Genomic DNA, 70888 nt, shown 5'->3' on the forward strand with positions numbered 1-70888 from the left:
CTTTCACGGAGTTGGGGATGGGCCATGACCTGACGCGTTGCTCCTCCATCTCCACTCTTTCCGTGGATATGAGGGAGCACAAAAGCAGAATAGACCAAATGTTGTCTATATAAACCACTACGCCCTGTCCCAGCATGTCCCGAATCACTTAGTTAATAAAGGCCTGGAAGACTGAAGGAGCATTAGACAGGCCAAAAGGAATCACAAGATACTCGTAATGGCCCGTGTTCGTGAAAAAGGCAGTTTCCCATTCATCACCTGCACTAACGAGCACCAGATTGTAGGCGCTCCTCAAGTCTAATTTCATGAAGTACTGCGCCCCGTGCATTTGTTCGATGATGGTTGGGATGAGGGGTAAAGGATAGCTGAACTTAACAGTGGCTTTATTCAGAGTTTGATAATCAATGCAGAGGCGCAGTCCCCCATCTTTCTTTTTAACAAAAAATAAGCTTCAGGAGGCTGGTGACGTAGCGGGGCGGATAAAACCCTGCTGGAGGTCCTCCTGTATGTAGGTCTCCATGGCCTGGGTCTCCGCATAGGAGAGGGGATAGATGTGTTCTCTCGGGAGGGCTGCGTCAGACAGCAGATCAATGGCAAAGTCCCAGGGGCGATGAGGAGGCAGGCGTGTAGCTTGGGTCTTAGAGAAAACCCGGTTGAGATCCTGTTATTCCTCCAGTAACTCCACTTGTGGTCCGGACTTTCCACCTTAGTGGTGTTGACAGACACAGCAAGACACCTCCCCTGACACTGCTGCAACTAATACAGCAGTCTTCCCTCGAACTAGGAAATAACAGGGTTAGGCCAACTCAACCAGAGGAGACCTAAAACAACGGGGTGCGTGAAGGTGTCTATAATCAAACAGGTGATCTGTTCTAAATGAGTGTCATGGGTCAGCAGAGAAACGGGAACAGTGATGTGATGTATGAGCCCTGTTCCTATTGGACGATTAACCAGGGCTCGAACCGGAATGGGTGACTGTAGGAGAATCAAAGGCAGCTCCGGAATCAATCAGAGCTAACTGGAATCAAGGGCTAGGGTATTCAGGGAATTTAATGAGAAAACACACTTGTTGAGTTGACAGAAAAGGAGGGGAGATCTTGCATCCTACCTGGGTTGGAGAAGGAGAATTCCCTGGCTTGTCACCTCGCCTATTAGTGGATCGAGGGCAGGTCTGGGAGAAATGACCCCTTTCTCCACAATAGGAGCAGAGCCTCAGATTTCTCCTTCTCCTAAGCTCTGCCTCGAGCCCACCTCCATCGGCTCTGGCCACAGAGCAGGTGTAGCCATCGGCTCCGGATTCCACACAGGTCTTCGTCGGGACCGCAGGAGGTTGTCCAAACGAATCGCCATGCTGATGAGCTAGTCGAGTGACAGGTTGTCATCACGGCAGGCTAATTCCATCTATACCTCCTCCCGCAGTCCGCTGCGGAACACAGTGACCAGAGCCGACTCGTTCCGTCCGGTGGAGGCCGCAATGGTCCAGAACTTCAGAGCGAACTCCGAGGCAGTCCTAGCTCCCTGGCGTAGTCGGAGTAGGCGCTCACCCCAACTTTCCACCCTGCACAGGATGATCAAACACTGGGCAAAAGAGGAGGGTGAAGCGCTTGTAGGACTCAACATCGGGTCCGCCCCTTTCCCAGACCGCAGCACCCCAGTCCAGGGCCCATCCGGTCAGTGCAGAGATGATGTGGCAACCCTGCCTCTCCCGGAGACAGCCTCTGCGTAGCGAGCGAGGTACAGGTCGCATTGCAGAAGGAACCCCTTGCATCCCACTGGCGCACCGTCAAAGCGCTTCAGGAGGGACAGGGGTATTCCGTGGACCGGCTCAGATGGGACGGAGGCAGGTAGTGGTGTGGGGGCTGGTGCCAGAACTGGTGCTGCAGACTGGAGGGACTGCACATTCCCCTCCAAACGCAGGATGGTTGCCAGCACACTGTCCATGGTGTTGCCTAGTCTGGAGAGACAGTCCTCTTGATGCTGGACTGTCTCTACGATGTTCGACAGCTCAGTCTTTCCTGCTGTCTCCACTTAGTGGGTTGGTTATTCTGTCACGTTGTATTAATGATTGGAGACAAGCGCAGGAATACGTAATATGGTTTTTTATTTTCTCCACCCAAACAAAAGAGCGATGTGTAAACCTCTAAATAATATACAGGACGAGACCCACAAAACAAGTGCACAATAACATGTAGCATGGAAGCCGATACAATAGCACAGGTACTCACTCGACCAATGGAAATGGGGAACAGAGGGCACATATGGGGAACAGAGGGAACATATACGTATACACATACTAATCAGGGGGAATGGGAACCAGGTGTGTGTAATGAGACAAGACAGTCTGGGGTTTGTGGTCATGAATCCAGTTCAGTGACGCCTAGAAGGCCGGTGGCATAGACCTCTGGAGCTGGTGAACAGAATGAGCAGCAGTACCAAGGGGATCCGTGACACTGTTTCACTTTCCTGTGGGAAGTGGGTAATCCCAGGACAGAGGCAAACAATTCACAGAATGTTGAATTAGAGCCTATTAATAATTAGCAATCATTCAAACATTATGTTGGCCCGGTCTCACTCATGTCTCATCCATGCTAATACTCTCATTTTCCTTTGGACAAAGTCTTGTATTTGCTCTCCTTCCCTTTCAACGCCCAGCCCTTGTGCAACTTGTGGCTGCCATTTATGAATGAATGTAATGAAATGATAAGCATTGTAAGTACACTTCGCTTCACATCATATTCATCAATCATTCAAAGCCCTGGATCTTTATTTATTCCCTGTCTCAATGAACAGCAGGAGGAGGCAAATGTAACTGCAGATAACGGTGCCGGCTGGAGAGGATATAATGATTCAGCTGTAAAGTGTAGACTGATACAGTCTTTGTGTGGAGAAAGACTGTCCTCTTTCCCATAGCTTTTACTGCCATGTCGGGTGCCTACATGATGACGTGCTCCACTGGTGAAGAGAACAATAAAGAAAGGGTCCGACTTGAGTTATCTGTGTTATTGTGACCTCCATGAACACAGCTCACACAGTGTAATCCAAGTCAAAGGAGGGTAAATGTTATTGATGAGAAAGACTCCTGGAGGCAAATCTCTGGCCATGAGAGGTCATGTAGGCGAAATGTAATGTTTGATGTTTTTTCACAGTGTTCATCTGGGATATGGACACATTTCTTGTTTAGGTTTCCTTTGTAATGTATGACACATTTCCTATGGTCAAGAACTGCACTGTAAAAATAAATAATGTTGTTTTTACGATAACTTACTGGCAACCAATTACTTGTAAAAAATAAAATAAACTTTGGTTTAACAGTACATTACTGTACCTTTTTTTACAGTAACTTGCATGTAACTGGCTGCCAGTAAGTTACTGTAAAAACAACAGGATTTCTCACTATGTGAGTCATTCAGTACTGTAAACGTCTGGAGAGGACGACACAGTGAGGAATGTTTACAATATATCGTCAGTGCCAAGGCTCATTGGCTTATATTATGCAATAAAGATATAGAAATGCCTGAGGTTCATGAATGCTCTGTACATAAACGCTCGATAGTGAAATGTTATGAAAATTTGCCATGTGTAAGTGACAGTGACGTGAACCACCTCAAACAGTCTTAAACTAGGTATAGTATCTTCACCAAGGACAATAAGAGAATGTAAGCTAATGCTCTGAGTGTTTTACCGATTGGTATCATCTGTTCTTGTAGAATTTAACTGGCATTTCTGTTTTTTGTCCTTAAGGGTATCTTATCTACACTAAACAAACATTCAGACTAACATGTTCAAAGTAGTGTGAGAGTTAAATCCCTGTTTTGTCCTTCAGAAATACACTAAGCTCTATTTTTCCCTGTGACTCTGTAGCTTTAAATCCAGCTATATCTTACTCCTATTCCCCAGGCAAACAGCTTTTAGGGAGTATTTTACCTTAAAAGGCCATGCCGAGTTGAGCTGTGGTTTCCTGTGGGAGGGTTTTCCTCGCTCCGCCTGTGCAACTGGGCGACTTGACCTGCCCCTCCCTCCCCCCCTACATCCCTCTCTCTCTCTCTGGTTCTCCCTCCCTTTCCAGCGGCAAGTCCTGGCTCCTCCACTGTGCCACTCCCTCACACACAAATACATGTTCACTTCTGGTCTCTTTCCTGTTCCAGGCAGAGTAGAGCACAATCCCCACAAAGCCAGATATACACAGCTTATGTGTGGCTCAACTGGACGGTTCTCTGTGAGATTGTGCTGTCCCCACCACTCAAAGCTGACCTGACCTCTTACTTAACAGAGGTTTAATGTACTTTAAGGCGTTCCTCCTATCTCTCATGCTGGTTTCGATTTTTCACTAAATAACCCAAAAGTCAGAACCCAATGATTGCTTAATGGAGGATACTGTAGGTATGTCCAAACAATTTTACTGCCCACTACAACTAGACAATCATGAGAGGCTGGGTGGGGGTGGGGTGGAAGAGATGGTGAGAAATGAAAAGATAAAGGGGAGAGCGACAGAGAGCGAGAGAGAGAGAGAGAGAGAGAGAGAGAGAGAGAGAGAGAGAGAGAGAGAGAGAGAGAGAGAGTACTCCAAGTAGTAGGTGCTCATTGAAACATGAAATCATCCTCAGTGCGTAACATCCTCTGTGAGAGGCTTCCTGATTCCTCCTCAGACCAGACAATAATACATGACTCAGTCAGCTCATGTCCATATAAGGTATACTTCCACATGCTGAAGATGACTCCTGCTTTACTGAGTACTGTGGAGAATTGCCACAGGTGTCGGTGTGTCATTACTCATCATTAGGTTGGATATTTACCATCCCTGTTGAGGAAATTAACAAGTGTGTTGTGACACAGAAACATAGCCTTCTGAAAACAGTAGCCATACAATAAATAGTGTATTATCACATTTGAGTACTATAAATGATTGGAATAGACCTGCATTCATGATACAACATAAATAAGGGAGAGATTAATAGTTCAACTCTCCTTCTCATCTTGTCTCAAAATCAAATCAAATCAAATCTTATCGGTCATATACACTTGATTGGCAGATGTTAATGCGGGTGTAGTGAAATGCTTGTGCCTCTAGTTCCGATTGCAGTAATATCTAACAAGTAATCTAACAAATTCACAACATCTACCTTATACATACAAATACACACAAATGTAAAGGGATGACTAACAATATGTACATATTGTAACAAATTTCCTCCTCTTCGTCTGAGGAGGAGTAAGGATCGGACCAAAGCGCAGCGTAGTAAGTGTTCATGATGATTTTAATTAAAGAAAGCACTGAACACTGAATCAAAACAATAAACGATGATGTGAATTTACAAAACCGAAACAGTACCGTGTGGCCCAAAAACTCACACGGAAACAAACACCCACAAACCAAAAGTGAAACCCAGGCTAAGTATGATCAGAGACAACTAACGACACCTGCCTCTGATTGAGAACCATACTAGGCCGAACACAAAAACCAACATAGAAAAACAAACATAGACTGCCCACCCAAACTCACGCCCTGACCATACTAAACAAAGAATAAAATAACAGAACTATGGTCAGAACGTGACAGTCCCCCCCCCCCCCCCAAAGGTGCGGACTCCGGCCGCAAAACCTGAACCTATAGGGGAGGGTCTGGGTGGGCGTCTGTCCGCGTAGGCGGCTCTGGCGCTGGACGTGGACCCCACTTCACCATAGTTTTTGTCCGCCTCTTAGCCCGCCTCCGTGGCTTCTTTAGAGTGGCAACCCTCGTCGCCGACCTTGGACTGGGAACCCAAACCACGGGTCCCGAATGGACAGGAGATTCCGGCAGCGCCGGACAGACGGGAGACTCCGGCAGCGCCGGACAGGCGGGAGACTCCGGCAGCGCCGGACAGGCAGGAGACTCCGGCAGCTCCGGAGTGAAGGGCAATTCTGGCATCGCCTGGCTGACTGACGGCTCTGGCAGCTCCTGGCTGACTGACGGCTCTGGCGGCTCCTGGCTGACTTACGGCTCTGGAGGCTCCTGGCTGACTGACGGCTCTGGCCGCTCCTGGCTGACTGACGGCTCTGGCCACTCCTGGCTGACTTACGGCTCTGGCGGCTCCTGGCTGACTGGCGGCTCTGGTGGCTCAGGACAGACTGGCGGCTCTGGCGGCTCAGGACAGACTGGCGGCTCTGGCGGCTCAGGACAGACGGGAGACTCTGGCCTCTCAGGACAGACGGGAGACTCTGGCGTCTCAGGACAGACGGGAGACTCTGACACCGCTGGGCAGGAGGAAGGCTCTGGCAGAGCTGGACAGGCGGGAGCACCTGTAGGGAGAAGACGGAGAGACAGCCTGGTGCGGGGAGCTGCCACCGGAGGGCTGGTGCGTGGAGGTAGCACAGGATAGACCGGACCATGCAGGCGCACTGGAGCTCTTGAGCACCGAGCCTGACCAACCTTACCTGGTTGAATGCTCCCCGCAGCCAGGCCAGTGCGGCGAGGTGGAATAGCTCGCACTGGGCTGTGCTGGCGAACCGGGGACACCATGCGTAAGGCTGGTGCCATGGAGACCAGATGCGTAGAGCCGGCTTAATTTCACCTGGCTCGATGCCCACTCTAGCCCGGCCGATACGAGGAGCTGGAATATACCGCACCGGTCTATGCACACGCACCGGGGACACGGTGCCTCGCTCTCCGGTAAGCACGGGAAGTTGGCGCAGGTCTCCTACCTGACTTCGCCACACTCCCCGTGTGCCCCCTCCCAATAAACTTTTGGGGTTGCCTCTCGGGCTTTCTTCCACGCCGCCGTGCTGACTCCATTCGCCGGTATCCCTCCTCACACTGCTCCAGAGAATCCCAGGCAGGCTCCGGCACTCTCCCTGGGTCGACCGACCAACTGTCTATCTCCTCCCAAGTAGTGACATAGTCCAGATCTTGCTCCCATGTCCAGGAGTCCTGCGATCGCTGCTGCTGCCCGTTACCACGCTGCTTGGTCCTTTTGTGGTGGGTGTTTCTGTAACGAATTTCCTCCTCTTCGTCTGAGGAGGAGTAAGGATCAGACCAAAGCACAGCGTGGTAAGTGTTCATGATGATTTTAATTAAAGAAAGCACTGAACACTGAATCAAAACAATAAACGATGACGTGAATTTACAAAACCGAAACAGTACCGTGTGGCCCAAACACTCACACGGAAACAAACACCCACAAACCAAAAGTGAAACTCAGGCTACCTAAGTATGATTCTCAATCAGAGACAACTAACGACACCTGCCTCTAATTGAGAACCATACTAGACCGAACACAAAAACCAACATAGAAAAGCAAACATAGACTGCCCACCCCAACTCACGCCCTGAACATACTTAAACAAAGAATAAAATAACAGAACTATGGTCAGAACGTGACACATATAAATATATGGATGAGCGATGGCGTGGGGCATAGGCAAGATGCAGTAGATGGTATAGAATACAGTCTATACATATGAGATGAGTAATGTACGATATGTAAACATTATTAAAGTAGTGTTATTTAAAGTGACTAGTGATACCTTTATTAAGTCCATTTATTTAATTAAGTGGCCAGAGATTTGAGTCTGTATGTTGGCAGCAGCCTCTCTATGTTAGTGATAGCTGTTTAACAGTTTGATGGCTTTGAGATAGAAGTTGTTTTTCAGTCTCAGTCCCAGCTTTGATGCACCTGCACTGACCTCGCCTTCTGGATGATAGCGGGGTGAACAGGCAGTGGCTCGGGTGGTTGTTGTCCTTGATGACCTTTTTGGCTTTCCTGTGACATCGGGTGCTGTAGGTGTCCTGGAGGACAGGTAGTTTGCCCCCGGTGATGTGTTGTGCAGACCGCACCACCCTCTGGAGAGCCTTGCGGTTGAGGGCTGTGCAATTGCCGCCCCAGGCAGTGATACAGCCCGACAGGATGCTCTCGATTGTCCATCTGTAAAACTTTGGGAGTGTTTTAGATGACAAGCCAAATATCTTCAGCCTCCTGTTACGCCTTCTTCACAACGCTGTCTGTGTAGGTGGACCATTTCAGTTTGTCCGTGATGTGTATGCCGAGGAACTTAAAACTTTCCACCTTCTCCACTACTGTCCCGTCGATGTGGATAGGGGGGTACTCCCTCTGCTGTTTCCTGTAGTTCACGATCATCTCCTTTGTTTTGTTGACGTTGAGTGAGAGGTTATTTTCCTGACACCACGCTCCGAGGGCCTTCACCTCCTCCCTGTAGGCCGTCATGTCGTTGTTGGTAATCAGGCCTACCACTGTAGTGTCATCTGCAAACTTGATGATTGAGTTGGAGACGTGCATCACCACGCTGTCATGGGTGAACAGGGAGTACAGGAGAGGGCTGAGAACGCACCCTTGTGGGGCCCCAGTGTTGAGGATCAGCGGGGTGGAGATGTTGTTTCCTACCTGGGGAAGGTAGGAATCTCTCTGTAGTCTCTTGCTCTCTCCTGTTATATCAATGCTTCACGAGTGAGTGATCAGATGACTGTTTGTGTGCATCCTGCTCATTATCACCCCATATAAACTTGTACCACAGGTTTCTGCCCCAGCGTGCCTCAGGACAATTCTCAATTAACTATCTGGATTATTGTGTACTGATCAGAACAAATCAAAGAACATGTGGTCATGGAATAAATCTGCTGGACTTGTCTTTGTTATTTTGCTTCATAGAAACAATTGGCCGTAGGCCTTACAGCCCATCTGGTTTCCAATGGGAAGTGTGCATTGTGAGGCAGTGTAATGTGATGGTGATGTACTGATATGGGATCCCACAGGCGTCACATGGTGACATGCACAGGGACAGGCTTTGTCACCGAATAACTGAGAGGTGAGCAAAGGTTGAGTCACACAGGTGTGTGTGTCTGTATACGAGTGGGCGCCATTGTTAATGTGTATGCGTGTACGCGTCTATGTACTGTCTCAGTTATTCTGCAAGCGTACCATGGTACAAAACGTGGTCCTCATGCCCTAGTGCTCAAGGGGAAGTTCATAGGTGAGCTCACGTCTGATTGGCTAAATGTGATCCAAACATCTGTGCATGGCCGTGGGGGGGGTTGCATGACGTCATTTCAACAGGCATGAAGGCAGCAATGATAATCAGGGGAACATGTGCCCTTCTCACACAGGTGAGTGTTTGTGTGAGCATGTTTGTGTGTGTGTTACAGAGGAGGAGGAGAACGTCATCATCACGGCTGGTAACAGAGACCAGGTGGTGCAGTGTCTAGGATGAGTCATAGTCAGAGAGTCTGAGATGGATTACAAGGTGATGAATGGAGCTGGAGGTGTACTTCAGGCCTGATTTAATTTCTTTGACTGGGAAAGAGTGAAAGTCATGACTACATGCTTTTGTATTCACCATAGTGATAAGGAATCAAATTGAAAACGAATGACTGTTTGAACAATTGAGAGAAGTGTAACTACATTGTAATTCATGGTCGAAGCCATTAATAGTGGTGATTAACATGTTCATATAGATTTACCACTCATAAAATATAATAGGTATGGTAGGAATAGGATTCCTTTCCTCTTAAGAGAGAAGAAGATCAGCAGATACAAATTATTTAAAAAATGACGTTTAAGAGTTGTTGAGTCTGTGCAGATTCCTAATCCATGCCAGAATTAATATCCATCAATTCCATTATAACTCTCCACTTTCCTTACCCCTCTCATATGTTCCGCCTTACATACTTCAGACCAGTATAATTCATGGTTATAAATCAAAACTGTACACTTATACTAGCCATTCAAACTCCGTTAGCAACATATTTAATATTGGTCAAACTTATTTTGAACATTTCTGTGGCTTCTTTTCTGAAACAGAATGTGGGCCTGGAAATGTGGGAGAGAATATTAAAAGCACTAAATTATGCTCCATAGTTTCTGTCTCAGAGGCTGAGAATGGGAACATGCTGAAATATTCAAAAGTATTTCTGATCTCTGGATCCAGAGTGTTCTGAGGCCCCATCAACCTATGTGGTGCCAGCTCCATAGAGTCCACCCAGTTGCCTGTCTGAACTCAGGCCTATTCCTAAAGAGGAGACATTTAGCAGATGCTCTGATCCAGAGGAACTTGGGTTAAGTGCATTGCTCAAGGGCACATCGGCATATGTTTTATCTAGTTGGCTCGGAGATTTGAACCAGCAACCCGTTTGTTACTGGCCCAATGATCTTAACCACTAGGCTACCTGCTGTCCCAAAGACAGACATTGAAGGGACAGAGGAAGCCAATTGTAACACATATTTAAATAACTATCCTATGTGATCCTTCTGGTTCTCAACCCACATTCAGAAATGGGCTCCGTATTTGGGAAATTCCAGTGGGATCCATCCATGCAGAAATGCAATGTGAACAGGATAGCAGTGCAATGTCTTATTCTCAAAGGGAGAAAACGCCACAACAAAGAATCATGAAAACACTAGAAAAACAAGTAAATGTTCCTTTTTGGATTTGGATTCCTCGTGTCTCATTCCTTAGTGGATGAGATTTGTTATAATAAGACCGTCTAACTATCTTAGGGGGATACCTTTAATCACACTGGCTTACAGTTCTTACATGCAATACAAATGTGTTGTTCTCCTTAAAGCCATATTATCATCATCTTAACCTATCATCAAATGATCTTTGCCATGTATCAAATGCTTATGGACTTAGCAGGCTTTATTGGAACTACTTATGGCCCTGCGATAAAGCTGTTAGCCTGGGTTAACGGGTGGGCTGGATGGTGCATGGTGTGACATTTTTCCTCTAGTGAGCTTTTTCTGGCCAACTCCCTTGGCACCGCTTAAGAGGGAAATATGTATGATGGGCAGGGTTGCAAAATGACGGGAACTTTCAATACGTTCCCTGGTTTTCCCGAAATCCCAGTTGGAGGATGAGAGGACCCTAAACGATGGGACTATGGCAGCTTTGCACCTCAGTGTCACCCAAGTCATAGCAGCTGATGTGTCTGTGAACAATGCTGCTCCATGAATCAGGTGAGTCGGGGCGGATGGGATGCCTTCGCCACTGACAACCCGAACATCTAACAGTGAAAGCACAGTGTTAACAAATCAGATCAGGATCCTCGCTGGATACTACGTGTAGGGCCAATCAATACAGGTCGCCAAGAGGCCTCTTCCGACCCCTCTTAAAAACATTTACTATTGTGTAACATCCAACCAGTTGGAATATTCAGTTTTTTTTCTTCCTGATCTTTAGGAATGAATAACTTACAGCTATGCTGTCTATACACAAGTAGTGTGTGTGGAAGAGACTGATCCCAGATATATTTTGTCTATGTGTTTTGCTTTGGATAAACATGCCAAGGAGAATATACACAGTGTTAACACTGCTATTAGCTTCAAAATAACATTGTAATTAGTTGTGTAGGCTGTTGTCGTAGTGGTTTACCACAGCTAGACAGTTGTAGTGCAGCTGCTATGCTACTAAGCTGTGAACAGACAAACAGGCTACAGGTCCAGGTTTAGGGGGGTTACACCCCTACCCCCTGCACATCTCTCCACATACACCCCTATGAGAGAGAAGCTCTCCACAGTTCTACCATTGTTCACAATGCCCTGGCTCTCTGTGAATTTTCACCCCTCACTCATCAAACTCAAATATCAGGTTTACAGAAATCTGGGCAAAACTGTATCTATCAGAGGTTGGTGTTTGGTAGCAAAATTCAGAATTTTGCCTGCTATTTATTACTATAGTAGATGTATGTCAAACCTTAATTAGAATCGTGTTTATCTTCCTGTTTTGATGGCAGCCATTATTCTCCATCAGGGTTGGGGAGTAACTGATTACATGTACTTTTTGGATTACTTTTAAATTCAGAAAGAATGAAAAAATACAATATGACACCTTTCTGTTTTCTCAATGACATTTAATTCAGAATTGAAAAAAGGTGCAAGATTAAGTTTGTTCCACCTGAGCGAGTCTGACCACAAGTCAGAGACCACATGATGACACACCAAATGTGTTTGATGGATCCTTTTTGTCTTCTAACGGAAAGTAATCTAACAGTAACTGAAAGTAATACAATTACATTACTGAGTTTTGGTCATCCAAATGTTATGTTACTGATTACATTTTTGGACAGGAAACTAGTAAATGTAATGGATTACATTTAAAAGGTAACCTATCCAACCCTGTACTCCATTCTCTCCCATCAACAGGACATCTGATCCCCTCATCCAAACCTCAAAACCCTGCCATTCCCACTAATATCAGCTTGGTGAGGGGAAACTACGTCAATGCAACCTCATTAGATCTGTCCTTTGATGTATCTGGAGCTGCTAAGCATCCTGTATTAGTGGCTTGGATGGCCCGTTCAACAATAGCCTACAGACATCTTCACTAAGCAATCACAACTTGATAACTCTCTCTTTTTCTTTCGTTCTCTTTCTCTCAATCTCTCTCTCTCACTCTGGCTCACTCATAACAGAGCCTAAACCTATTCTTGAGCAGGACAAGAAGTGTGTTAAGCCTTGTACTGTATGTCAACACTTCCATCCACAAGGTTAAATGTGGAAACAGGCCTTGTGTTTCTCTCTCCTGTCTGATCGGTCTTTTTTTTCAGTGAAAACATAGCAACCCAAATAAGGAGATTGGCTGAGGGCTGCTGTGTGAGTGAGTGTGTACAGCGGGCCAAGACATTCTTTAGAAAGGCCTTGTATGAGTGTTTTGATTGGGTGGAGTGGGGGGGGTGTCTGGTGAGGTGAGGGGGACAGTGTGGTGAGTGCAGGGTGGGAGGGATGGAGGAGAGGAGAGGGGGTCATCGGAGATTACACTCAGGTTTAGTTGGGCGTTTAAAGTATTGACGGCAGCCCTAGGCTTGAGTCTGCATCCCTCTGTGCTGCGCGTGCTCCCTCGCTCTCTCTCACTCCCTCGCTCTCCCTCGCTCTCCCTCGTTTCTACCTCGTTTCTACCTCTCTTTGTCTCTCTATCCCTCTGACTCTTGTGGACGCAGGTTCCAGTGGAGGTTGCTCCAGTACTGAACAGGACAGACTCTGTCTCACACTACAGGGGTGACATCTCAACTTTCTCAGCTGCATTTCTCATCTCAGTGAGCACACTCTAACCAAGCACCATGGAGGCCATCAAGAAGAAGATGCAGATGCTGAAGCTGGACAAGGAGAACGCCATCGACCGCGCAGAGCAGGCCGAGACCGATAAGAAGGCAGCGGAGGACAAGTGCAAACAGGTGAGTTCAGAATGATGGAGAGAAGGACACATGCTGATGGATCTATGGACCATACACTAGACACAGTCAAATTGCACACTCTTAGAAAAAAAAGGGTTCCGAAAGGTTCTGTGCCTGTCCTCATATGAGACCCCATTTTTAGTTCCAGGTAGAACTCTTTTGGGTTTCATGTAAAAAAGGGTTTTAGACGGAAGCCGAAAGGGTTCTACCTGGAACCAAAGGGGTTCTGCAAAGGGTTCTCCTACGGGGACAGCCGAAAAACCCTTTTATGTTGTACGGAGTTGGATGATGATGATGCTCAAACTCAAGCCATGTACAGGCTCTGATGTTATGTCTCATACTGCCCAGACTCTGTAAGCCAACCTCAGCATTTATTCTATACCAGACATATTTCTGAGGAAATGAGGCGTAAACACATCACACAGTTTATTTAATTAATCCCAGGCATTATGTTTGATTAAAGTATGGACCTAAATCAAAGATTGACATTGTTAGCAATTTATTGTTAGTGAATTTTAAAAGAAGATGTAAGACCAAGTCAATCAAAGTTGATGAAAATGGATGAAATAATCCAATTTTCTGAAGCAAAATGAAAGCATATTGAAGATGATGCTTCATGGAGTGAGAGTGTACAGTATGCCTACAATGGTTGGAGCTGACAGAGCAAAGCCTGGTTTGAAAGTGTGAATGTCGGCATAAATCAACAAACGACTCATGGACGCTATGAAACCTGAGGACGCTGACCTCTGAGGCAAGTTTCCTTCCCAACAGCCCACAGCAGCCTTGGGAGGGAAAGAGGACAGGATGACATCTCCTTCAATGGACCACACACATTACCACTTGGACTTGACAAGAGGAATAAAACAGAGCTACAGTTGAAGTCGGAAGTTTACAGACACTTAGGTTGGAGTCATTAAAACTTGTTTTTTAACCACTCCACAAATTTCTTGTTAACAAACTATAGTTTTGGCAAGTCGGTTAGGACATCTACTTTGTGCGTGACACAAGTAATTTTCCAACAATTGTTTACAGACAGATTATTTAACTTAAATTTCACTGTATCATAATTCCAGTGGGTCAGAGGTTTACATACACTAAGTTGACTGTGCCTTTAAACAGCTTGGAAAAGTCCAGAAAATTATGTCATGGCTTTACAAGCCTCTGATAGGCTAATTGACATCATTTGAGTCAATTGGAGGTGTACCTGTGGATGTATTTCAAGGCCTACCTTCAAACGTGCCTCTTTGCTTGACATCATTGGAAAATCAGAAGAAATCAGCCAAGACCTCATAAAAAATTTGTAGACCTCCACAGGTCTGGTTCATCCTTGGGAGCAATTTCCAAAAGCCTGAAGGTACCACGTTCATCTGTACAAACAATAGTACGCAAGTATAAACACCATGGGATCATGCAGCCGTCATACCGCTCAGGAAGGAGACACGTTCTGTCTCCTAGAGGTGAACGTACTTTGGTGCAAAAAGTGCAAATCAATCCCAGAAGAACAGCAAAGGACCCTGTGAAGATGCTGGAGGAAACAGGTACAAAAGTATCTATATCCACAGTAAAACAAGTCCTATATTGACATAACCTGAAAGGCAGCTCAGCAAGGAAGAAGCCACTGCTCCAAAACCGCCATAAAAAAGCCAGACTACGGTTTGCAACTGCACATGGGAACAAAGATTGTACTTTTTGGAGAAATGTCCTCTGGTCTGATGAAACAAAAATATAACTGTTTGGCCATAGTGACCATCGTTACGTTTGGAGGAAAAAGGGGGAGGCTTGCAGGCCAAAGAACACCATCCCAAATGTGAAGCACGGGGGTGTCAGCATCATGTTGTGGGGGTGCTTTGCTGCAGGAGGGACTGGTGCACTTCACAAAATAGATGGTATCATGAGGCTGGAAAATTACGTGGATATATTGAAGCAACATCTCAAGACATCAGTCAGGAAGTTAAAGCTTCGTCACAAACGGGTCTTCCAAATGGACAATGACCCCAAGCACAATTCCAAAGTTGTGGCAAAATGGCTTAAGGACAACAAAGTCAAGGTATTGGAGTGGCCATCACAAAGCCCTGAACTCAATCCCATAGAAAATGTATGAGCAGAAATGAAAAAGCGTGTGTGAGCAAGGAAGCCTACAAACCTGAGTCAGTTACACCAGCTCTGTCAGCAGGAATGGGCCAAAATTCACCCAACTTATTGTTTGGAAGCTTGTGGAAGGCTACCCGAAACGTTTGACCGAGGGTTAAACAATTTTAAGGCAATGCTACCAAATACTAATTGAGTGTATGTAAACTTCTGACCCACTGGGAATGTGATGAAATAAATAAAAGCTGAAGTAAATCATTCTCTCTACTATTATTCTGATGTTTCACATTCTTAAAATAAAGTGGTGATCCTAACTGACCTAAGACAGAGAATTTTGACTAGGATTAAATGTATTTGGCTAAGATGTATGTAAACTTCCGAATTCAACTGTACATCAGCTGCTGCCTATATAACCCATCAGTTTAGCTTTAGTTTGCATCCAGCAGAATTCAGCACATCATATAAAGATTTGTATTTCTATTATTATTTGTATTATATTCAGCGTTGTTGGGAAATGCCGTAAGTAAGCATTTCACTGTTAGTCTACACCTGTTGTTTACGACGCATGTGACAATAACATTTGATTTGATTCATGGTGATCTGAGTACGACATCCCCCCCACGCTTGGACTAAAGTGATGCCAACTGAAAAAAGGACAAATAGGGGCTGAATGCAGCATTACTGGGATATGTCTTGATTGACGGTCTGTTTTCAGCAAGGCTCGCCCCAAAATCAAGATATTTGGCCCAACAATCCCAACCTCTACAGCCACGGAGACCCAGGTGCCAGAGCCTATTCACACTGAGAATAGAGCTTTGTGATGGGGCTCTGGCTGGGGTCCACTGGTAGACCAAGGGCATCTGTATGGTCGTCCATCCAAATGCCTGACAGGTGTCTCCACCTGGATAGCAGCTGTATTTTTAGACAGAGGAGAGATAGGCTGTCTGGAATCCAGTGGGATTATCAGGAGGCTGTGCATGCCAACGCTCTTGTTATTACTGACTAAAAATAAACTCAGCTTTCAACACCCCGAAGGAAGTCATCATGCACTTTATAGACTTATCATCTCATCACTGTTACTTTGAGCAGATGATCAATCCATCAGCAGAATTGTTATAATTTTAAAGGCATTAATTTTCCTCTGTAACATTTTCCCATCCCATGATAGAGGGGTGTAATAATGACACCCATGCGGGTGTCTGCTAAATAGGTCCCTGAATAACAAGATGGATTGGTCCTGTAAAGTTCACTGAACACAAACATCTAACGAAGTCATTTATTAAATTTAACCTTTATTTAACTTGGCAAGTCAGTTAAGAACAAATTGTTATTTACAATGACGGCCTACGCTGGGCCAATAGTGCACCACCCTATAGGACTCCCAATCACAGCCGGTTGTGATACAGCCTGGATTCAAACCAGGGTGTCTCTAGTGACACCTCTAGCAGTGAGATGCAGTGCCTTAGATCGCCGCGCCACTCGGGAGCCCTGGTAAATGAAAACACACACCCTTTTATTTGCGGCTCTGGGGAATTTGATGTAGCTAGATGTGTAGCTGAGACACAATGCTGTGCAAAGCATACACACTCACGCTCATACCAAAATATTTTCTTATAGAAAGTGAAAAATCTTTCCGATTCAACCACTTAAATGGATTTTATTCATTCATAAAAGAGCATACACAAGAACGATAAGACATAAAGGAAGCTTGATACTAAAAACCTTGAGTTGACCTCAAACCATAAAAGCCTGGAGATATTTGAAGAATTCTTCAAGATACTTTCTTGTTTAACTTTGATTGGGCTGTAATTTAAGAAGAGTAAAATATGTTATTATAATACTGAAAGAAGAAAAGACACTGTGTGTGTGAGAGAGCTAACGGGTGTGTGTGTGTGTATGAGAGAGATAGAGAGAGAGAGAGAGAGAGAGAGAGAGAGAGGGGGGGAGCGAGAGAGGGAGGGAGAGGGAGAGGGAGGGAGAGAGAAAGAGGGGTGGGGGTGAGTTAACTGTGTGTACTTTTAACTAACAATCACCTGTCCTGCTCTAGCTGGAAGACGAGCTGCTGAGCCTGCAGAAGAATTTGAAGGGGACTGAAGATGAGTTGGACAAATACTCTGAGGCCCTTAAAGATGCCCAGGAGAAACTGGAACAGTCTGAGAAGACCGCCGCAGACGTGAGTAGGCACCAAAGCCTCTGGGTAGAGCCCCTATAACATGCCCACTGGGTAGTGATTGGAGGGAGGGGACTAGGAGGAGGTTGGAGGTATGGGTTAAGTATGTTTGAGGCACACCTGAGCCAATACCCTCATTAACCAAGCCACAGGCCCCCCAGTTCCTGTCATATGTTTAGGTTTGTTTAGAAAATGTAGAAACTAAGAATAACGGCTAAGAATAGCGGGCTAATATTGCTTATTTGGGGAACGGTAATGTAATAGTCCATCTATAACACAGGTTCTCTGTTATGAACAGTCCCTATTACCAAGGCTTTATTATTTAGTTAGATAATTGTTACAGTATTGAGCATTAGTGGAATGGCTCCCACCTGTTGGTACTGAGCCTTCACCCAGTCCCTTCACTATCACTAAGGGCTTGAATACACCAATAGCGTTTGCCTACCGAGAGTACTTGTGAATCGAGTGGAGACCAATGTCAACAGCATGGTGAGCGATCGGTAGGCGGAAGGGAGATTCACATTCCTGTGCAACTTGTGTGACCCTTAAGAGGCCTTAACACCAAAACCAAATATGGCCACTGTTGTACCAGCACAGATCATTATTTTGAATGGGAATATCCATTCTACATATTCTAGTTCTATAGCTGGCCAGTTGCCCCAGTGCCAGTGCCAGCTGTGAGTGTGCTTTGATCAGGCCTATCTGCTGGGGAGGAGATCAGATAGTGTGTTCACATTCCTGTGCACCCAGTCCTGAAAGATGAGCTCACTAACACCCCATACACACTCCACCTAAACACAGTAGCACTGGTTAACAGACAGTAATGCTGATAAACCCTGCATAGTGATTATTGCATGGCTGGTCAGCTGCTGTAAAGGGGGTATCCCTACACATTCTCTGACTGTACTGCACTGTCCAGCTGTACTTACAGGCTTAGGCTTCATTTCAAAGTTTCATATAGAATTAAGGGTGTATTTGTCATACTTAGCCACAATATTATTTTAATCAATAGCCATTCAATTATACAAAATGTACAGATTTTCATCAGAAGATTTTGACACAAGCAGCTGTCAGATAGGACGACACTGTCTGTTTTGCCTGTGGCTAAATTATGTTATCCTGCTTTCGTCCTCAGATATTATCACTCACACCAAACACAGCAGGCCTGGTGCCTGGGTCCTGCAAGCAGACAGACAGAACAAATTACCATAAATATTTATACAATAAACAATATAAGCTAACCAACATAATGATTATCATCAGGATTTTGGGGAGGGGGAAGCTGATCCTAGATCAGTGCCTAGGGGGAACTCCAACCTGAAGCGTGTGGTATGTCCTATCTAGAGCCTAAAAGCGGTTCCTCGACTGTCTCCATAGGAGAACCCTTTAAAGAACCCGTTTGGGTTCCAGGTAGAACCATTTTGGGTTCCATGTAGAACCCTTTCCACAGAGATTTCTATATGGAACCGAAAAAGGTTCTAACTGGATCCCAAAATGGTTCTACGTGGAACCAAAAAGGGTTCTCCTATGGGACAGCTGAAGAACCCTGTTGGAACACTTTTTCTAAGAATGTAGGTCTGTGTCTTTGGGGCATGCTACATTATGAGGGAGTGGGCTGTAGTGAATAGGGGGCTGGTGGTAGTTCATTGCAGGCCTGTTACTGATAAGGGCTGTGGAGCAGCAGGGGAGAGCAGGCTCCAATAGCTGAGTAGCAGTCCCAGAATGTCAGGAATGCAGCTAAAGCAAACAGAAAGGCCCACACAGTCCTGTGTCTAATGAAATCAATGCTCCAAGCTTTTCTGGTGGGCAAATCACACTGGCATTTACAGAGCTGGAGCTGTATCGACCACATTTCCACAACAGACACTCACTCAAGACACCATAAATCAAAACCTGCTTATTCTATCTGCTGGTTGGAGTATATACAGACAACTGAATCATAAGTATTGCTTTGTGTATTGGCACCCACACACATATGAGACATTTAACAATAAAGTTACAGTAGCCAATACAAATAGGCATCTCCAGAACTACACTAACACACCACAACATACAGTAGCGTGTTGTCAGGAAAACAACCTCTCACGCAACATCAACAAAACAAAGGAAATGATCGTGGACTTCAGGAAACAGCAGAGGTGGCATCCCCCCATCCACATCGAGGGGACAGTAGTGGAGAAGGTGGAAAGTTTTAAGTTCCTCGGCATACACATTATGGACAAACTGAAATGGTCCACCCACACAGATAGTGTGGTGAAGAAGGCGCAACAGTGCAACCTCAGGAGGCTGAAGAAATGTGGCTTGTCACCTAATACCCTCACAAACCTTTACAGATGCACAATTGAAAGCATCCTGTTGGGCTGTATCACCGCCTGGTACAGCAACTGCTTCCTCCTCAACCGCAAGGTGCAGTCTGCACAACGCATCACCGGGGGCGAGCTACCTGCCCTCCAGGACACCTACAGCACCCGATGTCACAGGAAGGTCAAAAGATCATCAAGGACAACAACCACCCGAGCCACTGCCTGTTCACCCCGCTACCATCCAGAAGGCGAGGTCAGTGCAGGTGCATCAAAGCTGGGATCGAGAGACTGAAAAACAACTTTTATCTCAAGGCCATCAGACTGTTAAACAGCCATCACTAGCACAGAGAGGCTGCTGCCTACATACAGACTCAATTAATTGGCCACTTTAATAAATGGATCACTGGTCGCTTTAAATAATTCCACTTGAATAATGTTTACATATCTTACATTACTCATCTCATACATATATACTGTATTTTATACCATCTATTGCATCTTGCCTATGCCACTCGGTCATCGCTCATCCATATATTTATATGTACATATTCTTATTCCATCCTTTTAGATGTGTGTGTATTAGGTAGTTGTTGTGGAATGTTAGATTACTTGTTGGATATTACTGCACTCTCGGAACTAGAAGCACAAGCATTTTGCTACACTCACATTAACATCTGCTAACCATGTATGTGACCAATTCAATTGGATTTGAGTATAGGCAAAAAAAATCTAACACTTTGGACTTTGATCTGGACAACTGTTGATAAAACCTGGATTTTTTTTGGTACACTGTAACATATACTATATAGCATCATAGGAATTAAGTGTTCAGTTTAATCTCTTTAAGGTCAAGGATCTTTTCCCTGTCAGAGAGGGGAGCTATTTTTTAGGCAGTTAAAAGTGTTACATTTAGCCTCATGTTTGCTGTACTGGATTTCCCCTGTAACGTGACTCCTTGTTCTTTTGTTACTGAACTGAAGCCCTGAATTTGAAGAACATTCGTTGAACAACTGTTGACTTACATACGGCTTTATAGGCTATGCACTGTGTTGATGTCTCATCATTTAAGCTGTTCATTGAATTTTCATTGAAAGTTCCCTTCGTCTACACCCCCCTCAAGCATCACGCAACCAGGACCGGCACGCCCTGCCTACCCTGGAACCGTGACCTCATCGGAATCACACTTCTCTGGGTTGGAGGAGTGCACATTAACTTTCCTCATCACTCCTGCCATTTTATCTGCCTTTCAAAACTGGAACGCTGCGCTTCGCTAATGCGTTCATCCATATTACATTCCAAATTAGATATTTTAATACTTTTGTGAAGCCATTCTTAGGCTGAAGCCGAACTAAAGAAACATTTCGGGAAACACCTGGATAGCCTACTGCTTTGGTTTATACAACTTTAATTTTTCCACTTGAGATTTCTATTCGGCTCTTTCGGGTCCATTCCAAAGACTTTGAATACTATTTGTAGCCTATATCCTGTTTCGAATAGACTAAAGCAGCTGTTACCACAATATTTTATTTTTCTATACCAAAAGTTTTCTTTTTAACCAAATAGTACGACAATGGCAGGTTTGAATTCTTTGGAAGCTGTGAAGAGAAAGATCCAGTGTTTGCAACAACAAGCCGACGACGCAGAAGACCGGACCCAGGTTTTACAGCGAGAACTGGATGGGGAACGAGAACTTCGGGAGAAAGTGAGACAATAGAATACTTCTCTTTTCCCTCTCTCTGTCTATTCCCTTTGGAAACGTCTTTTACCTGTCCTTCCCCCCCTGACCAAGTCTGCCATGTTCACTACGACAGAACAGTGTTACGTTCAGTGATAGTGTGGTAAAGCCACGTGAATTAATTGATCTGCCGGTAGTGATGAAGACATACAATGCATGGCGTTGGTCTCCCCCCCCCAAAAAAACAGGATAATCATTCTCAGAGGTGTTATAAAAGTAGGAATCATCCATCTTTGTCTTAGACAGTCCTCTTTTGAAATATTTCATAGCATGAATATATGATCTTCTTCTCGTTTTGGACATTGTCACGTGTACTTTTCGTTATAAAGGGAGTAAGCTGTAAGTAGGCTACTTCATTAGTATTACATCTTAATAAAGGCCTAATTTTGGTCTGTATAAGAGCAATGCTACTAAGTGTTAGTAGCCTATAGGTAAACCAGGGTACTTCTGGAGGGCCAGTTCAAACTTAGCTGGATGGTTTCAAAAGCATTTCACACACGGTTCCTTTTTAAATGTGCCTATGGGATCTGAATCATCAAACATAATATGATGATATTTCCAATATAAGTATTAAATGGCTTGTTGCATTATGCAATATTAGATTTTGACTGAGAGTGAATGAGGGAGGGAGGGAGAGAGAGCGAGATTGGCGAAAGAATGAGAGCGAGAAAGGGAGAGAGAGTTGTGGAGTGACTGCTCAGTAGAATGGGAGGCAGTCTTGACATGTTGTGTATGGTAAAATACTTGATTATGTATGTAGAGAGCGTATGTAGGCTACCATTTGCATACTTGTAGGAGGCCCGGATGAGAGAATTAGAGAGAGAAAGCTCAGGTCTTTCCTGGAAAGGCAGCAGAGGTGAGGTAATGAGAGGATCTGGCTAAAGGAAGTGTTTCCCCTTCATTTCAGAGGAACCTATTGCAGGGAGCAAAGAAAGAGAGATGTGAAATGGATGGAATTGTCCTCCATGAGAAGCCCAGGATGTCAATGTCCCAGACCACTGGCATCTTGGGAGTTGTTGTCAGCTATAGGCCTTGTGGGGAGGCAGCTTTCACTGATATATGGTGATAAACAAAGAAGAGAGAACCTCAAAGCTCACTGATGACAGAATACTGACTTATTATCATTGTACCATCTAAACGCTGTGACATATCTTTTCAATAACCCAAAAATATTGTATTTTCAGCTGTTTGAAGCTGGTGTACAAAACCGAAAGTAATACACGCACAAACGAAACATAAGAATGGGAATCCAAGAAGGAGCGCACCGCTTCCTAGACTTGCTTTCAATGAGAATGACAGATCTATAGCTCATAGTTCTATGTGAATTTGGTCAGGTCGCTCAAAAAGTTACATATTGCATCCCTTGAATTAACCCCAAGCCCCCAAACTGGTTGCGATTGAGATCTGCCATTCATTCACAGTTTACTCAGACACAGACTGTCTTAACATCAGTTCAGTCGTCTCAGCTTCAAAGCATAAGAACACGTACCTCTTAAACTCAAGCTATTTGTCTGTGTTCAAGGATGAAAAGACTTGAAGTGGTTGACTGAGCACTTGTGTAGCAACCTTGTGGGAGTATGGGCCCATGTGTGAGTAATTGGCGCAGAGCAGGATGATTTCTTGGCACAACAAACCCTTTCATTGCAACATGGTGCACAAAAGAGGGAACATTGGTGTGCCTTTGAGGTAATGAATCGTCTTTTGAATAGTTAAAGCGGGGAGACTCTTGGCATCAAACAAATTCCTTGACATTAATTTGGTGTGAAGTGGTATTCTTGTTTTTCAAGGCGTTACTTGACTTCACACAACACCCTCAGCTTTTGTTGAATCACCATTGAAAGATTCAATTAAGGAACGTGTGAGGAGCAAAGTGTGCACCGTTTACATTCTTCTGGATATTCAGGTCAACAGTTCTCACAGTTTAGTTTAGAGATGATTTGCGGTAAGATCTATTTTCCATTCATGTCGATGAGAAGGATGGTTGCCACCCACTGGGCACAGACACCAATTCACATCTATTCCACGTTGGTTAAATGTAATTTCTTTGAAATAATGTGGAAACGACGTTGATTCAACCAGTGTGTGGCCAGTGAGTAGATATAGCCCAGGCTCTGCTAACTCCATTCCCAGCCGAGCCAAGCCTCTTCCTGGAGGGAATACCGCTGGCTCGATATAGACCTTTTTGTGCCAAACCACAGATCTAGGATCAGATTACCCTACCCCCAGTCCTAGTCTTAACCATTAGAGGGATGAAACAGTATCTGACCCAATATCAGTGGTTAGAGACGCAGCTTCTCTACTCCTTGCCCCTGAGGAACATGCCCAGGATACTGCCTGTCTGCCAGCTCCACTCCGACACTTCCTGTGCTTCAGCCCAGATCAGCAGGAAGATAAGCAGATGCTGGACATTTCTCCCAGGCTTGGGCTCTATGATACAGACACATCCTGATGATGCGAAGGGTCAAGACAACCCAGTTGCTATTTGAAGATGGCCGCTGTTGCTGAAAGTATTTCTCACCGATACTTTTTTTTCTTTGAAATACCCCCAACTAATCCCTTCTTATACGAGTCTTGTTGTCTGTCCATCTCACCAAGCTTTAAATTACATTTGTTTGCTTAGATCCGTATGCTTTTGACAGTCACGTAAACATACAGCAGCCTGCAGTGAATGCCAAATAGGCCTAGATCTGTTGACTGGCCTGTCTGGTAATTGGCTAGTGGTTTCCTTCCCCTAATAGCACCAGGATGAATTGCATGCTATGGAAAGAATTACTTCCTTGTTCCACTGGATTCTTTTTTCTCTTTGGACTTTCTCTATGGGAATATCACGACTTTCCTAATTTAACTTCAACAGTCGTGCATTTTGGCATTAATTGAAGTTCCACGGGGCACTCCCATGAGCCTTCGAAGTACAGTATTTGAGGGAGTGGATCAGGGATGCAGTGGCGGGTAAACGCACGTAAACTTTTACGCCGTTTACGCACTTTTTCTGTTGTTGTTGTGAAATAGCGTTTACTCACCTTTTTTTATTTTGTTAATTATCGTTTGCCTACTTCTTATTGTGTTCCCAGCGTTGATCAATACTCAGAACACGGATATTCTATATGGGGTCCCCTGAAATGTACATGGAGTCCACTGAGAGAGTCTGTAACCTTATCAAACTTGTGTCTCTTCAAATGGGTATAGATAACATTTTAGAGGCAAACTAAGGGCCTTTTACACTGGTGCACATAAGCAGTTTACAATACAGAATTACAGTGCTGCTCACATGAGATACTAATAACATGAACTTTTTTTTTTTTTTTTTAACGCCACATTTCAATATAAACATCTCCGCATCCTATTTTTCTTTACTTTTCTAGCGTCCAAATTGACTATTTTGGGAGGGATTATCTTTATGTGCATTATGTGGAATTTTTACCACTGAAAATGACATTAGGCTTCCCCTATAGACATGCATGAACATTCAATCAAACAATACAGTTCTAAAAATGTAATATGCTTTGGTTTATATCGGTGGTTGTTCGTCTTATCTCGATCACCCACTGGAGTTGATATTTTACCACTAACATCGCTGGAGTGGATGTTGTCTTATACTTACTTACAGTGTTGACCAGGGGTCCCACTGGCTGCCATGCGTAGTGACAGGCCTAAGCTTGTCCACTGCTTTAGAGTTGTGGGAGGGGGTCACCATGATATATAGACCAGTAATTAGTTTTACTAGCGGAATGTTTACTTGACCTGATGGCACTTAACTCTCTGGTCTCTGCTGTCAGCAAGGCTCAAAGATTTAAGACCCAATTGAGCTCTTGCATCCTTATTTGCATGCATACCCACACTACTGTGGACCCTACTAAAGCTCAGGCCTTTGGTTGTACCCATGTTCTAAAACTCCTATACGAATCAGCGAGCAGTGAGCAGTCAGCAGTCTCCACTATAAAGCTGACTTAAGTCTGGATGAAGAATGGAGCAGGGTCTGAATGTGGCTGAAATAGGATGGAGTTGTCCACTCTATTGATTCAGCATCCTATTTGCATTGAAAAGGCGTGAGGAGCTGCATTAGAAGCACATGCCTGATGTTTAATAGCCTCTCTTTACATATCTCATTCTCCTCCTGACATGCCTGCTTATATGAGGCTGTCTTTGCATGTCAAGTCTCTGCTAACAGATGGGATCTCACCAGGACTGGATCAGCATATAACATAGCGCCTGCCTGGAACACTTCCATAGAAACCCAAGCCTTATGCTCTTCATTACCCCACCATCCTCAAATTAAGCAATTATTACATTCCTGATGTCTCACTTCCTTGTGCTGTAGCTCTCCTTCCCTCTCAATGCCTATGACTCAACAGGATGAGTGCAACAACAGGAATGTATTTCCTAATGAATGGCATGTCTCACCTCCTTGGTCCTTTGTGGCTCAGTTCAAGTACCCCTCGCTGCGGCACATAGAGCGGGGTGGGGTCGGCTCCACCATTGTTATTGGTGGAGGCGCATTCGCATCCCACCGCGTTCGTGACGTTTGTTCAGCAACACAACCTAGCCTGCGTGGTTATACGTCAGCACGTACATACAGCTACTGATCAGCTAGCTTTCCACTCTAGCTCTAGCTAGCTGGAGAGCATTATAACTAGGTTTACAGAGTCAGTCACAACTGTCACATCACATGTTTAGAGTCCATCACAATAAAAATCATTCGTTTCTAAAACATTTTGGGTAATAATTTTGGTTGCCTGTAAATACTTTTTTAAGCATGTTTATGGTGCTATAGCAATTCACTTTTCACACTTCGAAAATGTTTGTTTACTCCATTGCTATGGTCACCATTGGCTGTCATCCTCTGTGTGTGTGCGTGCATGAGCGCGTGTGTGAATGCACTAGAGTTAGTGCTATCCGGTATCCTTGGGACATCCCTACTATAAACCCTAACTTGAACCCATACCCTTACGTTAACCGTAACCCTTACCTAACCCTAACCTTAACGGTCATGTATAGTCAAAATCATTTTTTTCCTTCATGAAATTGGATGATATTTGGATGAAACCAGTTCAAAGTATGATGACCAAAGTATAACAAAGTACTGGTGCTTCTACAATGGTAAGGTTTGATCATAAAGATACTGGTCCCTTCCCCCATGTCAAACACTTGGATTCAGGATTCAGGATTATTAAGGGGATGGGGGTTACTCTTATTTTAATACACCAATGGTAACATGATATTCTCTTACCTAATTTAAATCATTACAGCCCTGTGACCAACATTGGAGAAGGTGTGTTTTGTAGAGGGGCGTGGTTAATATAGCTAGATAGCTACTCAACTGCTGCCAAAATTTGACTGTAGGCTGTCAGGAAATATAATTAGAAGTTTACACTATTCATCTATGGCAAAGATACTTATATGTTTCCCATTTCATGTGTCTGGTGTTCGCTACTTAATGGCTAGCTAGGTCTTCAGCCACCATGGAACAAAAGGGAGGAGGGTTGTTCAAAACTCTGATGCAGTTGTCATGTCAACACATCCATCAGTGCTGCTGTGAACCGCATCACAAGAAATACGCCAAATTTCAATGTTGTTTCAGTTGCTTTGTGTTTCACCAAATTTGCTTGAGATGATTTTAGTGCAACACTGTTCACTGCATCCAAGTTTCTTGACATAGGCGTTTCAAATAGCTGTCAGTCAAGGCGAGCTCATGATTATAAGCCCCCCAAATCAGGCTCTTTAAAAAAAAACTTCCTGGTCGTTAGCCATGAGACAAATACATTTTTCTCCATATTTGAGCATTTCAACCCCCCCAAAAAAAATATTCTAGGTGATATTTTAATCACCCAAAAGGCTATTTTTACACAGAATCAGAATGACTGATCGGGACCTTTAACCCTTACCAGAACCATTTTACATTTCATCTTCAATAGGTCAGTCGGGAAGTCCAAAGGATTCTGGATAGCACGGACCAAGGCACTAGCCGCTTTGACAAGAGGGACAAGCGTGTACCAGAGCCATGTATTTAGATGAATAAATGCATGCCTCTGGTGGGTACCAGGCATACCCAACTCCACTCATCGCTTGTATGTATGGAAAGAACTCTTAAGCAAAGATGGTTTAGTTTGAAAACTCTGGCATAAGTATGAATATGGTAGTAGTAGTCTTGGTCCTGGTTGAATAGCACAGAGCGTCTGCTCTTTTCATAAAGTATGGTCCTTTGCCTCCACAAATAAAAATGTGTGGTGTGCTGGTTCGGGCCCGCCCGGTTCCATGAGCCACAGCGGGTGGTAAGAGCGTGACGCTAGAGACGCCAGGGTCTTGGGTTCGATTTCCGCTGGGGCCATCAATGCGAAAATGTATTTAGGCACTGTGTAAGTCGCTTTGGCAAAAAGAAAGTGCGAAATTATATAGCCAATCCCTGTCGTCTATTGCTCGGAATTGACATAATTGTGGCCATTGAAAAGGCTCTGGTGTTGATATAAAGTATCTTGAAGTTATATTGGCAGCATAAAGAAAGCCAGTCGTGTGGCCCAAGAGAGGGAGATACCACTGTGTGCAGAGCGGGGGACAAAGGGAGTGATTCAGCGATTCAGCACTCCAGATGCTGGGCTAACAACATCAAGCTTATTCTAGTGAGCTGCGGGCGCTCATTGAGGATGCTGTGTCAGTGTGTAATTAGTGTCAGTAGGGTGTCGTTGTGTCATCAGCTGCCAAGCTTCAAACAGCCTCCATATAACATAACACATTCAGCTGGTACCGCAGATATATTGTTGCTACCGACCCGCAAGGAGTCTTTCCTGACCAATATAACTTGGGTTTTCAGTTTTTCCTGATCTGGCCATGGGATCAGAAAAAAACCTCCCGTTCCTAGTTATAGACTGTAACGTTAACTGAGGTTGCACGTTTTTCCTGACCAGGAGACACTCCTGGCCCTAGCCATAGCTACTGAGAGACTTTTCATTCTGAACACATTATTGTTGATAGCTATATTAAGTGTCATCATGACGTAATATTAGACATGTCATTAATGTAGTCTGTTTAGTTTCTCACCAGACATTTCCTATCGTCATTCGTAATAGGGGGCGGCAGGTAGCTTAGTGGTTAGAGCGTTGGACTAGTAACCGGAAAGTTGCTAGATCAAATCCCAGAGCTGGCAAGATACAAATATGTCGTTCTACCCCCTGAATATGGCGGTTAACCCACTGTTCCTAGGCCGTCATTGTAAATAAGAATTTGTTTTTGACTGACTTGCCTGGTTAAAATTATAATTGAATCGGCTTAGTTTATATGAGGAAGAACAAACAGAGCACGTCCTTGTAGCTTGGTATCTTTCCTTTTCCTGAATCCCAGATGGTTTAATTTAAGCATTGTTTTCTGTGTGTGTCCTTGTGTGATTGTGTGCGCGCAAGTGTGCATGTAAGCAAGTGTGTGTGTGTGTGTGTGTGTGTGCAGGTCTGTGTGTGTGTGATTGCTCTCAAACATCTTCCTGGCACTGCACCACAAACATTCTTGTGAGTATGTTTTACCATATAAGGCGTGCAGGCAGCTGGAGAATGCTGGGTGACTAAGGAAGGGGCATGGCTAGGGAAAGAGAGAAAGAGGGAGAGCGAACTCTCCTCTGACCCTGAACTGACAGAGAAAGAAAGAGGGGAAGGAGGAAGGAGAGGGTTGGCTTCCTGTTCCTTTTCTACCTTTTACCCCCTTGAAACGTATTCCACTTCCTTTCCCTCAAAAAGGGTCATTACATTTAGTCTAAAACGTTTCATGTGTAACAGGAATGTACTCACGTACTGTATATGGTGAACCTGTAAGCTGTTATGTCAGCTGATTGGAAATGTGTTGCATACTTTTCTTTGTGGTACTTTTCAAGTCTCCACAGAGTATTCATTAGCGACAATCCATAACGACATGGGCCTGGGCCATAGATAAGTGACTGTTGTAGCTGAACTAACAACAACACAATGCCTCTCCCATCCAACCCTGAGAGACTTCAGTTGTTGAATGCCAGTATCTACCATCATCATGCATCTCACAGAAGAATGCCTGGTTCCCTCCACATGGCTGAATGAATTCCCTTCGGCAGCATGAAGGGACATACTGCCTAGATGGATAAGCATGTTTTAAAACCCACAGAGTTCTGTCTGAGGGAGATTTCCCTACATCTTAATCGAAGACATTTCACTGTACTTGTGCACGTGACAATACAAACGTAAAAACTCGAAAGTCTGATGTTAGATCGCCATTACAAACTAGTACCTCAACACTATTGCGCATTTTTTTATGTGGTAAATCCCCTGGTAGTCATGTTTCTATGCTGCTGATATTTTGACTACAGCCGTTAAACTGTTCTGGAAGCTAGCTCTGTTGCTAACTGCCTGCCTGTCTGTATCTGGACCTGTTTTACAGCCGCATACCGACCTGCATACCTAACTGACCTGCGCTCATGAATAGAATGTTTGTTTATGGAGGAATTCTCCAGATAGACATTACTTCACCCAGGAAATAACAATCAGTTTTTCCGGCCTGGTTTGTATTTTCTTTCAAACTGTCTGACAGTTGATCTGATATCCATAAAATCCCATAAAGAAGTCAGGGAACAATACATTATCCACAATGATTCATTTTGTGGTCAATTTATGCAACAGTATTCACTTTCTGGAAAATCGGTCATTGGATTCAATGGATTCAATTGGCTTTTAGCTGGCTGGCTGTTGTTCCATCAACCTTCATTTAACAGACATTTCCTGCCCTCCTCCACTGTCTCTTTGCAGGCTTCTGTCATAACTAGGGAGAGAGAGAGAGAGAGAGAGGGAGGATGGGTGGGGTGTCAGTCAGGCCTGAAAGAGAGTGAGAGATCAAGAGAAAGCAAAAGAGAGGCATAGAATGGAGAGTGCTCACTAACCACCAGTCCCTGAGCAGAGCAGGAAGCCATGTCTCTCTCCCACAGTCAGCCCAGCCCAGAGCAGAGCAGGAAGCCATGTCTCTCTCCCACAGTCAGCCCAGAGCAGAGCAGGAAGCCATGTCTCTCTCCCACAGTCAGCCCAGAGCAGAGCAGGAAGCCAATTCTCTCTCCCACAGTCAGCCCAGAGCAGAGCAGGAAGCCATGTCTCTCTCCCACAGTCAGCCCAGAGCAGAGCAGGAAGCCATGTCTCTCCCACAGTCAGCCCTGAGCAGAGCAGGAAGCCAAGTCTCTCTCCCACAGTCAGCCCTGAGCAGAGCAGGAAGCCAAGTCTCTCTCCCACAGTCAGCCCAGTGCAGAGCAGGAAGCCATGTCTCTCTCCCACAGTCAGCCCTGAGCAGAGCAGGAAGACATGTCTCTCTCCCACAGTCAGCCCTGAGCAGAGCAGGAAGCCATGTCTCTCTCCCACAGTCAGCCCTGAGCAGAGCAGGAAGCCATGTCTCTCTCCCACAGTCAGCTCAGAGCAGAGCAGGAAGCCATGTCTCTCTCCCACAGTCAGCTCAGAGCAGAGCAGGAAGCCATGTCTCTCTCCCACAGTCAGCCCTGAGCAGAGCAGGAAGCCATGTCTCTCTCCCACAGTCAGCCCTGAGCAGAGCAGGAAGCCATGTCTCTCTCCCACAGTCAGCCCTGAGCAGAGCAGGAAGCCATGTCTCTCTCCCACAGTCAGCCCTGAGCAGAGCAGGAAGCCATGTCTCTCTCCCACAGTCAGCGCAGAGCAGGAAGCCACGTCTCTCTCCCACAGTCAGCCCAGAGCAGAGCAGGAAGCCACGTCTCTCTCCCACAGTCAGCCCAGAGCAGAGTAGGAAGCCATGTCTCTCTCCCACAGTCAGCCCAGAGCAGCGTTGGAATATCCAGCCCATGAGAAAATGGAATGGAATGGCACTCACTCTGCACAAATAGCTCCTAATTACCCTTTTCCCCTGTGCTCTGTTAGCTCCCTCTCCAACTGGAAACATCCCTCTCTGTGGCCCTTTTATTCCAGGCCCTAGCCCTAACGTGTGTTTTACTGGCCTCTGAGACAGCATCTCTAGCAGGCAGGCCTCATGTTCAGTCCTCACACCCATGGTAACTACCTGACTGAAAGACTGACTGGCTGGAGATAGGACCAAGTGATAGAGGGCAGTGGAGGGCAGCTCCCTTTGTCAAGACGCCTTGTAATTAGGAGGAGAGTAACTGCAGGTTATGTAAAATGGGTCTGGTCATGGTCAGCCAGAGGCAGGCCTGCGGGTGCTGTACTGAACTGTGGGATAAGTAGTAGTAGGGCCTGAGTGAGTCAGAGTTTGCTGGAGAATTTCCATTGCACTGGTCTGGAGTCAGTTCGCTGGGAGGTGGATACGCTTATGGACTAAATAAATGTTTGCTTTTCTGTTTGCTTTCTACAACGTGGATTGTTTATCGAGTGAAGAGCATCCAATTTAGTACAACAGCGTTACGATGCGCGTGTGACCCTGATATCTGTCTAACCTTTGATCCCTCTTCCCCCTCTCTTCTCCCAGGCGGAGGGTGATGTGGCGGGTCTGAACCGCAGGATCCAGCTAGTGGAGGAGGAGTTGGACCGGGCCCAGGAGAGGCTGTCTACCGCGCTGCAGAAACTGGAGGAGGCAGAGAAGGCCGCAGATGAGAGCGAGAGGTCAGTACCAGCCAGCCACAGAACCTGATGGATTCCTAATCTTTCATTTGACAGCATATTTATATGCCCTATTTTTCTGCTAATTTGAGGCCTGTTGGATAGTACCAGGCACATGCAGCTTCCTTTGAAGGTTCTTTATCGTTATAAGGTTTGTTGCTATGTGCTTTGCTAGCAAATGACAAGCCCCTCCAATAGCGTAGTGAAAGCGCGCTATTTCCCAGACAGCCATCTTGATTGTGTAAAACGATTCAATGTGCCTCCGTGTTGGATGAGCTATCTAAATGACAGTTGAAATTGAGTGTGTCTTGGGTGTTGCTGACATCGCTGTGTGTCCTGTCCCATCAGAGGAATGAAGGTGATAGAGAACAGAGCCTCTAAGGACGAGGAGAAGATGGAGATCCAGGAGATGCAGCTGAAGGAGGCCAAGCACATCGCTGAGGAGGCCGACCGTAAATACGAGGAGGTGAGATGTCATATAGTCCCATAGAGATTGTCCTGTCTGCAGTTCTACACCAACCGTCTGTTCACCCATCCGTAGTGTTTTCATACTCTTCTCCCATTCACTCCTCTTCCTTTTCATATTCCTTTTGCTCTTACTGTTCACTCATACAGTTGGCTCTGTCTACCTTAGGTGGCCCGTAAGCTGGTGATCTTGGAGGGAGAGCTGGAGAGAGCTGAGGAGAGGGCAGAGGTCTCAGAACTGTAAGTGCAGCACAGTCCGCCTATTACGCTGGAATGACAGGGAATTGGGGGTTAGGACCTCTGTGATGGGGTCTCTTATCCTCCTATTTAGAAATAGATGAGTCAAAGTCTAAGGTTTGTAAGGAGTTTCATAACAGTGTCTAGTTAAAAACGGGGATTTTCTGCCATAAGCTAAAATGGACGTCAGTAACTTGAAGGTTTTTCCAGGCTTGTGTAGCTATTACGATGTCAAAGCAAAGTACTTTTCTTCCTTTCTCCCCCTGTAGTAAATGCAGTGACCTGGAGGAGGAGTTGAAAAATGTGACCAACAACCTCAAGTCCCTAGAAGCCTCGTCTGAGAAGGTCAGTGTGCATACTATTACATCATACAAGTAAATGCAGTCAACTGCTGATAAGTGAACGTTGGATAAGTGCGGTGTAGATCACCAGTCACAATTCGAAATACATGATTTGAACTTATTCTGGATATCTGCATGTTCAGGGTTAGTTCACCCACTTAAGGGCTGTCCCAAGCCTTTGTATCTATCAGGAGTTGACTCGACAAGGCTGATGTGAAAGCAGAGTAGTTTAGAGTATAATCACTGCCTGCCACACTTTTACCTTCACAGACGTCAGAGCAAAGACCCTGTTATCAACCGGACAAACTGGACGTTGATTTCTTTATGATAATGTTGATGACGCATGACGGCGTAATAGTCCTAAACCAGCACAGATTTGTCTCTGCGTTCCGACCCAGCCGCTCTAGTGCCAGTCACGCCACATGATTCCACCTTAGCCACTTAAGCAGTTGCCCTGTGCTGATTAAATCAATGTCCTTCTCTTTGGCATCGCAGCACAATGTGTTCCTTATACCAACACATAGCCAGTTTGATCACACCTGAAGAGTTGTGTTACAACTAAGCATAGTTGACACACAGTCCTGCAAGACCATCATTCTCTGTGCACTTTCATGCTAATATGTCTGCATCTGTCTTGGGAGTTCAGGCATGTTCAAGAGTTCAGAGCTTGTCTGTAACAGACTTGTATTTTGACAGTACTCAGAAAAAGAGGACAAGTATGAGGAGGAGATCAAGGTTCTTAGTGACAAGCTGAAGGAGGTAAGGAACTGCTGGCATCTGATTCTTAATTCATACAGTAGTAAACCAATTTGCTCCATGTCAAAGATGGCGTCTTGTTCTGACGCCCTCCCACTTCCTCTGTGTCCCCCAGGCCGAGACTCGTGCAGAGTTTGCAGAGAGGACTGTGGCCAAACTCGAAAAGTCCATCGACGACCTGGAAGGTATGAGTGCTTTGTTTAAGAAACTGTTGCAAACTGCTCTATGGCAATATAGAAGAGAAAGTCAACTTATCTTATTGCAGAGCAACTTACTGTAAGTTAGACATATTTCATGGCATGATATTAAACTATATTTGGAAAGAACCGTTTTATCATTGTCTTTAGTAGAAACCCAGACCTGTAAACCTGGGTATCTCTAACAAGAATAACATACGGGGATTATAATTATTGTTTGGATAAACTTTTTTACTATTATGGATAGATTTGTACCTTTTAATTTGTTCACTCTTTATGCAATGCACACTGCAGAGAACCCCGGAAGAAGAATTATCACTGAATTACCACAGTGAATTATTGTAATGTTTGTTTATGTGTCAATTGATCACATAAGGGATGGGTTGCCAATTGGCGATTTGACACAAAAATAAAATGTCATTAATTTCATCCATACAGTAGTATATCAGGCAAGAGAAGCCACAGTTTACCATATACATTTCTCCCAGGGAGACGTTCCAATTTAGTACATTACTAAAGATGTCAAAGCTTGTTCAGGAATCCTCGGTGGATGTAGTTTCCTAGGTCAAGAGGTGTGGTTATTTAATCCTCTCCGTGAGCAAAGAAACATCATCTTAATATACACAGTTCCATTTTGTGATAACGTTTCACGTTGACACGGTCCCAGCTAGGGTTTTGTGTTTCAACTAGCTGGAAATATTTCTCTGGAAGAAATGGTACCTTGCCAAACGTATGGAAACTTCTCCGACAAGCTAATAAAACACACTGCTGTGGTCTCAAGTGTAAAGAAATATGTAGGCCACTTCTCTACTAACCGGCAAAACGCCGGCTTCCAAAGAGAACCACTTTTTGTGTCTGCTGTCTGCACAAAGGACAAAGTATGCTCAAATTCCTTTTAGATCAGCATATTTGGCCCTAAAGCCACATGGAATGGGTTTACCGGTATGAAGTACTTTGATGAAAACCTTTAAATGGGCTTAATTGCATAAGGTAGTCACCTCCTGCCCATAAAAAAAGATTTGCAACAACATTTTTATTTTTAAATGCTCACAGGTAGACAAACATCTCTTATCTTTCTGGCATCTTCTGTTCTTAAATGTTTATACTGTATGAATTTTCTCTTCTGCAACCAGTGACCTGTCCTCTATTTCTCTTCCCTCTCTTTTTGCTGCTATTTCTTTTCTCATTCTGTCCTCCACCTCTCTCTGCTACTGCTGCTTCCCTTGGGCCTTACCTGCACTACTTCCTGCTGCGCTTTGACCTCCAGATGAACTGTACGCTCAGAAGCTGAAGTACAAGGCAATCAGCGAGGAGCTGGACCATGCCCTCAATGACATGACCTCCTTGTAGATGTCTCTTCCTGTCTGTCTCATGCTGCCTCTAGGGTGTCTGTCCTCTCACCCTTCCCACTGTAGGCCTACTGTGTCCCAGGGTTCGCTTCCAGAAACACAGGCCGTTCTCCAGTTCTCTGTGCCTTCTGTCCATCTCACTGTGCAAATGAAACTCATTAAAAGCCTAATCTTTCCTACGTCTAAACCAGCCTTTCTTCTTGAATTAAATGTTTCAATGTTTCAAAACAGCTGTTTTAAGAAGGTGAGAATTTATGGAGTGACGTATGCATTCACGTTGAGTGTCCCTCACTTCTTTTGCATAAGTGTCACACAACTGTGTATCTCTTGACTAACACACTCCTGGTTGTGGTTGCAGTTGAAGTATTTGAGTTGTGTTCACAGCAACGTGTTTTAAAAAGTGTGCATTTTGCTTACAGCTCATAAGATCAGAAATGTCCAGTGGCTTTGTCTTTTAAGTTCAGTTCAACAAATTGCTTTCAATAGACTGTCACTGTACATAGTTGCTGAATAGAGACAGACTTCGCCATCATCCATTTTATGCATGCAAATCTGCCTTTTGTTTTGGGGTAGGGTTCTTTGGTGTGGTTGGGGTTTGCATATGGAACAACTTAACATGACCACAGCAGTTATGTTAAACAGCTGTTGGACATACGGTATAAAAATCGCTTTGGCGTCAGTGTAGACTATTGTTTACCAAACCTAAGGAGAATGAATGAATATGAATCAACTTTATGATGCTCCTGTCCTGTGTGGTTTCATTCAATTATTCTTCAATATGTCATTCTTTTTTGTTTTACAGAAAAATTAGCAGGTGCCAAAGAAGAGAACTTGGGGATGCATCAAGTCCTGGACCAAACACTGCAAGAGCTCAACAGCTTATAAACATGATGAAGAAGATGGAAAGGATAAAAGTCTTGCAACATTCCATAAATATTCAATTTCGTTCCACATTTCCAGCTGTAAAGTCTTATTCCCAGGGAAAGGGGATTAACTTAAATACTTGTACCCTTAATTTTCTCTTCTCTTTTTAAGTCACAACTTTCTCTCTCTCTCTTTAAGAGAAATGCATTCCAAATCACCAGCTTCCTCGAATCCCGATTCTTATGTTTACAGCATTTTGTTTCATGGAACTTTGAGATTATAGACCACCATTAAAATACAATGGATTATGACCATATTTACAAACAGTCTTATATTCAGGCCAATTAGTAAAGAATAGAAATATGACAATTAATATCTGAAGTGTGCACTCCAAGAGCATGTTTTTGAAATAGGTCTTGTGACATGGTCTTCATTTTACGTATGATTCATGAGCTCCACCTCGAGGTCTTATGTGAACAGTTTACAGGAATCAACTTTACTATCCATGCACCCATCGACATGGTCATATTTTATGCATTCACAATGTGTGTGACCATATTCACAGGTTGGACTGTGCCTTTTCAGAATGAGCCAATATCCTACCTTTGGTGTGCTTGCGTGTGTTAACATGGTCGTTGAGACTAAAGGATGACTCAAGGAAAGTGTGGTGAACATGTCTGTGGTGCTACTTGTGGTGGTAAAATACTATGACCGACAGTCAGGTGGAGGGTTTGCCAAAGCCAAACTCAAAATGTTTTTGATGTGAAAAGAGCCTCCTGCAAATCCTTTGAAAGAACTGCATCCCATCCTCTGACTTAACCTATAATCTGTATGGTTTTAAAATGCCACCATATGCTGACATGCAGCTTTATAGCACCTCCTTTCCACTATCCAACTCTACATTTGACTGCCTGAGCCTTGGATGTAAAATCACATTCCTGGTATTAAATGTGGTGGTAGCATATGCAGTAAACGTTATGCCAAATAAGCACCACTGGAGCCTCAATCAAGGTAATACAACATGGATACTTATTGTATATAGTAGAATAATGTTAGTTATTGAGAAGATGTATTGCTCCAGTTTTTCACCACTTTCCGGCAGGGGAACTCTCAAAACCAAAGAATACACATACCAGAGAAGATGAACCCTCAAATGTTTTTTAATGTTGTCTGTGAAGGTGATCATGGCTTCTCATCCTTGGCCCGTGAAAAAAGCTCATTTGACTTGAGTCTGTGTTGAAATGTTTCATTCACCTTTCCCTCTTTCAATCTAATAAATTTTTACAAAACAAAGTAACCTGGTTTAAGCGATTATTTATTTGATGATTTACTAAGAAAAATATACATTTCATACACATACAGAGGGAGACTATTTCAACTTATATTATATCATATTATTCCTATTCAATATGAAAAGAAGACATATTGTAGCCGAACATTAATCTGCTTGTATTTTGTGTGAAATACATCACAATAAGATCAAAACACTGTCAATCAGCTCAGCTAAATATACCCATTCCAATCAACATAATGTAAGCTAAAATTAAGACTGAACAGTCAGAATCATTCATGGTCCACCTTCCACGACTATCAGAGTTGAAAGCTCACAACTGTAACCTCCCTCAGTGTTGCTTTCTTCTGAACGAGCAGCCTGGACAGAGGCGAGAAAGAGGAGTCGAAGTTCACAATCAGTAGACATTCAATAGAGCTCTAAACTGATATAGTGTGCGTCGATGCTACTGTATAAGTTCAGGCTCTTGAGCAATGTGATTGTACAACGTCTTACCCTCAGTGAGGCGGCATTTACCCCCTCTGGGCTGGCACAGGACGAAGGAGCAGCCGCCACAGGGCACCACTCTCTGGGCATGACTGAACACTGTGGTGATCCTGTAGCAGCCTGGAATAAACAGGGAAACAAAGATGTTTTTCTGTTCCCTTATATATGTTTTATTTATCTGTTTTACCAGGTAAGTTGACTTAGAACACATTCTCATTTACAGCAACAACCTGGAGAATAGTTACAGGGGAGAGGAGGGGGATGAATGAGCCAATTGTAAACTGGGGATTATTAGGTGACCGTGAATGTTTTGAGGGCCAGATTAGACATTTTAGCCAGGACACCGGTGTTAACACCCCTACTCTTACAATAAGTGCCATGGGATCTTTAATGACCTCAGAGAGTCAGGACACCTGTTTAACATCCCATCCGAAAGACAGCACCCTACACAGGGCAGTGTCCCCAATCACTTCCCTGGGGCATTGGGATTTTTTTTTTAGATCAGAGGAAAGAGTGCCTCCTACTGGCCCTCCAACACCACTTCCAGCAGCATCTGGTCTCCCATCCAGGGACTGACCAAGACCAACCCTGCTTAACTTCAGAAGCATGCCAGCAGTGGTATGCTGCTGAAAATGAAAACATTCATATGTTTTCATTAAAGTGATAGTTCGGGATTTTGGCAATGACACCCTTTATCCACCCCAGAGTCAGATGAGCTCATGGATACCATTTTTATGTACCTGCGTAGTTTGAAGGAAGCTGCTAACTAGTGTTAGTGCAATTGCTAACAAGCGTTAGCGCAATGACTGGCATGCTAGCTGTTCCTGTAGATTTTGTCATTGCACAACGCAAAAATATACATAAAAATGGTATCCACAAGTTCATCTGACTCTGGGGAAGTAGCTAAAGGGCCTCATTGCCAAAATCCCAATATATCCCTTTAATAAGCCTTTGTAAATGCTTTATTTTCATGCTTCATTTATTTGTTGTAAATTATAATTATTTTAGATAATAATGTTATTAGAATAATAATGTGAACACCATTTTTATTTATTTTATTTTTATTTAACCAGGCAAGTCAGTTAAGAACAAATTCTCATTTACAATGACGGCCTAGGAACAGTGGGTCAACTGCCTTGTACAGGGGCAGAACGACAGAGTTTTATCATATCAGCTCGGGGATTTTATCTAGCAACCTTTCGGTTACTGGCCCAACGCTCTAACCACTAGGCCGCCCGCCGCCCTGTACATACATACGTACATACATACACATAGTTTATCAATGGAGTATGGTAAATAGTGATGGTGGGGAAATAGTTACATATCATTATATTATTTTGCAAGACATACAGTATCCATACTTTGACTCCAAGTAGAGGGCTGCGCATCCTGACAGAGATCATTGTGGTGCATCGTAATTTTCCATGCTGTGGGCAGGAGCGGCCAGTCAGACAGACAATTTTGGGATGAAAATTTTTTTTTTTGGTCGCGCATATTATATGGAAACGATTGTCTTTTTGCTTTGTATGCATTAGCCTGGGCCTACCTACTGTATTAAAAGCAACCTTTTGGGGCATTATTCACACACTCAGAATTCACTGCTTCCAAGTTCAATGGCCTACCTCTCCTCTCTAGTTTACTACAGTGTCTGTGAATAAATATTGGTAATGGAAAGAAGTGTCAGGCCCTCAACCAATGAGAGTCGAGGTACAATCAAACAATTAGATCCTCATTGAGAAGGTAAAGGCTCAAGGCGCACACAGGCTATGGTGAGCAAGCGTTGTGCTTTTTCATTTTCTGTACCAAAACTCCAGTATTGTTCATCCAATAGCTCGTGTTTCCAACACATTTATTTCCATGACTAATCAAAAATAATTTTCTCATGGTCTCTCTGCAGGAGATATATAGTGAGCAATATTTGGACCCTCAAATCGCAATAAAATATCAATATGGAAGTGCAATGCATATACAGAATCGTGAGAATTACAATGCATATCGTATCGGCACATATGTATTGTGATAATATCATATTGTGAGGTCCCTGGCAATTCCCAGCTCTAATGGTAAATCACAAACTTGGGAAGTTGTACATCCTTAATACTCACCTGGGCATTTTACATCCATGAAGTAGGAGTTGGGACTCTGAACCAACCTCTTCTTCTTGTGTCTTTGCCTCTCAGCCACCAAAGTAGGGTGCATTAGGTCCTTAGCGAGCTGCAATACGGATTAATGTGTAAATATATGACTGTACAGTTTATACATTAAGATCCATAGAAAGATATAAACACAGATTAGAAGGGAAATCGTTGGTTATAATAACATTTGATATAACTGTATGGTTTTTATGTAAATAAGTCAAGGGCGCCCTCTCATGTCTGATTCAAAAACTTCAGCAGAGCTATTTTTGAGGCATGCCCAGACATGTATCCCATTCCCGGGACAAGCCCCACTATTTCATTTGTTTATGACATGTGGTGAAAAAGTAATCAATCGTCATACTTGAATAAAAGTCAAATGAAAATTCTATACATCAAATTCCTTATATTAAGCAAACAGCACGATTTTTTACTTACGGACAGACAGTAACACTCCAACACTCCAACACAAGACAAAATTTACAAACAGTATGTGTTTAGTGAGTCCACCAGATAAGAGGCAGAAGGGATGACAAAACGTTATATTGATAGGTGCGTGAATTGGACCATATTGCTGTCCTGTCTGAGCATTCGAAATGTAACGAGTACTTTTGGGTATGTATTTTTACTAAAGTACTTTACACCAATGAAAGCAAGGCCTACAATAAAGAATTAGGCCTACAGTATTTGACTGGCTATTCCAATGGTGTAAACACGATAACGGTACATGTGGCTACTTCTCACATGAGCAAAGAAAAAACACTTACCGACATTGCTTCTCTTGGTTATTGTTATTTCACTGGCACTGTACTTTGATAACAAGATTATCGCACGGCTTTCAGACTGTACACTGGTATTGTTGTCGTGAATGTGAAACTGAAAAGTTGTAAAACTGTATAAAGGGTGAGATCATATAATGGGTGGGATCACATCTTAATGGGTGGGACATTGACTGCAAACGCACAATCAGCTGCCTTTTCTATTTTGATTGACAGTGGGGAAGTCGCGCTTCCGGAGCCACGACTGCTGTCAAGAGTGACATGTTGTTTGTCCAATCACTGGTCCAGTATAAATCGAAAAAGAAGTGACATATCCAAATATTTTTTCAACTAACCATATCTCTTTACACAGCTGCCGGGCGGGATTTCCGCAATAGCTAATAACATGGCGAAGACTTACGATTACTTGTTCAAATTACTGTTAATCGGCGATTCTGGCGTCGGAAAGACTTGCGTGTTGTTCAGATTTTCAGAAGATGCGTTTAACTCAACGTTTATCTCGACAATAGGTATGTACATTTCGTAAGTTTTGTGGTTCGAAAAGTTATGCAGGAGGAGGGGTAGCTAGCTCTCGACCCCAACTAGCAATATTGGTGGTGAGCGCCCATCCTGTCATGCTAACGCTAGCTAACGAGAGCTTGTTTAGTTAGCATTTAGTTCTCCAGCCAGGAAACAACCGGCTGGTTTACAGGGCTCGCTTCACAATAAAACCAGCACTTCAGCATCCCCGGCATACCTCAAATTGAAATGTTCATGATATTTTTTTAGCTGGCGACGTCACCAGCTGACTCCTTAGCTATCTAGCTAACGTTAGCTGTCAGGTGAGCAAGTAAACTACCTTGACTAAGTAACTACACAATATATATACAAAAGTATGTGGACACCAGTTCAAATGAGTGGATTCCGCTATTTCAGCCACACCCGTTGCTGACGGGTGTATAAAATCGAGCTCACAGCCTTGCAATCTCCATAGACAAACATTGGCAGTAGAATGACCTTACTGAAAACCTTGGTGACTTTCAACGTGGCACCGTCATAGGATGCCACCTTAACAACAAGTCAGTTTGTCAAATGTCTGCCCTGCTAGAGCTGCCCCGTTCAACTATGTGCTGTTATTGTGAAGGGGAAACATCTAGGAGCAACAACGGCTCAGGTATGAAGTAGTAGGCCACACAAGCTCAGTGCTTAAAAATGGTCTGTCCTTGGTTGCAACGCTCACTATTGCTACTGAGTTCCAAACTGCCAACACAATAACTGTTCTTTGGGAGCTTCATTATTTTTTTTTTTTATCATGGCCGAACTGCCATACACAAGCCTAAGATCACCATGCACAATGCCAAGCTTCGGCTGGAGTGGTGTAAAGCTCGCCCCAATTGAACTCTGGAGCAGTGGAAAAGTGTTCTCTGGAGTGGTCAATCACACCATCTGGGTTTAGCGGATGCCAGGAGAACACTACTTGCCCCAATGCATAGTGTCAATTGTAAAGTTAGGTGGAGGAGGAATAATGTTTTTTATGATTTGGGCTAGGCCCCTTATTTACAGAGAAGGGAAATCGTAACGCTACAGCATACAAGGACATTGTAGACCATTATGTGCGTCCAACTTTGTGGCAACAGTTTGAGGTTGGCCCTTTACTGTTTTAGCATGACAATGCCCCTGTGCACAAACAGATGGTTTGTTGAGATCGGTGTGGAAGAACTTGACTGGCCTGCACAGAGCCCTGACCTTAACCCCATCAAACACCTTTGGGATGAATTCAAACTTCGACTGCGAGCCAGGCCTAATCGCCCAACATCAGTCCCCGGCCTCACTAATGCTCTTGTGGCTGAATGGAAGCAAGTCCACGCAGCAATGTTCCAACATCTAGTGGAAAGCCTTCCCAGAAGAGTGGAGGCTGTTATAGCAGCAATGGGGGAACCAACTCCATATTAATGCCCATGATTTTAGAATGAGATGTTCGAGCAGGTGTCTATTAAAAACAGAGTTGCACACTACATGTATAAACTCCCAGTAATTTATTGGGTAAACCTGATGAGCATGTGTCCACATACTTTTGGTCATATTGTGTATTCTAGCTAGCTAATCTAGCAGTGATGTTCATACACAGCAAGCAGTCCAATTTTAGCTGAGAGTTGCATTACAGAAAGGTTAGCTCGGAGGTGAGGTCTCCCCTGAAGTTTTGCAGCAATTTACATTGAAATCGTTGACTTCCTGTGTGTGGCTTGCAACATCATCTAAAAAAATGCGCCTCCCTAGCCAGACCCCAGTCACTCTGGACTTGGTGTCATGCAAATAAGTACTTGCTAGCTTCCGAGCAAATGTTGAATGCAGTCTGCTTTTGCCACCTGTGCATAAACAGTGCTGTACATCAACGTCAAATGGTTGTTTCAAAAATCCTTTGTCATTTGCAACTCCGAGACGACAGTGAAATGTACATCTATTTTAGGTGGGTAGAAGTGCAAGAATTGTCTCACTCTTGCTAATGCTAATCCTCTTTGCCTTTTTAGGTATTGATTTCAAAATTAGAACAATAGAACTAGATGGGAAGAAGATCAAGCTACAGATATGGTAAGACAGCCCTTTGACTTCTTCACACAGTGTCTTAAATTATGTATTAGAAAGAGCACCTTGGGAATGCTCACAATTGGCCTATAATTCAACAAGTGGGTTGATTCAGGGACAGGAATGAAAGGCTCTCATTGTGTTGTTCTCTTACCAGGGACACAGCTGGCCAGGAGCGGTTTCGAACAATCACAACGGCATATTACAGAGGAGCCATGGTTAGTTGCCTTGCTTCACTATGTCACTCTCACAATGTCAGAAATGTACTAAGCATATGCCTAGCTAGCTAAGAACTTAGTTTGATTTTTTTTTTTTTTTTTTAAATTAAATCCTATTCGGAGACGTTCATGGCGATCAGTGCATCAACTAATAGAATCCAAACTAGTTTGAGCCACTCCCTTTTTAGAGTTGTAAATGAAGCAGTACATACCTGAGATCATCCATGGGAGGTGGGTACAATCACCCTGGAATCCTGTTTAGGCCCTTTATAACAATTCACTATCCTCCCAAGTGTACAGGTTTCTCAAGTTTAACAGGATGCTAATATCTGACATGCTCTGTTTAAATTGGTTGTTTGTTTGTTTTTTCTTCCTCCCCAGGGCATCATGTTAGTCTTCGACATCACCAACGAGAAGTCATTTGAAAACATCAAGAACTGGATAAGGAATATAGAGGAGGTAGTCGTCAGAAATTGTAACATTTACATCTCTGCAGGAGAACAGAAGTTAGTGAAATTGAAGGCGTTGCATTGCTCTATAAATGCTATGGATGACTTATCCTCTCTTCCTGTCTAGCATGCCTCTGCAGATGTGGAGAAGATGGTGCTGGGCAACAAGTGTGACGTCAATGACAAGCGACAGGTGTCCAAAGACAGAGGGGAGAAGGTGGGTGATCACTGACCAGTAAATGAAAAGTATATCATAAACTAAATAACTCATAGTGTCTATAGAGTAGATGTCGATTTCTGATTGTGATACTGTCCATGTAGCCACTCAAGGGCACCTGATCCACACAAACTTACATTAAAACGCTGCATGTAAGCTCACGGGATCAGGTGGCTTTGCGAGGCAACATGGACAGTACAATACGAAATCTACATGTTGACTGAGGTTTTTTGTGTGTGTCCCTCTTATCTCCTGTTTGCAGTTAGCGTTGGAGTACGGTATTAAGTTTATGGAGACCAGTGCAAAGGCCAACATCAACGTGGAGAATGTGAGTTGCAGTGGGGTAAAATTTGATAAGACTACGCAATTAATATGATCAAAGTCTATTAAACCAAATGCCTGACTCGATTTAACATTATAGTAAAACCATGTGCAATTATGTGTTTAGCTGACTAAGATCAAGGAATGGTCATGAGAAGAGAATATCAAAGCAAGTATTATTTAATAACTCTGTTAAATGAATGGATTCACATTAGAGGTCTTCACGGGTCCAAGTCCGAAATGGATCTGGGCTTTCCCGCCCAGACCCGATATGAATAAAAAAAATGTTTTTAAATATTGTGACCCATTCCAAACAAACCCGAGGACAACTAGACCCATTCCGTATCGACTTAGTTGGCTCCAGACCCGGTCCGATCCGAGTGAGGGAAACAGCAGAAAATTATTTTTACAAGCTACTCTATTAACCGGAGCTAAAGCGTAAGAGGGAGAGAGAGGTGCTGCTTTAGCAGTTGGGGGAGGGGCCAAACTGAGCGAGTGACACGGGGAGGAAGAGATGGCAACCAACCAAGACGACTCGCACCATAGTAGACTAATGGCTGCCGTAGCTAACTTATTTATCGTCACATATCATTATGTAGTACCTGTCTTGACTGCGTCAAACCGGGAGAAGCCAATTAAGCTCGCTAGCTAGGCTAATTGCAGTTTCTCATCCTACAGTTAGAAATAACAACTCCATTCAGAATATTAAGTAGCAGCCTAGCTGTTTACTCTTGGTCATTGTAGCCTATCCTCCTTTAACATTTAATTACATCTTCCATTGAGTAGATGTCTCCTAACTTTAGACATACACAGAGGCTCTATGACTGTAGCTTATTGCTGCTTTGATGGCTTATGACAAAACAAGCTACACGTGCCATGCTCCACTCTCGTGAAAAGCAAGAGTAGCAGCATAAATTATTAAAATGTTTCTCTCTCTCTACTGCAGCAGTTGCGTTCGGATCCGTACCAGCCCTTACACATTCCCGTGACGATCAGACCCGTGACTTTATTTAGAATTCTGGATCCAGATCCGCTCGAGTCCCGGTTTGGGTATTCGGGTACAAGTGGATCCGTGAAGACCTCTAATTCACACACAAGTCATAATATTAAGGTTAACCTACAAGACCAAGCATGAACGAAGAGATGCCTACTAGGCCCGTGTCTGAGGAAATATCATACAACCATTATCCAATGGACTGCATGCAGGACAAGAGGAAGAACATAACTTAATTTCAAACATCTGAAGGTGTAAAACCAACCACCATTGACCAATCATATGATACAAAGTTTACAGTAACCTGATCACCCATAGGGTGTCACAGCATCTAAAGGCTTGTGTGAGGGGTGAGACCAATGCAAATAAGACAGAATTCCTGAAGACAAACTCCGATTCATCTATAGTCATTTAAAGTTCACCCTGTACAAATACAAGTTACCACAGAGATCATACATCCATATAGACAGCTTCATTTGCCGTACAGCCCCAGGTGACAGCGAGCACACCGTTTAGGGCCGAGCCTACAGAGTTGACTCATTCCAAGCAGTTCTAAAAACAATGGGAGTACAGTAAAGTTGTGACATTAGTGAAAGACAATGCACATTGTTTTGTCTCTTTTGATTTGATCTCTATTTGCCCTGTTTTTTACCCCTGACATTTTCAGGCATTTATGACCCTTGCCAGAGACATCAAGGCGAAAATGGACAAGAAACTGGTAAGTGTGTGTAGTATGTGCACATCTATTTCAATGGGCTATAATGTGTGTTCCCTCTGACTTACACTCAGTGTATGTGTGTTCCAGGAGGGCAACAGTCCTCAGGGCAGCAGTCAGGGGGTGAAGATCACAGAGCAGCCCAAGAAGAGCAGTTTCTTCCGCTGCACGCTCCTGTGAGGACCACGGCCTTCTCATTGTCCACAGCTGGACAGAACTGGACTGAGCTTGCTCAGAGCTCTCCTCTCTTTCGCCCTGTTCTCATCCCTTTCTCATTCCCCATATCCCAGGCCTCTGGGTTTTGAGCTTTTTTTTTCCTGATTCACCATGTGTCCCCCAGTTTAAAAACGGATGTATTCATTGGTCAGGTGGATCAATCAGTTGCTCAATCAGGGTTGTTAGATGGAGATCTCTATACCGGGCACTCCTCATGCTCTTATATCGTTTCTCATAATTATACTTAGGCTTCTGCTCCCCCCTCTCCTCTCTTTGTCTTATGCAACTGGTATTGTTACAGGTACTTCATGTTGCTATGTGGTTGCACTGCTGCCAAAGTTGATCCTGAGTGAGTTTTTTTTTTCTTCTCAACATGAATTAACCTTAAAAGCAGTGGCTTATTTCCATGATAAGACTAGTTAACCATCAAATGCATCTGACGTCTTCTGTCAGAGTTGCCTTCTGTGTCATCTAGCTACTACTATGGAGATCTATGCTTCCTTGTTTTTTCCTTTCTCAAATGAGTGATTCTCTCTATTCTACCTTGACATTACTCATTTGCCATCCAAGAAAGACACTTATGTTCTTAAGATAATACCTAGAAGAATTCTGAAGTCTTACCATGTTAATAGTGAAGACGTGTGAGGTGAGGACAGTGGGAAGGTAGGCCCCTAAATGGCAGGCAATCCAAGAAATAAGATGAGTAGGTGGCCAGTACGTTGTAATAAACTTTAGTGAACTGTTAACAGAAATATATACATATTGGAGCAGATCGGCATTGTACTTGAGGATGCACAACTGCAATGCGTTTTGACGCTGACTGTAGAGAAGTCAAAACGCGTTGCAGTTGTGCGTCCTCATGTACAATGCCGATCTGCTCCAATATGTATATATTTCTGTTAACAGTTCACTAAAATGTATTGCAATGTACTGGCTGCCTAATCATGATTATTTTTTTTCAATAGTGGACATTCCATCTTAGACATACCTAAAAAATAAAATAAAAAGACCTGTGTTCATCATTTTACATGTACTCTATCGTTATGCAGTTCCAATTTGTTTCCTGCGCAAGGTTTATCAACCATATTTGAGTGGTAAAACAATTCTGTGCCGATATCTGCACATTTTGATTGCACTTTAGTAATGAAATTGGCTTCACTGCTTAACATTTGCAAAAGCATGTCTTATTCTGTTAGCTTGTATAGGAATATGTCAGTGTTCTTTAGAACTATTACATTCCGGAACTTCCAGTGGCTGTCAGTTGAAATCTGTTCCACAGTAACATCAGTCTAGTTGGAGCACAATTCATTTCCTAACAATTGAGTTGCATAAATTGCCCACAACTTTGGTTTTGGCATTCGAAATGTGTTTTAATATTAAACCACTCCACAAAATGTTTTCTTTGCCCCAATTATGAATATTGTGTGTGATGTGGAGACCACTGAAACGGAGAGAATCTTTTGGGTGGTAATAATCACTTTGTCATGGATTATAATTATTTTTTTAAGTCATGTCTTAGGCAACCTTTTCAAATGCCAACCTCAACCTATTCCTTATTTGTTTACTGGTTGTTAAATTGTGATACTGTAATACCATTCGGGTTTAGTTGTGTGGCCTTTTGTGTCTTTCTAAGCCTGTTTTAATGCTGCTGTTGTCAGTATTTGTGGCAGAAAATAAGTGACAATGGCGCAAATATTAGTCTGCCTTGTAGTTGTTTTGTAGGCCTATAGTCCATTCCAACTAAAGTACATGTTATGGTTATAAGAACTCAATTGAGTAACGTCAACCTACTGTATTGAGAATATTTGAAATACAATATGCAATGACAGTCCATTTCACTAGAGAACCACTCCTGCAGCTTTTTTTTAGTTGAGGATAGTAGCTATATGTTTTCCTAATACTTGCTGCTTTGAAACTGAAGAGACCCACATTTTGGTGTTGATAATTACTATTCATGTGCCAGTATTAAGACAATCTAATTCTGGGTGTTTTGGGTTTGATTTAATGTTGCAGTTTTACATTGAATGCATTGGCATCAGTACTTTATCTAAGCACTAGGGGGCAATGTAGTGACATGGCAATGGACTAAAATGTCACAAGCAACGATCAAGAGGACATGTAGTCAGTATTTTCAGTGAAACAACATCCAAATATGAAAGTGCCCTTGTAGAAACCCTTGCCAGAGTTGAAATATTCTTCCAGTCCCTATCCTCAAGACTTAATCATAGTTTCAGTGATTTTTAGTCCGTTATAGGGTGACAATGTTAAATGGATGCCTGGAGGAAAGTAGCTTTGCTTATTGGAGTTTGCGTTTCGGTTTCGTTCTCCTTCCTTGCTTGCCCTTCCCTCTGAATTTGCCACTGTCCATGACAGCGTGTCTTATTTTCACCTAATACTTGATATCATGGTCTTTGCAACTATGCATCATGAGGCTGTAGGTCCTCTTGAGGGTTTGCACATTTGACTTGAAGAGCTTTTCTTTGATATTAGACATGTGCAAAGGATCATTATTGCATTGCTTTCTGTTCTCTTTATACTTTGTCACTCCCATCATTCCCATTCAATCCGTCTTAATGTGGAACTTGCATTCCATTTGTCAACACAAACATTTCTAGGAAATTGAGCACATATTAAATCACAGCAAAAGGAAACGACTTCCCCCTGATTTTGCACAGGTCTTATCTTTACTTGTGACCAAGTAAATTGTATTTAGAAATACTGTATTATTTTGCAGATGAGCTTTTTATGTCCTCTTGTGTAGAACATCACGAGTGGCAGTCAGTTTGCTGAACCGCTGTGTATGTTCAGGACCTTGTATAGGTCTGGCAAATGTTTATTCAGAATAGCAATTATGACGGTTTCGTTTCCTTTTGGTGGAACTATTTGTACATCTTTTTCAGTTCATAAATCATTCCAGCATTCCATGTTCAAGACCATTTGGATTTCATAGATAACTATGGAAAATGGGGGAGAAATGGCATTTAGAAAACAATTGTAAATAAGAAAGATCTAAAATGATTGTACTGTACTTTCATAAATATTACTGAATTGATCTACACCTTTTGTAGATGTGTACTTTTGATGATTTATTAAAATGATTATTTTAAAACTTGCTGCAGTTTCTCAATTTACTTACAATTTATTAGGCTACCATGATTGTCCCAATTAATTCCTTCCTATAATATTAAGGGAAACGTTAGCCATGCAGAAATGTCAGATATTTATATCCCAAGATCGGCCACAACGAAACTCGTTTTTATTTTTCTTACTTTCGATTGCACCTGTGCTGTATATCTTATCAATCGTATATATTGAAGAGGACTACTATAGAATTAAAATGAAATGTTTAAATTAGCTTGATAAAGCTGTAATTGGTATTGAGGCTAGGCAAGGCTATTTTACGACGATAGACCTACCCGTTTCACGCATGGGAAAAATATCTCCACCCTTTTCCCTCACAGGAGCTAACTTGTAAAGGTGTGTGAACAGAGCAAAGCTTCAGTTTCGAGTTGCTCCTCATGAGGTAAATTGCTTTATTGAAAAGGCGACAAAAATTGTAACTAGCCACAACAGGTGCGTAGACAAAATGTAATGTTCGTTTTATTTGTGGGATTGGACAACTTTTCTTATTATGTACATTTTCAAAGAAGAGTATTTGTTTTGTTAGACAATGTGGTATGCAGATGTATAGTTAGTAGGCCTAATTACTCGGATATTACTATAGTTTTAGTATTATATTCATTTGGATGCATTATTTTGTATCTGGTTTTACCCACTTGTCTAAATAATATTTGAATATTAAGAGCAGAGTAAAAAAATTTAAGATTTCCATTGAGACCAACAATGTGGCATGTATGTGAAGCTATTTCACTTTGTGTTAACTGTCTCAGTTTAAATGTAGTTGAAGATATATGTCATACTAATCCAAGGTTTTATTAGTGCTACTAAATATTTGGCAGCATAAATGTCTTTGTTGCCCTAATGTAAATAAGTGTATCAACCAGCCAGCTGAATGGTCTTCCTCTTTGAATTCAGAAACTGCAAATTATAGAGGAACAATCAGAGCAATAGCGAAGTGCTCTTTGGGGTGATTACATATTTTACCTTCTTACAGTTTATAACTGGACATTAAATCTGTCATACCAAATGTGTTTACTGTCCTATAAAAAAACAATTGCTGACGTGAAACTGGCAATGGAATAACATTTAGAGAATGAGGGGTGCTTCCTGACATCATTCTTTACTGTATGTTACCAGGACACAACTGGGGGGGGTATGGATGGAACACAGACTCAGGGAAGACATGACGCCCTTTCCTGGTTCACTGAGTTCCAACTGGACTGTGTCATCAGGAATGGGGTAGTTCCAGAATGGTTCCATGGCATTATTTCCAGGAAGTAAGTTCTCAAATTGTGTCTCTGTTTCTTTTCCCTGATAAACAACATAGATGAGACCAATTTGTGGTGAAGGATAAACTGTATGCTTTATGACTGTTATTGTCTTACAGTAGGGCACTAAGTTTGTTCTAACGCCGTAGTGTTTATTCACCGCAGGGTTGCTGAGGAAATGCTCCTGTCCAATCCCACAGGCCACTTCCTGATCCGTGTCAGTGAAAGCAGGATAGGATACACACTCTCCTATCGGTAAGCCTCTGTGCTTTGTACATGAGATAGACCACTCCAGGTGAGGCATCATTAGATTGGTTGTTTGTTCAGCTGATGACAATAAGCATATTGGTGTGTTCTGTTTCCATAGCTTTTATCCTATTCTACGTCAATGCCACATACTACCCACACTGAAACGTCATGTTCTATTCAACGGTGTAGTTCAAAGTCCATCTGCATTTCCTTATCAAAATAAATTCTCTGTACATCTAGTGCCACTGATCGGTGCAGGCACTTCATGATCGATGTGCTGAAGGACAATCGCTACATTATTGTAGGAGAGGACATGCATCACAGCTCACTGCAAGACCTGGTGAACTTTCACCGCAGGGTGCCTATCATGCCTTTCAATGAGCTGCTGACTGTAGCTTGTGGACAGGTGAGGAACTATACTTGATTCAGTAAAGTACAAACTACCGTATTGTTTATTTTGTATACACACCAGTACGCTATAGGCTTGAATTGAGTTGGTTTAATATAGCATAAACACACAGTGGTCCGGGTACGGTATACTGTGCTGCATTTCTGTACACTGTTGTGGATACATTAGTGAATTGACGTGTGTTTGACTCAACATTCTTCCCCTTCATCTACTTTTTGTTGTAGGTATCAAAGGACAAGACTGATTATGCAGAACTGTTATTCCCCAAAAGACCAGCCATGAACCCTAATCATGGTGTGTTGCCAAATAACCCCCCACATATGCACAGTAGTACTCATCTGAAAGTAGCTGAGGACATTCCACCTGCCCTCCCACATCGTCCCAGCACATTGAGTGATCCTGCCGGCTCACCTCCAAACACTAGCACACCACCTGTATCTCCAAACACCCCTTCTCCCAGACTCTACCCCTGCCTGGAGACCGAGTTAAACACACTGAGCTTCCAAACTCCAAGCATGGTAAAGACGCTGGACTATCATAGTGTTTACAGTATGTGTTTGTTGGGGGATAGGGCTAAATCTTTATTTTCATACTTTGAATGGTGAGATAATGCTATTGCAAACGTGTTGTAGGCCTACATTGCCATAATATTGAGGTTTCCTAACTCTGGGTCTAAACTAAATACCTACATATTTCATTGTAGGTTAAGCAAACTAAGGTTAGACTGTACTCTTATACAGAATTTATTATTTTAATTCCAGGTAGATCATACTGCTAAACCAGTGCCATTGCCCAGGAAAATGCATGTAGTCACCACGGCCCAGCTGGACCAACCTCCTGAGTTACCTGCCAGAGGCCCTGCTCTACCACAGAGAAAGGACACGGACCAGAGCAGCACAACATCTAAAGGTCCCACAGAACCCAGGACTGTGGGTACAGGCAGACCACAGACCCGACCAAACACACACCACCAGGACCCAAACTCCAACCAACAGAAGAATCAAGATGTAAAGTCCGTGGTCAGCAACCTGAGCTACTTCAGGAGGAAGTTCCATAAGAAGAGAAGTGCCTCTCAGGAGCACATGTACGCAGAGATTAGTGTGGAGGATGAGCAGGGGCAAGACCAGAGGAAACTCACAGCCGTGGAGGCTAGAGATAGGGATATTGATACAGCTGCTGATAACGAGTATCAGATGCTACCAGGAGAGATTGACAATGGCCTTCCACCCATCACTGCTGTCACCGCTGTTAGACCCACGGACTGTGGGTTACTGCCAGAGTATCTGAACCCTCCTCCTTTTGCCCCTGGATACTAATGTCCACTTCTCTACCCTCAGGATGGCTGGGTGGCCAAACGGACACATGCATTTTGAGAAGGCACCGATGAGTTAAAGTTAGTCTGACGATGTTCTAATTTAACTGGATATATCTAGAATCTCTTTTACAACGTAACATTGAGAACTATTTATGTCTGCAACCAGCTCTGGTTAGCGATTAGACAATAGCCAATGTTTTTTTACAGTGCGATGTATGGTCAACTATTTCATATCAAATGTGAAAATACTTTTGTTTTATTTAATTTGATGTGAGGAATTATGTTAGACATCTATGTATTATTTTCATTAAAATACAACCATGGCAAATACCTGTTTCAATTGTCCATCCTGTTATGTGATCAACTTTGTTTCTGCAAGAGATGGCAGTCAAATGCTGATTTGTTATCAACAATGTAATAGGGAAGTGTGCTCTCAGAGATAGGTGCTGGTCTAACTGGTTTGACCAGATGAATGTGAGGGAGTCAATCGGGAGAATCAAGTGACAACGTGGGCATTCGGGTGCATTCGGAAAGTATTCAGACACCTTCACTTCTTCCACATTTTGTTACGTTTCAGCCTTATTCTAAAATTGATTAAATTGTTTTTCCTCAATATACACACAATATCCCATAATGACAAAGCAAAAACAGGTTTTTAGACATTTTTGCAAATGTATTAAAAATGAAAAACTATCACATTTACATACTGTAAGTATTTAGACCCTTTACTCAGTACTTTGTTCATGCACCTTTTGGCAGCGTTTACAGCCTCGAGTCTAATTGGGTATGACGCTACAAGCTTGGCTCACCTGCATTTAAGGAGTTTCTCCCATTCTTCTCTGCAGATCCTCTCAAGCTCTGTCAGGTTGGATGGGGAGTGTCGCTGCACAGCTATTTTCAGGTCTCTCCAGAGATGTTCAATCGGGTTCAAGTCCGGATTCTGGCTGGGCTACTCAAGGACATTGAGACTTGTCCTGAAGCCACTCCTGTGTTGTCTTTGCTGTGTGCTTAGGGTCATTGTCCTGTTGGAAGGGATCCTTCGCCCCAGTCTGATGTCCTGAGTGCTCCGGAGCAGGTTTTCATCAAGGATCTCTCTGTATTTTGCTCCGTTCATCAGTCCCTGCAGCTGAAAAACATCCCCACAGCATGATGTTGCCACCACCATGCTTCACTGTAGGGATGGTATTGGCGAGGTGATGAGCGGTGCCTGGGTTCCTTCAGATGTGATGCTTGGCAGTCTTCCTAGTGCTGGCCGCCTGGCCAAACTGAGCAATCGTGAAAGAACGGCCTTTGTCAGGGAGGTGACCAAGAACCTAATTGTCATTCTGACAACTCCAGAGTTCCTCTGTGGAGATGGGAGAACCTTCCAGAAAGACAACCATCTCTGCAGCACTCCACCAATCAGGCCTTTATGATAGAGTGGCCAGACGGAAGCCACTCCTCAGGAAAAGGCACATGACAGCCTGCTTGGAATTTGCCAAAACATTTACATTTACATTTAAGTCATTTAGCAGACGCTCTTATCCAGAGCGACTTACAAATTGGTGCATTCACCTTATGACATCCAGTGGAACAGTAGTGCATCTAAATCTTTTAAGGGGGTGAGAGGGATTACTTTATCCTATCCTAGGTATTCCTTAAAGAGGTGGGGTTTCAGGTGTCTCCGGAAGGTGGTGATTGACTCCGCTGTCCTGGCGTCGTGAGGGAGTTTGTTCCACCATTGGGGGGCCAGAGCAGCGAACAGTTTTGACTGGGCTGAGCGGGAACTGTACTTCCTCAGTGGTAGGAAGGCGAGCAGGCCAGAGGTGGATGAACGCAGTGCCCTTGTTTGGGTGTAGGGCCTGATCAGAGCCTGGAGGTACTGAGGTGCCGTTCCCCTCACAGCTCCGTAGGCAAGCACCATGGTCTTGTAGCGGATGCGAGCTTCAACTGGAAGCCAGTGGAGAGAGCGGAGGAGCGGGGTGACGTGAGAGAACTTGGGAAGGTTGAACACCAGACGGGCTGCGGCGTTCTGGATGAGTTGTAGGGGTTTAATGGCACAGGCAGGGAGCCCAGCCAACAGCGAGTTGCAGTAATCCAGACGGGAGATGACGAGTGCCTGGATTAGGACCTGCGCCGCTTCCTGTGTGAGGCAGGGTCGTACTCTGCGGATGTTGTAGAGCATGAACCTACAGGAACGGGCCACCGCCTTGATGTTAGTTGAGAACGACAGGGTGTTGTCCAGGATCACGCCAAGGTTCTTAGCGCTCTGGGAGGAGGACACAATGGAGTTGTCAACCGTGATGGCGAGATCATGGAACGGGCAGTCCTTCCCGGGAGGAAGAGCAGCTCCGTCTTGCCGAGGTTCAGCTTGAGGTGGTGATCCGTCATCCACACTGATATGTCTGCCAGACATGCAGAGATGCGATTCGCCACCTGATCATCAGAAGGGGGAAAGGAGAAGATTAATTGTGTGTCGTCTGCATAGCAATGATAGGAGAGACCATGTGAGGTTATGACAGAACCAAGTGACTTGGTGTATAGCGAGAATAGGAGAGGGCCTAGAACAGAGCCCTGGGGACACCAGTGGTGAGAGCACGTGGTGTGGAGACGGATTCTCGCCACGCCACCTGGTAGGAGCGACCTGTCAGGTAGGACGCAATCAAGCGTGGGCCGCGCGGAGATGCCACGCCATGTAACTCGGAGAGGGTGGAGAGGAGGATCTGATGGTTCACAGTATCGAAGGCAGCCGATAGGTCTAGAAGGATGAGAGCAGAGAGAGAGAGTTAGCTTTAGCAGTGCGGAGCGCCTCCGTGATACAGAGAAGAGCAGTCTCAGTTGAATGACTAGTCTTGAAACCTGACTGATTTGGATCAAGAAGGTCATTCTGAGAGAGATAGCGGGAGAGCTGGCCAAGGACGGCACGTTCAAGAGTTTTGGAGAGAAAAGAAAGAAGGGATACTGGTCTGTAGTTGTTGACATCGGAGGGATCGAGTGTAGGTTTTTCAGAAGGGGTGCAACTCTCGCTCTCTTGAAGACGGAAGGGACGTAGCCAGCGGTCAGGGATGAGTTGATGAGCGAGGTGAGGTAAGGGAGAAGGTCTCCGGAAATGGTCTGGAGAAGAGAGGAGGGGATAGGGTCAAGCGGGCAGGTTGTTGGGCGGCCGGCCGTCACAAGACGCGAGATTTCATCTGGAGAGAGGGGGAGTAAGAGGTCAGAGCACAGGGTAGGGCAGTGTGAGCAGAACAGCGGTGTCGTTTGACTTAGCAAACGAGGATCGGATGTCGTCGACCTTCTTTTCAAAATGGTTGACGAAGTCATCTGCAGAGAGGGAGGGGGGGGGAGGAGGATTCAGAAGGGAGGAGAAGGTTGCAAAGAGCTTCCTAGGATTAGAGGCAGATGCTTGGAATTTAGAGTGGTAGAAAGTGGCTTTAGCAGCAGAGAGAGAAGAGGAAAATGTAGAGAGGAGGGAGTGAAAGGATGTCAGGTCCGCAGGGAGGCGAGTTTTCCTCCATTTCCGCTCGGCTGCCCGGAGCCCTGTTCTGTGAGCTCGCAATGAGTCGTTGAGCCACGGAGCGGGAGGGGAGGACCGAGCCGGCCTGGAGGATAGGGGACATAGAGAGTCAAAGGATGCAGAAAGGGAGGAGAGGAGGGTTGAGGAGGCAGAATCAGGAGATAGGTTGGAGAAGGTTTGAGCAGAGGGAAGAGATGATAGGATGGAAGAGGAGAGAGTAGCGGGGGAGAGAGAGCGAAGGTTGGGACGGCGCGATACCATCCGAGTAGGGGCAGTGTGGGAAGTGTTGGATGAGAGCGAGAGGGAGAAGGATACAAGGTAGTGGTCGGAGACTTGGAGGGGAGTTGCAATGAGGTTAGTGGAAGAACAGCATCTAGTAAAGATGAGGTTGAGCGTATTTCCTGCCTTGTGAGTAGGGGGAAGGTGAGAGGGTGAGGTCAAAAGAGGAGAGGAGTGGAAAGAAGGAGGCAGAGAGGAATGAGTCAAAGGTAGACGTGGGGAGGTTAAAGTCGCCCAGAACTGTGAGAGGTGAGCCGTCCTCAGGAAAGGAGCTTATCAAGGCATCAAGCTCATTGATGAACTCTCCGAGGGAACCTGGAGGGCGATAAATGATAAGGATGTTAAGCTTGAAAGGGCTGGTAACTGTGACAGCATGGAATTCAAAGGAGGCGATAGACAGATGGGTAAGGGGAGAAAGAGAGAATGACCACTTGGGAGAGATGAGGATCCCGGTGCCACCACCCCGCTGACCAGAAGCTCTCGGGTGTGCGAGAACACGTGGGCAGACGAAGAGAGAGCAGTAGGAGTAGCAGTGTTGTCTGTGGTGATCCATGTTTCCGTCAGTGCCAAGAAGTCGAGGGACTGGAGGGAGGCATAGGCTGAGATGAACTCTGCCTTGTTGGCCGCAGATCGGCAGTTCCAGAGGCTACCGGAGACCTGGAACTCCACGTGGGTCGTGCGCGCTGGGACCACCAGATTAGGGTGGCGCGCCACGCGGTGTGGAGCGTTTGTATGGTCTGTGCAGAGAGGAGAGAACAGGGATAGACAGACACATAGTTGACAGGCTACACAAGAGGCTACGCTAATGCAAAGGAGATTGGAATGACAAGTGGACTACACGTCTCGAGTGTTCAGAAAGTTAAGCTTACGTAGCAAGAATCTTATTGACTAAAATGATTAAAATGATACAGTACTGCTGAAGTAGGCTAGCTGGCAGAGGCTGCGTTGTTGACTATGTAGGCTAGCTGGCAGTGTCTGCGTTGTTGACACTACACTAATCAAGTCGTTCCGTTGAGTGTAATGGTTTCTACTGTGCTACTGTGCTGCTATTCGGGCTAGCTGGCTAGCTAGCAGTGTTGATTTACGTTACGTTGCGTTAAAAGAACGACAATAGCTGGCTAGCTAACCTAGGAAATCGCTCAAGACTACACAATTATCTTTGATACAAAGACGGCTATGTAGCTAGCTATGTAGCTAGCTACGATCAAACAAATCAAGCCGTTGTACTGTAATGAAATGAAAAATGTGATACTACCTGTGGAGCGAAGCGAAATGCGACCGGATTGTTGAGTGCGGAAGTTCTGTTACGTTAAGGACGACGAATAGCTGGCTAGCTAACCTCGGTAAATTAAGATAATCACTCTAAAACTACACACTCTAAACTACACAATTATCTTGGATACGAAGACAGCAAAGACAACTATGTAGCTAGCTAACACTACACTAATCAAGTCGTTCAGTTGAGTGTAAGTTGTGCTGCTAATCGGTAGACGGTGGACTAGCTAACGGTAGACGTTAGCTAGCTAGCTAGCTGCAGGGCGGTGTAGACTGCGTTAGGACGACGAAATACGATAATTACGCAATTATCTATGATACAAAGACGGCTATGTAGCTAGCTAAGAAGAAAAATTGCTAAGATTAGACAAATCAAACCGTTGTACTATAATGAAATGTAATGAAATGTAATACTACCTGCGGACCGAGTGCAGATGCGACCGCTCGCTCCAACCCGGAAGTTAACCTCCTCAAAAGGCACCAGACACAAGATTCTCTGGTCTGATGAAACCAAGATTGAACTTTTTGGCCTGAATGCCAAGCGTCAGGTCTCGAGGAAAACAGGCGCCATCCCTACGGTGAAGTCTGATGGTGGCAGCATCATGCTGTGGGGATGTTTTTCAGTGGCAGAGAATGGGAGACTTGTCAGGATTAAGGGAAATATGAACGGAGAAAAGTACAGAGCGACCCTTGAATACTGGGGCGAAGGTTCACCTTTCAACAGGACAACGACCCTAAGCACACAGCCAGCCAGAGCACAGAACCCGATCTAACATCTCTGGAGAGACCTGAAAATAGCTGTGCAGTGACGCTCCCCATTCAACTTCACAGAGCTTGAGAGGATCTGCAGAGAAGAATGGGAGAAACTCCGCAAATACTGGCGTGCTAAGCTTGTAGTGTCATATCCAAGAAGAGTAAAGGCTGTAATCGCTGCCAAAGGTGCTTCAACAAAGTACTGAGTAAAGGGTCTGAATACTTATGTAAATGTGATATTTAAAAAACAATGTATTAGGTGCAAAAATGTATAAAAACCTGTTTTTGCTTTGTCATTATAGGGTATTGTGTGTAGATTGATGATGGGGGAAAACAATTTAATCAATTTTAGAATAAGGCTGTAATGTAACAAAATGTGGAAGGAGTCAAGGGGTCTGAAAACGTATCCGAATACCCTGTATGTCGTCTGCACATGCAGGTGATAGAAAGCTGAAAGCAACTACCATCGTTTTAAAAAAGTCTGTTTAATAATTATTTCCTGTGTACATTTTGTCACAAATTCCATCTGCATAATGACTAATCACCTAGACAACAGGTTGAGTAAATTAAAATGTCATTGTATTTAAGAATCTGGCTTGCAGTGGTCCTGAAAGCACCCCTTCCAAATTATTGTACAAACAAACGTGGTTAGGGGAGGTGGGGTTCCGTGTATATCGTGGCCAATGGTTTTCCGATGTAAAACAGCAACGTGAAAACTGTTGTTTTTTTTCAAAACGAGAAACGCTTTGATTTTTGTCATCTCGTTTTCAGAACATGAACAAAACAACAATTAGCTTTTTATGCATTTTTTTCTCTCTTTTCTTTTTTTAAAATGGTTAGTTTTTTGTTATCTCGATTTATGCATATAAAAAACAACTTGATATTTCGAATTGCAGTGGGTGGGGTTACATGTGGAATGTCTGTCATTGGCCAAATGCACGGCCAACACTTCCTGTCCCTTCAAAATCAGAGTTAACTCTTTCTAACGTTTTTCTATTAATCTACTATGAATTAATGTATTATTAATTCATTATTAATCTGTTATTAATGCATCTACTGTAACATACATGGTATACATGTACATACATTGTCATCCTCCCAGAGCGCTAAGAACCTTAGCGTGATCCTGGACAACACCCTGTCGTTCTCAACTAACATCAAGGCGGTGGCCCGTTCTTGTAGGTTCATGCTCTACAACATCCGTAGAGTACGACCCTGCCTCACACAGGAAGCGGCGCAGGTCCTAATCCAGGCACTTGTCATCTCCCGTCTGGATTACTGCAACTCGCTGTTGGCTGGGCTCCCTGCCTGTGCCATTAAACCCCTACAACTCATCCAGAACGCCGCAGCCCGTCTGGTGTTCAACCTTCTCAAGTTCTCTCACGTCACCCCGCTCCTCCGCTCTCTCCACTGGCTTCCAGTTGAAGCTCGCATCCGCTACAAGACCATGGTGCTTGCCTACGGAGCTGTGAGGGGAACGGCACCTCAGTACCTCCAGGCTCTGATCAGGCCCTACACCCAAACAAGGGCACTGCGTTCATCCACCTCTGGCCTGCTCGCCTCCCTACCACTGAGGAAGTACAGTTCCCGCGCAGCCCAGTCAAAACTGTTCGCTGCTCTGGCCCCCCAATGGTGGAACAAACTCCCTCACGACGCCAGGACAGCGGAGTCAATCACCACCTTCCGGAGACACCTGAAACCCCACCTCTTTCAGGAATACCTAGGATAGGATAAAGTAATCCTTCTCACCCCCCTTAAAAGATTTAGATGCACTATTGTAAAGTGGCTGTTCCACTGGATGTCTTAAGGTGAACGCACCAATTTGTAAGTCGCTCTGGATAAGAGCGTCTGCTAAATGACTTAAATGTAAATGTAAATGGTAGGCTTTTTCCACATACTATCAATGTTAGTAAAGGGGTTTGTGTGTCTCTGTGCTAACCATCATGCACAGTAAAAATCTTCTGTCCTCGGCTGAAACACTCACTTCCGAGTTCCAAACTGCCTCTGGAAGTAATTCAGCACAATAACTGTTCGTCTGGAGTTTCATGAAATGGGTTTCCATGGCCGAGCAGCCGACACAAGCCTAAGATCACCATGTGCAGTGCTAAGCATCGGCTGGAGTGGTGTAAAGCTCGCTGCCATTGGACTCTGGAGCAGTGGAAACGCATTCTTTGGAGTAATATTTCACACTTCACCATATTGCAGTCCGATGGATGAATCTGGGTTTGGCAGATGCCAGGAGAACGCTATCTGCCCCAATGCATAGTGCCAAGTGTAAAGTTTGGGGCTGTTTTTCATGGTTTGGGCTAGGAAATCTTAACGCTACAGCATACAATGACATTCTAGATAATTCTGTGCTTCCAACATTGTGGCAACAGTTTGGGGAAGGCCCTTACCTGTTTCAGCCTGACAATGCCCCTGTGCACAAAGCGAGGTCCATACAGAAATGGTTTGTCGAGATCGGTGCGGAAGAACTTGACTGGCCTGCACAGAGCCCTGACCTCAACCCCATCGAACACATTTGGGATGAATTGGAATGTAAACTGTGAGCCAGGACTAATCACCCAACATCAGTGCCTGACCTCACTATGGCTCTTGTGGGTGGAGTGCAAAAGAGCTTTGTGTGCATCTCTGTGTGTGGAGTAAAGGTGGTCTAGAGTTTTTTGACATACTGGTAGAAATGAGGTAAAACGGATTTTAGTTTTCCTGCATTAAAGTGCCTGGCCACTAAGAGCGCCGCATCTGGAGGAGCATTTTCTTGTTTACTTATGACAGCTCGCTGAGTGCGGCCTTAGTACCAGCATCGGTATGTGGTGGTAAATAGACAGCCATGAAGAAGATAGATGAAAACTCTCTTGGTAAATAGTGTGGTTTACAGTTTATCATGAAGTACTAACAGGTGAGCAAAACCTTGAGACTTCCTTAATATTAGAGCACACCAGCTGTTGTTGATAAAGAAAAATAGATCACCCCCCAATTTTACAGGAGGCTGCTGCTCTGTCTTGTTGATGCACAAAAAACCCAGCTAACTGTATATTATCCATGTCCTTGTTCAGCCAGGACTCAGAGAAATATAGGACATTACAGTTTTTAATATCCCGTTGATAGGACAGTCTCGAACGAAGTTCATCCAGTTTATTCTCCAGTGATTGCATGTTCACCAGTGGAACGGAGGGTAGAGGCGGATTATCCATTCACCGATGCAGTCTCGCCAGGCATCTGGCTTCTCGACCCCTGGAGCGGCACCTCCTGTTCTTACGAATAACAGGGTTTTGGGCCTGGTCCGGGAAGAACATTATATCCTTTCCGTACGACTCATTTAAGAAAACATCCTTGTCCAGATCGAGGTGAGAAATCGCTGTTCTGATGTCCAAAAGCTATTTTCGGTCATAGGAAACGATGGCAAAAAAAGTTAAAAACACACAAAATATCACAATTTGTCAGGAGCCGTAAGAACCGCGGCAATCCCCTCCCGGCACCATTCTAATAAAGCAGCATTCTACAGCAGCATTCTAGAATTATATTGGGGTCTAAAGGGTTAATTACTGTTTCCCTTTCCCATGTGAAGCCCACTGGTGTTGATAGGGTTAATTGTTTTCTGTATTTTATTTGGATTTTTGCACTATTGTGCTGTATTAACTATTTGTGAGCCCAGTGTAAGTAGGAAGGGGAAACAGTAATTAAAGGGATAGTCATACTCAAATGACAAACACTTCAACAGGAGGTCAAAACCTGAGAATTCTACCTGAATTTGATAAAGTTGGTATATATTTTCCGAGCTGCTGGAAGGAGAGACAAGGAAGATGTGTCTATCCTCAGCTTCGGATGAACACATCCTCCACATCTCTCTTCCCCAGCTGGTATTGAAGCATGAGTGAGTGAGGTATTGCTGCCCCACAGGAGAAGGGGAGACAGGGAAGGTGTCGCTCTTCGGCGTCAGATGGACACATCCTCCCAATCTCTCCATCCGCAAGCTAGGACATACCATCCCTCACTCCATACCAATCTCCACCCTCAAATACACCCCTCTACCCAAGTCCATCATGGCACAGGTGCCTCCACACCCCTGGCTCGTCTCCTCCTTCCTCCTTCCCGGTCTGCTGCCAGCTGCAACCACCTCTTCATGACTGACTCCACTGTACTTTAGATGTTTTGGGATTCTTCCGGACAGCAGCAGAACAAGAGCACAATTGGTTGGAAATATGTGAAATGTAGTTGTAACAGGTAAATGGAATGCTGTAAAATGGAATCTCTCAAAAAGAGCATGACATACAAAGTGGAATGAAACTCACCAGTTTCAGTTTGAAGTCGGCCCCCTGAAGTTTGGTTTCCAGGCTGTGGAGACCTTGTTGATCCGTAGACGACAAAAGGCCTTCTTCAATCACATATTCTGCAGCATTCCACTATGAGGTGTATGATGATTGTTTTCTGTTCCATGCTTGATGAGCATTTTCCGAATTTACGCTGAAAAACCTTTTAAGGTGCATTTCCCTATAACACAACGAGGTGGACTAGAGTGAAGTATATTGCTGCCCACCAGGAGGAGAGATTGGGAAGATGTATCTTTCCTATGCAACGGATGGACACATCCTCCCCATCTCTCCCTCCACCAGCTGACACTGAAACATGAGCGAGTGAAGTATCGTTGCCCACCTAGATAAGGAGAGACAGGGAATATGTTGTCTATCCTCGGCGTAGGATGGACCCATCTCTCCCTTGTGCGTCTGATGAATCTTTGGGTTTTCTTGTGGTGGTGTCTGCTGGGGCCTAGGTCTTGCAAGGTCTTGAGGAATCTGGTGGGCTAGAGATAGGAAAGGAAATAAGGAAAGGATGTTTCTGAACACGTCGACGTTAATGTGGATGACACCATTATTATGGATAATCATGAATACATTGTGAAAGATAAAAAGTGAGAAAGTTACAGAAGGACAAAGATCATCCCCCCCAATGGTGATGGAGGTTAGCATGTTTTGTTGTAGCCTCTGTAACCTTTTCACTCATCATTATTCCTGATTTTTCTGAATCATGGCATTATAATATACTGCCCTAACAAGCAAAAAGGCAGCAACTGCTCATTTGGTCGGAAATTAGTTAATGTCCTTTTTGCTACATTAAATACATGCTTAATCATATGGACAAGTATCCTGTCACATCCTGACCTTAGTTTCTTTTTTATGTCTCTATTTTAGTTTGGTCAGGGCGTGAGTTGGGGTGGGCTTTCTATGTTTTGTTCTGTGTGTTATATTTCTAGGTGTTTGGCCTGGTATGGTTCCCACACAGAGGCAGCTGTCAATCGTTGTCTCTGATTGAGAACCATACTTAGGCAGCCTGTTTTCCCACTATGGGTTGTGGACAGTTGTTTTCTGTTTTGTGTATTGCACCCTGCAGAACTGTTTGTTTGTCATTTATTTTGTTCAAGTATTCATATTGATTAAAAGGTATTATGAATACTTAGCACGCTGCACCTTGTTCTTCTCCTTCTCCTGACAACATATCCTGACTCTATTGTATTGTGTTTTGGAGAAAATGGGGGTCATGTTAGCAGTAACTGCATAAAGTTACTGTGAAACCAAGGTAAATAAAAGTAATTTTGCTCAGTTTCACACTCTGAGCAGTTACTGCCTTTTTGCTTGGTAGGCAGTATAGTTCAGAAACATTTTACTGTATCCACTTACATAGACAGAAAATGATTCCAGTGATCATTCAGTTTCTATTGGGAAAAACATAGCCCAAAACAAACTGCAAATGCATCCAAAGAGTGTGTACAGTTACACGCTTGATATAGTCATTGCAAGCTAGGAATATGGGACCAAATACTAATCTTTTGACTACTTTATACACTTTGGGTGAATGGGTCCAAATACATGTGACTTCTTCAAATTGGGGTACTAGATATATAAAGTGCTTCAATTTCTAAACGGTAAAAACAGATATGTATGAAAATCCCCATAGGAAACATGCTGTGAGTATAGAGCCAAATATTATTATTACATTTGTGTTAGCGTCACTGTACAAATACATACGAGGGGAGTGACTGTGGTAGGGAGATTAACCACAGTCAATAGTATTGATATTAGTTTTAGTGAGAGGCCAGTGTATTTAGTGACAGGCCATGCTGTCCTTCAACTACACTGATATGAAAAACCTGCACAGAAAAGGAGACAATGATGGGGTCCCCTCGGGGGTGCTGTAATGAATTTCCTCCTCCTCTTCCGAAGAGGAGAGGCGAAACGGATCAGAGGACCAATATGTGGCGTGGTAAGTGTCCATGGTTCTTTTTTAATACGTTAAGATACACATGAACAACTGACTACAACAAACAAGAAATGTGAAACTCAAAACAGTCCTATCTGGTGCAAACACAGAGACAGGAATAATCACCCACCAACACACAGTGAAACCCAGGCTACCTAAGTATGATTCTCAATCAGAGACAACTAATGACACCTGCCTCTGATTGAGAACCATACTAGGCCGAAACATAGAAAAACAAACATAGACTGCCCACCCAACTCACGCCCTGACCATACTAACTAATACAAAACACAGGAAATAAAGGTCAGAACGTGACAGTACCCCCAAAGGTGCGGACTCCGGCCGCAAAACCTTGACCTATAGGGGAGGGTCTGGGTGGGCGTCTGTCCGCGGTGGCGGTTCTGGCGCGGGACGCGGACCCCACTTCACCATTGTCTTAGTCCGCCTTATTGTCCGCCTCCGTGGCTTTCTCACCATGGCCACCCCTCTCAATGACCCCACTGGACAGAGGGGCAGCAGCTCGGGACAGAGGGGCAGGAGCTCGGGACAGAGGGGCAGGGGCTCGGGACAGAGGGGCAGGGGCTCGGGACAGAGGGGCAGGGGCTCGGGACAGAGGGGCAGGGGCTCGGGACAGAGGGGCAGGGGCTCTGGCGCCTCTGGGCTGAGGGGCTCTGGCGCCTCTGGGCTGAGGGGCTCCGGCAGCGGCGCCGGACAGGCGGGACGCTCCGGTGCCGGACAGGCGGGACGCTCCGGCAGCGGCCCCGGACAGGCGGGAGGCTCCGGCAGCGGCGCCGGACAGGCGGGAGGCTCCGGCAGCGGCGCCGGACAGGCGGGACGCTCCGGCAGCGGCGCCGGACAGGCGGGAGGCTCCGGCAGCGGCACCGGACAGGCGGGACCACCTGCAGGGAGGAGACAGAGAGACAGCCTGGTGCGTGGGGCTGCCACATGAACCACCAGGCTGGGGAGACCTTCAGGAGGCTTGGTGTTAGGAGGAGCCTGAAAGACCGGGCTGTGGGGGAGCACTGGAGCTCTGGTGCGCAACCTTGGCACCACTTCAGCCACCCAAGTCACAGACTGTCGTCTCTGCTACCACACAGCAAGTGGTACTGGAGCACCAAGTCTGGGACCAAAAGGCTCCCGAACAGCTTCTACCCCCCAGCCATAAGACTGCTAAATAGTTAGCTTAAACATACTGGGTGAGTGTATGTGGTAGGGAGATTTAGCCACAGTCAATAGTATTCATGTTAGTTTTAGTGAGAGGCCAATGTTTTAGTGACTGTCCTTCAACTACAGTGATATGAAGAACCTAGAGAGGTTAAGGCAAAATTACCTGAGAAAAATCTTAAAGGGAGACGATGATGATGTTGAGATGCAGCCAGGGTAGCAGTGCAAGTAAGTGCATCAGGAGCAGTTGGTCTAATGGAAAAGGTCAGTCTGTGATTGAAGTGTTTGTCTCTTGATTCAGTGGCAGACATTCAAACAATGAGACATAACATTGTGTGATTTCTCTATGCTTACAGACCTTGGGGACCCGTACAGATAGTTACAATCTGTAAATAAGCAGCTATCCAGGTAGCCTGTTACATCATCTGATAGCTAGCTAACGCTATCGCTGGACCAAAGATACTAAAGGATGGATTGAAATGTACAGAATTGGTACCTGGAGGAAAATGGGGAAGGGTCATGCTTTTTCAATTTCAGTCAAGGGGAGAGTTTTGTTTTTTTATCATGTCATTGTGTTTTAGAATGAGCTGCTTGTTAGGCTATACAGTATATCGATGTGTGCCCTATGCCGACCCTCATCTCTGATTCTCAGCTGGGTGCACAATATCAAGTTCAGCTATATGCTATTTAGTGTGGCCTTAATCTATAGGCTACGAACTGCATGCTCGAAGAAACACAAAGTTACAGTATATTTCTAAGATAGCTGCTGGGATCGTGTAAATAAAACTAAGATATATTATACACGGCAATGGATATTCCAACCCTGAGCCCCGGCCTGCTCTACTCTTGCTGATCAAAATATTTTTTCTGTGCTGCCTAACCAATGCTGTGCTGTGTAGGCCTTCATGGGCAGTTCAGGAAGAGAATCAAAGGTTTCTTCCGAATTTTTGTGTCGTTTGGGCCTAGTCCAAAAAATGCAATATCTTGTAGGCGGATTAGCCTATAGCATATGTTCTGTTCAGTTTAAGAAGGAAAGCGCAAAGACGAGGAGGACCAGAGGTCAACTTTGATAGTTTGATACAACTATAATTGATTCGAATAAAAACTGTTTCTTACCCATGACGTATTTATCAGAGATATTGTCCTCAAAATAAGCCAGATTCAAGTAACGTACATTGTGTTGCTGAAACATGAAACAGCAGCTGAGACACAATCGGAAATGGACATGGAAATGGACATGGCTCACGGTGCTGAAAGTAGGCAAATTCAAGTAGGCATAATTCAAGTAGGCATAATTCGTTTCAACGTCTTCATTTGAATGCGACTCACAACTAGACGGCTTTGTGTTGGAGTCTATTCCTTACTATTTAAGAAATAAGAGGTAGGCCTACCTGTTTAACAGAAAAATGTTTGCCAATGCTACAGATGGCTGTTTTGGTCCGCTAATACAGGACTAATACAGGTCCAGTGTACTACTTTTGGGGGAAAAGTTATATTTAAAAAAAAAAAGAGTTTCTCAGGGGGTGCTTTATGCCCGCCCACCCTAAAAAGCCTACCTCTGTGTCAGTGACTGTTAAAGTTAAAAACAGGACGAATTGATGAGAGAGTGTGCCATAGGCCTACCTTTTATTAAAGAAAATGGAAAAAAGCACAGGCCTACCCCTTGTTAGATTTGGAGGAAAATAAAACTGATCCGATTTATATAAATTGATCTATGACAGCGCTTTGGTCCGCGGTGGTTTATGCTACAAATAAGCTGTAAAATACCCGGGAAAGACGTAACTCTGATGCACATGGGGATATCATTGTTTAGTTTCTTTGAGTTTTAGAGGCTGGGCTACAACCTTCTATAGCCGAGGAGACCAAAAAATGACTTTGCATGGGAAGTAATCTAATTCGGCCACTATTAATTGATTAAGCTATTCACTTTCTGTGCAATAGAAGATGTTTAAACCCAGACAGCTGTTAGGGAAACACTTGTGACCTTCTCTAGTTGGATTAAGCCACAGAAGAAGGGTAGCCAGCTGTTAAAGCTTACATTTTTCAGCATCGGTAGTTCTACTCTGTCTGGGGAGGAAAGGTAGGCCTAACTTTTGAAAGTACCATGCTAATGGCATCTCAGATTTCATTGCAAATAAGACACACTGATTTGACATTGGAGAAATATGATAAGATGAACACACAGGCATATATCTCTCTATCAGAACTCAGAATAAGATCCAGATGCAGACAGCTAGAGTCACAGATGTTTATTGACCCAAACGGGGGGCAGGGAAAATACAGGTCAAAGGCAGGCAGAGGTCCATATTCCATGGCAGAGTCAGGCTGGTACAGAACGGCAGGCAGGCTCAGGGTCAGGGCATGCAGAATGGTCAGAACCGGAAAAACTAGGGAACAGAAATTGAGAAAGCAGGGAGATGGGAAAACACACTGGGAAGACCTGACAAGTCAAACTGGCAACAGACAAACAGAGAACACAGCTATAAATACACTGGGGATAAGGAGGAAGATGGGCGATACCTGGAGGGGGGTGGAGACAAAGCAAAGACAGGTGAAACAGATCAGGGTGTGACACTGTCTATTTTTAGCCTGTAGTTTCAGTAGTTTGTGTGGTATTAAAAAAGACACTGCTACTATGTCAAATTTTGTAGAATTGTTTATAGAAGTGTTTTTTTAAAGGCAATTTTTTCTCAGACCTGCAAATAGATAGATAGATTCCACCCCTACTTTTGTCCACGGTGGTCTGTGAACCCACAACCTTCTGGCTGACAGCCTTCTGTGCTATCAAAATTCCTTGTAAGTCTTGTAATGCTTACAGGATCCAAAACAGTTGTTAAAAGCTCTGGTCTGTCCAAGTAGATAGAATAAATGGTAGGCATGTTCTCTGCTATCCACTTTGTTTTAATTATTATTTTGGGTATAGGGGAGGGTCACTTGTTTGTTTTTTCAAGCGTTCAGGGAGGGTTTAGTTAAAATATATTTTACTGAAGGGAGGGCCATCCATTTTCATTTTAGAGAGGCCCGATTTTCTCCATGTAGCCCTTATTATAAATAACGTTCACTTCCAGTGTATATCGGTGTATATCATGGCCAATGGTTTATGATGTAAAACGGCAACGTTAGCAAGGTGAAAACGGACCATTTTTTGCTTTTTCACGAGAAAAATTCCTTGATTTTTGTTGTCTCATCTTTGGCAGATGAACAAAACAAATTGTATTTTTGTTGATATTTAGTTGTTTGTTTTTCCTTTTTGTAAAAAAAAAAATGAAACAATTGAGAAATGTCGATTTTTTTTGTCGATTTTTTGTTGTTGATATTTAGTTGTTTGTTTTTCTTTTTTGTCAAAAAATGAAACAATTGAGAAATGGTTTGTTTTTGTCATCTTGCTTTTGCATATAAAATTTGATATTTAGATTTTCACAAGTGGGTGGGGTTAAATGTGGAATGTCTGTTATTGCTCAAATGCACAGCCAACACTTCCTGTCCCTTCAAAATAACTGTTCAGCCTTCTAATTTATTTAATCTACTATCTATAAATTAATCTATGATTAATTCATTATTAATCTGTTATTAATTAATATACTGTAATGTTAATAGTAGGCTTGCTACATGCTATCAGTATTAGTAAGGGTTTGTGTGTCTGTGCTAACCATCATACACAGCCTATAGGCTATTATGTGATGATGCGTTAGCTTGATTGCTACTTCAATTGAGTTTTGTGTGTCTGGGTTTGTGTGTGTGTGTGTGTGTTTGTGTGTGTGTAGGGGCTGCCGAGATGCAGCTGTGTATGAAGTCTCTCTGGTGACAGTGTTCTAGGTGTTGGTCGAGAGCTGGGAGAGTTCAACGTGACTGTGGAAAGGGCCAGAGCGGGGAGCACCCCTTATACTGCATGCACGCAGCCATGGAGCTATCAACAACACTCCTTGTGGTACAGCCATTACTCGTAAGATGGGGAGAAATAAGGGAGGAGACGTGTGTTTGTGTGTGTAGGAGGTGGGGAGGCAGACCGTGTCGTACCCTCTGTCCTCTCTGAAGGGGCTAGTGTGTGAGGGCTCTAACCTGCTACTCTCCCTCTGAGGAAGTATGTCACGGAAGACATGACCTTCCTCTCCTTTTGTGTGTTGTGTGTCACTCTGTTGGTGGACATCCCAACAAAGTGGCAGTGTTGGCACAGCTACCTCCTACATGATGAATAGGAGGTCATCACTTGTACTTAATATACCATCTATCAATCAAGTATATATTTTTTATTTCAGCAGTTGTCACAAAGTGCTTTTACAGTAACCCGGACTACACCAGAGAAACCCGGGACATACAAGGCACTACTGCTCCTGCCATATATATCTTCCTGTTTGATGTCATATCCTGTACCTGTTTAAGCCAGCCGAGTGCAGGTGGGCTCTACTGTCAACATGAGCTTCCTGCTGCTCTCGCCCCAAATACACACACAGTATCATAATGATGCTATACAGCACTTTCAATTAATCAATATTATTTTATGAAGCCCTATTTTATAGTGTCCAGATTGTTTTTCAGTTCATGGTGGGCATATGTATGTCAGACTGATGAATAATCAGACAGGATAGAGTACACAAAAAGACATTAATGAATATGTTCATAGATGGGCCATATTATAAATAAATTGGATACACACACCTCAAAATCGATGGTCAGATTACTTTACATAGATGATAAA

At 44.1% G+C, this 70888-nt stretch overlaps 4 protein-coding genes across 14 annotated transcripts; 3 read left to right on the top strand and 1 right to left on the bottom strand.

Annotated features, from left to right (window-relative positions):
• The first annotated feature begins 12811 nt into the window (after positions 1–12811).
• On the top strand, positions 12812–37526 carry tpm4a (tropomyosin 4a). 4 transcript variants are annotated; one of them, XM_029632356.2, is made up of 9 exons: positions 12812–13156; positions 17292–17417; positions 31890–32023; positions 32369–32486; positions 32655–32725; positions 32992–33067; positions 33760–33822; positions 33935–34004; positions 36168–37526. In XM_029632356.2, the coding sequence occupies exons 1-9, from the start codon at positions 13043–13045 to the stop codon at positions 36248–36250; spliced, it is 855 nt and encodes a 284-aa protein (XP_029488216.1). In that variant the 5' UTR covers positions 12812–13042; the 3' UTR covers positions 36251–37526. The 4 variants fall into 4 exon arrangements, with proteins under 4 accessions (XP_029488216.1, XP_029488215.1, XP_029488218.1 ...); XM_029632355.2 differs by lacking the exon at positions 36168–37526 and adding an exon at positions 35284–35541 and having other exon boundaries at positions 12818–13156; XM_029632358.2 differs by lacking the exons at positions 12812–13156; positions 17292–17417 and adding an exon at positions 20952–21419.
• Positions 37527–41067, bottom strand: LOC115108243 (small ribosomal subunit protein eS27-like). Of its 2 annotated transcripts, XM_029632360.2 has the most exons (4): positions 40909–41061; positions 40112–40220; positions 38016–38126; positions 37527–37880 (listed from the first exon to the last, which is right to left on the bottom strand). In XM_029632360.2, the coding sequence occupies exons 1-4, from the start codon at positions 40912–40914 to the stop codon at positions 37852–37854; spliced, it is 255 nt and encodes an 84-aa protein (XP_029488220.1). In that variant the 5' UTR covers positions 40915–41061; the 3' UTR covers positions 37527–37851. The 2 variants fall into 2 exon arrangements, with proteins under 2 accessions (XP_029488220.1, XP_064865055.1); XM_065008983.1 differs by lacking the exon at positions 37527–37880 and having other exon boundaries at positions 37951–38126; positions 40909–41067.
• A 178-nt stretch (positions 41068–41245) lies between these two features.
• Positions 41246–49724, top strand: LOC115108242 (ras-related protein Rab-8A). Its single transcript, XM_029632359.2, has 8 exons — positions 41246–41429; positions 43428–43488; positions 43640–43700; positions 44082–44159; positions 44277–44366; positions 44629–44694; positions 46349–46399; positions 46487–49724. The coding sequence occupies exons 1-8, from the start codon at positions 41306–41308 to the stop codon at positions 46574–46576; spliced, it is 621 nt and encodes a 206-aa protein (XP_029488219.1). The 5' UTR covers positions 41246–41305; the 3' UTR covers positions 46577–49724.
• A 241-nt stretch (positions 49725–49965) lies between these two features.
• Positions 49966–53301, top strand: hsh2d (hematopoietic SH2 domain containing). 7 transcript variants are annotated; one of them, XM_029632350.2, is made up of 7 exons: positions 49966–50185; positions 50648–50699; positions 50870–51009; positions 51166–51255; positions 51490–51655; positions 51883–52176; positions 52420–53301. In XM_029632350.2, exons 3-7 carry the CDS (start codon positions 50888–50890, stop codon positions 52972–52974), a joined length of 1227 nt encoding a protein of 408 aa, XP_029488210.1. In that variant the 5' UTR covers positions 49966–50185; positions 50648–50699; positions 50870–50887; the 3' UTR covers positions 52975–53301. The 7 variants fall into 7 exon arrangements, with proteins under 7 accessions (XP_029488210.1, XP_029488209.1, XP_064865053.1 ...); XM_029632349.2 differs by having other exon boundaries at positions 49966–50135; XM_065008981.1 differs by having other exon boundaries at positions 50648–51009.
• The last annotated feature ends 17587 nt before the right edge of the window (positions 53302–70888 follow it).

Source organism: Oncorhynchus nerka, linkage group LG24, assembly GCF_034236695.1.
Source record: "Oncorhynchus nerka isolate Pitt River linkage group LG24, Oner_Uvic_2.0, whole genome shotgun sequence".
Taxonomy (NCBI): Eukaryota; Metazoa; Chordata; class Actinopteri; order Salmoniformes; family Salmonidae; genus Oncorhynchus; species Oncorhynchus nerka.

Bases quoted from the DNA above. Each gene is read 5' to 3' on its own strand.
- tpm4a (XM_029632356.2), top strand. From the start codon at position 13,043: ATGGAGGCCATCAAGAAGAAGATGCAGATGCTGAAGCTGGACAAGGAG. The intron at 13,157-17,291 runs GTGAGTTCAGAA...GTCCTGCTCTAG, and splicing joins CGGAGGACAAGTGCAAACAG to CTGGAAGACGAGCTGCTGAG. The intron at 17,418-31,889 runs GTGAGTAGGCAC...CTCTTCTCCCAG, and splicing joins CTGAGAAGACCGCCGCAGAC to GCGGAGGGTGATGTGGCGGG.
- LOC115108243 (XM_065008983.1), bottom strand. The intron at 38,127-40,111 runs GTGAGTATTAAG...TGTTTATTCCAG, and splicing joins CATGGATGTAAAATGCCCAG to GCTGCTACAGGATCACCACA.
- LOC115108242 (XM_029632359.2), top strand. From the start codon at position 41,306: ATGGCGAAGACTTACGATTACTTGTTCAAATTACTGTTAATCGGCGAT. The intron at 41,430-43,427 runs GTATGTACATTT...TTGCCTTTTTAG, and splicing joins AACGTTTATCTCGACAATAG to GTATTGATTTCAAAATTAGA. The intron at 43,489-43,639 runs GTAAGACAGCCC...TTCTCTTACCAG, and splicing joins AAGATCAAGCTACAGATATG to GGACACAGCTGGCCAGGAGC.
- hsh2d (XM_065008981.1), top strand. From the start codon at position 50,888: ATGGATGGAACACAGACTCAGGGAAGACATGACGCCCTTTCCTGGTTC. The intron at 51,656-51,882 runs GTGAGGAACTAT...TTTTTGTTGTAG, and splicing joins TGACTGTAGCTTGTGGACAG to GTATCAAAGGACAAGACTGA. The intron at 52,177-52,419 runs GTAAAGACGCTG...TTTTAATTCCAG, and splicing joins GCTTCCAAACTCCAAGCATG to GTAGATCATACTGCTAAACC.